The sequence below is a fragment of the Dendropsophus ebraccatus genome, chromosome 8, assembly GCF_027789765.1.
Source record: "Dendropsophus ebraccatus isolate aDenEbr1 chromosome 8, aDenEbr1.pat, whole genome shotgun sequence".
Taxonomy (NCBI): domain Eukaryota; kingdom Metazoa; phylum Chordata; class Amphibia; order Anura; family Hylidae; genus Dendropsophus; species Dendropsophus ebraccatus.
Window position 1 is genome coordinate 53,709,856 of NC_091461.1, and position 72,089 is coordinate 53,781,944.

The 72,089-nt window shown below is 46.9% G+C and overlaps 1 protein-coding gene across 1 annotated transcript; it reads left to right on the top strand.

The window, feature by feature from the left end:
• Positions 1-3,175: 3,175 nt before the first annotated feature.
• On the top strand, positions 3,176-50,643 carry TNKS2 (tankyrase 2). The gene is made up of 27 exons (XM_069980378.1): positions 3,176-3,603; positions 14,725-14,949; positions 15,413-15,508; positions 15,838-15,874; positions 16,124-16,199; positions 17,267-17,361; positions 19,143-19,209; positions 20,803-20,989; positions 21,766-21,887; positions 24,349-24,440; positions 24,536-24,614; positions 24,810-24,981; positions 25,072-25,151; positions 25,819-25,964; positions 27,137-27,302; positions 28,387-28,606; positions 28,725-28,834; positions 30,065-30,253; positions 31,712-31,964; positions 33,251-33,333; positions 33,683-33,803; positions 34,645-34,742; positions 36,462-36,536; positions 36,625-36,730; positions 37,222-37,408; positions 44,573-44,729; positions 46,492-50,643. Exons 1-27 carry the CDS (start codon positions 3,402-3,404, stop codon positions 46,552-46,554), a joined length of 3,504 nt encoding a protein of 1,167 aa, XP_069836479.1. The 5' UTR covers positions 3,176-3,401; the 3' UTR covers positions 46,555-50,643.
• The last annotated feature ends 21,446 nt before the right edge of the window (positions 50,644-72,089 follow it).

The window sequence follows — 72,089 nt, forward strand, 5'->3', positions numbered from 1 at the left end:
CAGATGGAAAGAAAAGAAAAAAACAGACAACGTTGACTACCAAAAAGTCACTTATGATTCATGTAGGAAGACGCCTCCTGTAAGTCACTGGATGTAACTGCACAATCATGCATAATCACTTTTTGGGTGTATTTACACATACAGGATCTGCAACAGATTTGATGCTGGGTTCCGCCATTGAGTAACAAAGCTATCTGCAGCATCAAATCTGCTGCAGATCCTATATGTGTGAACACACTCTTAAGGCCTGTAGATCCATTGTATAGCTGGATCTCTACCTCTATGTGGTCACTGCTAGAGATGAGTGACCTTACAGTAAGTTTAGGTTCACATGAACCCAAATGCTCTGAACTTCATCTCTAGTCAATGCTGAGGTAGAATATTGCATTTTAGATATTGATGGTATAAAGGGAATATTATTTATAGACAGTACAGCAGTATTATCCAGTCACTGTATGGTGATGACGGCAGTGGTCATGGTATTATTTGTCCTGTGTATACTTATTTTATTGGTAATACTTGTGTTCATGTAGTGGATTTTATTCAGTGACAGTATAGTGGTATTAGTCATGTTGTAGTGATGATGGTAGTTGAGGTATTATCTTTTACTTGTATACTGTAATAATGGTAGTATCAGTCTCTTTATAATAGATTGGCCAGTAACAGTAATGATGATATTCGCTTCCTGTATACTGGTGTTTTTTGGTAACTATAATAGCTATTTAGAGATATACAGTATTATCATGCATAGAAAATTGTCTTACCAGTGCTAAAATTATATTAGGAAATGTGTAATATTATTTTACATATGCTAAAAATTTCCCTAGGACCCTACTTATATATATTATCACAGCTGTAGCCTGTTGTTCCATAATAGATAGATAGATGATAGATAGATAGATGGATAGATAATAGATAGATGGATGGATAGATAGGAGATAGATAGATAGATAGATAGATAGATAGATAGATAGATAATAGATAGATGGATAGATAGATAGATAGATAGATAGATAGATAGACAGACAGACAGACAGATAGATAGATAGATAGATAGACTTGGCACCATTTCTGTCAATAAAAATGAGTTGCAATACAACACAACACGACCTAAGTGTGATATGGTATGTGGGTGCCAGGGCTGATTTTCAGTCCCAGTCCGGCCCTGACCCCTAAGGCTGCATTCACACGTTCAGTGATTTTCCCGGTCCGTGATTGTGGTCCGGCAGCTACCTCCGTGATCCGTGCAAAACAGTCCGTTTTGCATCCGTTTTGTTTCCGTGTCCGTTTTTTTCACGGATCTGTCTTACAGCATTTTAAATGCCATTGACTACATCACATCCGCGTTTTTCACGGATGAACACGGATGTCACATCCGTGTACATCCGTGAAAAACACGGATCTCATTGATTTCTATGGGAAATCCTTTCCGTGCAACCGTTCCGAGTAATGACATGTCCTATTTTTTAACGGAACAGATCACGGATCCGTGAAATCACGGAACATCTGAATAGCCCCATAGAAAGCAATGGGCTGTAAAATTGTCCGTGAGCACGGGCAACTTCCCGGAACGTGTGAATGCAGCCTAACGCTACCGTGAATCCATTCAGACTACTTGGTAGCCTCTAGCAGCCCGGCGTACACTGCGCATTAGTGATGGGTAGTTCGTGAGTGATTAGTTCAAAATGAACTAATCTTCAGAGTGAACTAGTTCATCTAGTTCACCATCCTTACAGAGATTAGTTCATTATGAACTAAACAGAAAGTGTGAGGAGACAGTGATCCCTCATCCAGCTCCAGGAAACAAGCTCCCTGCTCTCACACTTGCTCTATAGCTCCTGATGCTGTAAAATACGGTAGTGAAACACTATACCGCACACATCACATACAAATATAATAGTAATAATATTAATAACATTGAGATTGCAGAGTAGACAGACACAGCCCATATGTGTGTATGAGAGAGAGATTCTATGAGAGTTTCTATGTGTGGCTCATGTCCCTCATCTGTCTTTGGGATTAGATCAGCCTCCTGGAGCCTAGAAGATCAGTCTTGCTAAAATCTTTACCCCCTGGCTCCTGTTCTGTACTCAAAATGGTGGCTGCTGATCTGCTTCTCAGCTCCCTCATACACATTCATTATGAGTCAGTACTCTACACTACCACAGGGGGCAGTGCTGGGCTCAGTCATATGCATCACATTGAACTAGACCTGATTCCTGATTCACTCTCAAACCATTTCGTTCAGCAGTTCATCTAGTTCATTTAGTTCACAGGTCCCATGATGCCTCTCTCTATCAGCTCCTCATAGGATATGGCTGGAGAATCAGCAGGCTGTTTTAGAGAAAGATTTTTTTGCCCCCATAGCAACCAATCACAGCTCAGCTTTCTGATATTGCTCTAGCAAGTGAGAGAACTGGAGAATGATGAAAGTTAAACATTTAAAAGAAAAGAGTAAGCTTTCCATTACTTATCAGTTGCTGTATGCCCCACATGAAGTCATGTAATCTTCCCAGTCTGACACAGAGCTCCTTGCAACATGACATTCTGTGGGACATACAGCAGCTGATAAGTACTGGGAGGCTTGAATATTTAAAAAAGAAAAAAAAAGGAAATTACTAACTTGAATAAATAACTTTTGAATTTATTTTCTCCAGAGTACCCCTTTAACAAAAGTTTGTTATATAATGATCAGATGTATTAACTATATCTGATCATTTTAACAAGACTATAACTCATCCTAGGAGCCACAGCTTCTGTGTAATAAACTAGAACTGTTCAATATCTTCTCAGTAGAATCCAGAGAAATACTGAACTAAATGAACTAATCTTTTCAGTGAACTAGTTCATAGTGAACTAATCACCAAAACGAACTAGATTTCCCATCACTACTGCGCATGCGGCCCACTAGGGTCATGTGATGTACTCGTCTCTAGGGGAAGGACACACGTCCGGAGCCCAGGATGAGGGCGGGGCCGGCGGCAACGTGCGCGGGCCATGTGTAGGTATGCGCCCCCCGTGAACGCGCACCGCCTGTGTTTTCTCAGCCCCCACGTCACGTGACAGCGGAAGCCTGTCGCAGGCTTGCCGTTCAGTTGTCCGTTCTGTCTCAGGACCGGACTATGTCCTTCATGTCCATAGGGCTCTAGAGGTCGTATCGCTAGGGGGAATGGAGCGTACTGACAGCTGAGACGGGGCCCAAACCGGTGGACGACACGGCGACTCGCGGGGGCCAGGTGCGCGCAGAGTCCCCCGGTGATGGCCTCCGGGTGTCGGTGACGCGCCCGGGCGTCAGTAAGGGGGGCTGCGGCCTGGGAGCCCAGGCTTTTCACGGTACCCCGGCCACGGCTCCTCTTTCCTCCTCGTCCGGGCACACGGGAGGGGACTGCTGCTGGTGGAGGATGTCAGGCCGCCGCTGCGCCGGGGCCCTGGGCTCTGCCACCTCCCACGGGGATACCGGAGGAAGCGGGGAGCCGGCCCGGGAGCTGTTCGAGGCCTGTAGGAACGGTGACGTGGAGCGGGTGAGGAAGCTGGTCAGCACCGACAACGTGAACAGCCGGGACACCGCCGGCAGGAAGTCCACCCCGCTGCACTTTGCTGCAGGTAAGGGACGCGCCCGGGGGAGCGAGGAGGAGGAGAGGGAGGGGTGCGGGGGAGCGAGGAGGAGAGGGAGGGGTGCGGGGGAGCGAGGAGGAGGAGAGGGAGGGGTGCGGGGGAGCGAGGAGGAGGAGAGGGAGGGGTGCGGGGGAGCGAGGAGGAGGAGAGGGAGGGGTGCGGGGGAGCGAGGAGGAGAGGGAGGGGTGCGGGGGAGCGAGGAGGAGAGGGAGGGGAGCGAGGAGGAGGAGAGGGAGGGGTGCGGGGGAGCGAGGAGGAGGAGGAGAGGGGGGGGAGCGAGGAGGAGGAGGAGAGGGGGGGGAGCGAGGAGGAGGAGGAGGAGAGGGAGGGGAGCGAGGAGGAGGAGGAGAGGGAGGGGAGCGAGGAGGAGGAGGAGAGGGAGGGGAGCGAGGAGGAGGAGGAGAGGGAGGGGTGCGGGGGAGCGAGGAGGAGGAGGAGGAGAGGGAGGGGAGCGAGGAGGAGGAGGAGAGGGAGGGGAGCGAGGAGGAGGAGGAGAGGGAGGGGAGCGAGGAGGAGGAGGAGGAGAGGGAGGGGTGCGGGGGAGCGAGGAGGAGAGGGAGGGGAGCGAGGAGGAGGAGAGGGAGGGGAGCGAGGAGGAGGAGGAGAGGGAGGGGAGCGAGGAGGAGGAGGAGAGGGAGGGGTGCGGGGGAGCGAGGAGGAGAGGGAGGGGTGCGGGGGAGCGAGGAGGAGAGGGAGGGGTGCGGGGGAGCGAGGAGGAGGGGTGCGGGGGAGCGAGGAGGAGAGGGAGGGGTGCGGGGGAGCGAGGAGGAGAGGGAGGGGTGCGGGGGAGCGAGGAGGAGAGGGAGGGGTGCGGGGGGAGCGAGGAGGAGAGGGAGGGGTGCGGGGGAGCGAGGAGGAGAGGGAGGGGTGCGGGGGAGCGAGGAGGAGAGGGAGGGGTGCGGGGGGAGCGAGGAGGAGAGGGAGGGGTGCGGGGGAGCGAGGAGGAGAGGGAGGGGTGCGGGGGAGCGAGGAGGAGAGGGAGGGGTGCGGGGGAGCGAGGAGGAGAGGGAGGGGTGCGGGGGAGCGAGGAGGAGAGGGAGGGGTGCGGGGGAGCGAGGAGGAGAGGGAGGGGTGCGGGGGAGCGAGGAGGAGAGGGAGGGGTGCGGGGGAGCGAGGAGGAGGAGAGGGAGGGGTGCGGGGGAGCGAGGAGGAGGAGAGGGAGGGGTGCGGGGGAGCGAGGAGGAGGAGGAGGAGGAGAGGGAGGGGTGCGGGGGAGCGAGGAGGAGAGGGAGGGGTGCGGGGGAGCGAGGAGGAGAGGGAGGGGTGCGGGGGAGCGAGGAGGAGAGGGAGGGGTGCGGGGGAGCGAGGAGGAGGAGAGGGAGGGGTGCGGGGGAGCGAGGAGGAGGAGGAGGAGGAGAGGGAGGGGTGCGGGGGAGCGAGGAGGAGAGGGAGGGGTGCGGGGGAGCGAGGAGGAGGAGGAGAAAGAGGGGTGCGGGGGAGCAGGGCTCCAGGGAAGCGAGGAGGAGAGGGAGGGGTGCGGGGGAGCGAGGAGGAGGAGAGGGGTGCGGGGCCCTGGGGGAGCGAGGAGAAGGGGGGGTGCGGGGCCCCGGGGGAGGGAGGAGGGGGTGCGGGGCCCCCGGGGGAGCGACTAGGAGGAGAGGGGTGGGGGGCCCCGGAGGAGCGAGGAGAGGAGTGGGGGGCCCGGGGGAGCGAGGAGAGGGGTGGGGGGCCCCGGGGGAGCGAGGAGGAGGAGAGGGGTGGGGGGCCCCGGGGGAGCGAGGAGGAGGAGAGGGGTGGGGGGCCCCGGGGGAGCGAGATGGAGGAGAGGGGTGCGGGGCTCCGGTGGAGGAGAGGGGTGCGGGGCTCCGGGGGAGGAGAGGGGTGCGGGGCTTCGGGGGAGCGAGGTGGAGGAGGGGTGGGGTGCAGGGGAGTGAGGAGTGGGTGGTTACAGGACATGTTCGGGGGCGGTGTCATTAGGCCGCACATCTCAGGCCCGACTCCTCCATACAAGTCATGATGACTGCCGCACGGTGTGAATGAAGGATGAATGCTGGCAGCCGGATGTAGTCACCTGATCTGTGCTCGGTAAAGCTGGGTGACATGTCCGCCACTACAGCATCTACAAGTATTGATCACAGCCCTATGAAGCAGGTCTGCTGTTGAGGCTGTGTTCACACTGCTATTTTGTATGTGGTCCATACTCTTTAAAGGTTACAGATGTATAAGTGAACCAGATGCAGAGAGTGGGTTGTGCAGCCAGTGGTCTCATAGATCATAGCCGGCTGCATGTTTATAAACATCCAAATGAAAACCCCAAATGCGGTGTGGATCCAGCCGCCTGCGCACATTCATCCTGATCTTGTGCAGATGTGTCAGGACATGCTGGTTGTCACTGAGCCGCCTTCTCTAGGATAGCGATACCTTTCTGCCTGACAATACATAAAGGGGTATGTCAGATGAGTGGCCGGGGGTGAGTGAGAACAGGGGAGATGTACATGGGTCCTGATCGGGCAGTCTAGGCACTCCTTCCTCTGCCCCCCTTCCCACCAGAGACGTGGATCAGTGGGCTGGGTTAGCAGCGGTATCAGTGTTCTGTATTGGTCCATGGGCCGGGTTAGTTCTTACATCCCAGCCAATAGCAAAGATGGAGGACATGTGATCCACGTCTCAGAAGGTGGCAGCCAGGAGGGAGATGGAGAGGACTCAGTTTAGATGATTTTATGCATCCAGAGGGGGTGAGTCTACTTAGTAAGCAGCAAAGCGGTGCAGAAGCAATCATTTTTTATATTGGAAAGATAGTAAGCTATGGGTGGGCTATTAGTTAATGCAAAAATTATTTTGGGTGGAGTCCTCCTTTAACATTTACCCCATAAACCACACTGGAAATCTTTTAGGTTTTTTGTTTCTCCTCCCCATTTTCTAAGACTCATAACTTTTATGTTTTCATCTACATTTTTTTGTGGGAACAATTGTGCTTTGTACTGACACCCTCCAATTTACATAAAAATACTGCAAAAAAAAAAATAATGAAAGTAGTTTGAGATAAAGTTGAAAAAATTGTTACCATGTGGTAATACAGAGGTGTTCTCTCTATTCTTCAGGTCTTCATCTGCCATACTTCACCGGTCTCCTGCAGGATAAATAACATATTTATGTTGTTTGCACAGTACCACACATGGCAATACCAAATATGTTTAGTGTTTTTTTCACATTTCATTAATCCTTTTCTATGTCTGGCTGTAAGACTAGATCACTAATGGCAGCTGTAGGTAAATACAGCTGACATAGGGGATCACTCCAGGCTGGCTATTGGTGGTGGTTGGGGGCTCGGCTCCTGAGCCTACCTCATACACCCCTTTCCATTCTAGTGCACTCTGCTGCCACCTGTGTCCATGTCAGGAACTGTCCAGAGCAGTAGCAAACCCCCTGCTGTCCAGACTGGAAAGAACACGACACTTCCTACAGGACATATAGCAGCTGATAAGTTCTGGAACCAGTTGATTGCTGAATTACCTCTTTAAAAACCACTTACCTCTTTAAAAACCACTATGTTCATCAGACCCATGGACTTCTACTGCAGATCCAGAGCAAGTTCTGCTCCATTCATCCTATGGGTCTTCTAAGCAGTGGCCAGCTCAGTGCTATCCCATAGAGAGTGAATAGATCTCCAGCAGAGCTCCCTTCATTCAGTGGTCAGACCCCCACCAATCAGCTTGTTGTTGGAATAGGGGATAATGATGCCAGTTAGGAATACCCCATCATCAGGATTACTTTATTGGTTTTAATAAATCCTTAGCCCTGCTGCAAAAGGTGTTCCTGTGGGTACCCCCCCCCCCCCTCTCTCATTAGGCAATGGTGTTAGGGGATATCTACCGTTCTACCTGAAGACAGTAAATTTTTGCTTGACATTTTTTCCTGAATCCATGTGTATAGAGAAGGCTATCAGTTTCTGTGTGGATGGCGTTGGCGGCAGGACTCGCACTGTATCCCTTAGTAGTCCTGTCAGGATTTGTTTTTAAAGGAGAAAATAAAACAGGTTTTTGATCTTTGCTATAAAACTGTTCCAAAGAATGATATGAAATGTAAAAACCATTTGTAGTGTAGGAGACAAGAGGTGGGGGGACCACAGTCTTTTTTAAGTCTTCCACTACCTATCAGCATGTTAGATTAATCTAACCTGCTGATATGTCCCTATTGCACAGCAGACACTGAGGAGGAAGGTATGTCTCTGCGCCGTCCAGTTCGGTTAGTTGTGTTCCCTACAGTCCGGTGAGACTGTCTGAAAACACACTCTGATATATAAAGTGTTTTTTTTTTATGCACATTTACGTTTTTTATACGGCCTCTGCAGGAAACCCAGTGCTCATTGTTCAGAACTATCAAGAGAACCCAATCCAGGTCTGGTCCATAGTAATCTAGCAGTGCTTATTGACTCTCTGTATCCACCATCTTGGGTATTGAGATGGGGGCTGTTCACAGAGGAACCACTCCTTAGATGAAGAGAGTGTCATTTTACAATGTAGGTAAATACTTCCTTTAGTTTTTGTTAAATGCCTTGAAGCCTCTTCTGGTGATTCTTTGTTTGAGCTGCTGTCAAGCAAGATAGATAAGGCTCATATGGGGAGCTATGTGAGACTCTAGTGCTTTCTCTAGAGCTTATTGCCGCGTTATGTGACAATTCTTCATGTTGACGAGTAAATATCCGGAATATGAGGATTCTGTCCCTATATAAGGAATGTCAGGATTCAGGTTTTTTTTTTCTTATCTGGGTCAATTTTAAGGCCCTTTTACACTGGCTGGTTATTTGTTCGGCCAGAGATTAACCAGTGAGTAAGAAAATGCTCACCCGTCATTGGTCGAATGTTTGGTGCAGCCCATAAAATCATTGCTAGGGGGACTCTTAATGGCTCTGCGAATGATCTGCACTGGTTAATACTTTCAGGTTGGTCTGTGGGAAAAGGTCCTAACGCTCTACTTTAGTGTTCGTTCCTAGAAAATCCTTTGTGCAGTGTATGGGTTTATAGAATGTCTCCTTTGGTAGAATGTGGTAAAAAATGCATTAAAATTAAGGTGAACAAATAAAAATAAATGAAAGTACCACTTCCCTAATTTTTTTTTTTTTACTTATGACTTTGTTGGTGCTGGCACATAGATCCTGATGGTGCCATTGATTTTTCTTGCCAGTAGTGCACCCAAGCAGCTCTGTTTGCATGTCAAGAAGCCAGCGCAGATGGTGGAAAATTGATGGTGCCACTGGGATCTAGACGCTGGCGCCGACCAGGTCATATAAAAAAAAAAAAGTTAGGGGAATGGTACATTTGCTTTAAATGATGCATTGCTACTGATCTTGAGTGTTGATCTTGCAGATAGGTGTTTTTTTACAGAGCCTGTTACAAAGGCCCAACTATTGTGCAGCCCTTTGCGCCAATCATCCCTTAGTACAGTGCTTCTCAATTCTTGTCCTCGTGGCCCACCTGCAGGTCATGTTTTGAGGATATCCCATACAAAGAATGTGATACAATTATACTCAGTGCATCAGGTTTTATCACCTGTAAAATACTAAGGAAATCCTCAAATCATGACCTGTTGGTGGCCATGAGGACTGGAATATAGAAGCTCTGCCGAGATGCGCGGCTGGCTACCGATGATTCTTTGAATGTCAGAATAAACATGTTTGTTGGCCTGTTTGACCATAGCCGCCCTGTGTAATAGGGCCCTAGCTGGTTTCTCTCGCTTCTTCCTCTTCTCCTCTCCCCTCAGTTGTCATGGCTGGTGACAAGAATTATCTTCCACAAGTGAAGTGAGAATAGATCTGTGTTAAGTTACTCAGAGGTCACTAAAATCAATAGCCATTAGGTTTTCCTTTTGTCCTGAGGAATGTTTTTGTCTATTGTGACTCATTGATCACTTTAGTTGCCTAATTGCCTACATGAATTCAACTACCCTGTTAAATATTTACTACTTTGTGTATATAGTATACCCAAGCAGATTTCAGAGGATCTGGTTATATCAGGGATGTAGAATTTTTGTTTACAATCACTTTAACTGATTGAAATAATTGTACACTCGCTGTCCTCTAGTACAGTGCCTTATGTCTTATTTGTTCCTGAGTTGCACTGGATGTTTCCCTCCTGTTAAGCTACTGGAAGCAATATTGACACACACCTTAGCTCACTGTGAACAAATAATAAGCGCTAGCAAAAGTGGCACAGAGCCCGTCATTGCTGGTAAACATGAATGAATGAATCACTTCACTGTCTGGCAGACAATCACGTTTGGTGGTTACCAGCTTAGTGCAAGTGCCAACGTGAAGTTTTGTGATGGAGTAATGGCTGGGGGCTGTTTAATGGTTTGGATGGGCCCTAATGTTAAAGAGCATGTGTCACCTAAGTTTATCTTTACGCCCAATGAGAGGCCTTCCCGCCGCAGGACAGGAAACCTGTGAAGATAAAAGCTTGACACCCCTTTCCACACCTCCGTTTAGGTTTCCTGTCTCATCTGGAGAGAAAGGTGCCTGTGCATAAAATTAAAAGACTAAATTTAGATGTTGACCTGCCTCTATGGAGACAAGATGGTTTCAGATATATCTATATAGCAGCTGCAGTTCTGCTTAAACCTTAAAATCACGGACACAGACATCTGACTTGCGTATCAGTAATGTAAGTTTGGGAAGCGCCCCCTTTATTAATTTGTGTTAACTTTTAAAGACAGAAAATGGGGTGGCACTACTCATGCGTTGTGTATTCATATGAAATATGAAAACATTCAATACAGGCGGGGTTCCAAGTCACAAGACACATACATGTCACACTCTGGTAGGTCAGTCCATAAATGGTAGCAGTTTCCTGTTCTGCGCAGTCCAGCTAGCACAACGTGTTATTTACCATAAATTGTTTATAGATTACTGCCTTTCTTTTCCTTCTGTATTGTGACTACAATGATAATTTTCAAGGAGCTGTGCTCATTGATGTGCTGCCAGCATTCCTTTCCTTCTTCCAAACCATCTCTCTGTCAAGCTCTGATCATCTCCTAGTTCAGAGGGCAGTGTATATATAGGTGTAGTCATATAGGTTCAGTGCAAGTAGGTAAAATCACATCACCTAGCCTTATTACTTACTACCTCCCCCCTCCCTCCCTGCACGGTGCTTTGAGCCAGATGCACACTGTACTACTCCTCATCATCTGCTCAAACTATGAGCTCACCTGACGTGCTCAGCCCACACGGCGAGGGATGGGGGCAAAGGTAGTTAGATGCATGGGCACCTATATCCCTCCCACGCTGTGCAGGCTGACCACGGGTCAGGAGCGATCATAGTATGAGCAGATGATGGGAGGAGTAGTAGTACCGCATGTATCTGGCACCATGCAGGGAGGGAGGGGGTAGGTAGATGCATGGGCACCTCTTTCCCTCCCAACTCAGTGCCGTTCATCTCCCTCTCTCCTGGTGTGACTGCTTGTTATCGGCAGCACAGGGAGGGAGAAAGGGAGATGCAAGTGTCCTTGCTCCCCAAATTAATCCATAAAAATCAAAGGATTTTGTACTGTAAAAAAAAAAAATCCTCTCACTAAAGACATAGACTTTTTATACTGCTGGACACTTCATGTAAATTACACCCAATTTGCGTTGTCACAGTTTTTTAGAGAAATTGAAGCTGCCTGATCTACTAAATTAAGGGAAATAGCACTATATGTGCATTTCTCATAATTTGGTGTATATTAGGAACTTGTCTAACTTTGCTTATGTAATACCATATTAAAAAGATTTTTGGCCAAAGTTCTCCTTTAACATTAGTAACAGTATTTTGTCACCTTTTGAAGAGGTCATTTCACTGGGAGCTGCTATTGTCTCCTCTATCTACTGGTGTCGCATGTCGCTGCACTGCTGTACAGATAACTTTACAGCAGCACTCCTCTTATCACCACAGACAGAACAGGAAGTCTCAGCTTAGTTTTAGCCCCAGTGGTGAAAATGAAAAATGTAAGGCTGCATTCACAACCCCCCCTGGACTATGCCGCCGCCTTCCCCTGGCAGTGTAGTCCAGGCCACTTCCGGTGAGCGTGTGTAGGCAGGCCTGCACAGGGGAGTAGGTGAATAGTCAGATGCCATAACAGGAGTGCACCTTATGCGCTCCTGTCATCTCTGCGGTGGCAGGGCTACACCTCCAGGGGATCCGTGCCAGGGAGGCTGCACTGCTCGGGGATCAGTGCCGTGATCCTCCTTCAGATCGGGGCACAGATCGTGTGAATGAGGCCTAAGATTATAGGATTATTTTATAATATAGATAAAATAATGAAAATTAGCAAAAATGTCACCAAAAATTCTTAAATATGTTCAAAGGAGAAGTCCGGTGAAAGTTTTATTAAAGTATTGTATTTCCCCCCAAAAGTTATACAAATTACCAAAATACACTTATTACGGGAAATGCTTATAAAGTGCTTTTTTTCCCTGCACTTACTACTGCATCAAGGCTTCACTTCCTGGCTAAAATGGTGATGTCACGACCCGACTGCCAGAGCTGTGCGGGCTGTGGCTGCTGGAGAGGATGATGGCAGGGGGACACTGAGGGACACAGAGCACTGGAGGGACACTGAGCATCCCCCTGCCATCATCCTCCCATGGATCCCGCCTCCTTCACTGAGTGGCTGAGCGGACCTGAGACATCACGTCTCGGGCCCGCGTCAGACACCCGGAAGCGGCCGGGCACCGGAGCGCAGCGATGCGGGACCCGCCGCTGGAACCGGGGAGGTGAGTGGACATCTTTTCCCTTGGCCACCTCGTCCCCGGTCCCAGCGCAAAAGTGCCCCCACGCTGGTGTACCCCTTAAGGGCCCTATTACACGACGCAGTAATCTGCTGGATCTAGCAGATTGGCAATAATACAGCCCTAAGTATTGGTCAGTGTGCAAATATATTAGAGGTCGAATAATGCGTGTGTTCTACTAGTTACTGATGATCGCATGAAGCGTTAAAATTCACTTTTACATGGTGTAATTCTGTGAAATGTCCCCCCCTTGAAAGAAGTTCTCTATTTATAAAATGTGCATGTATAGGGGGGGTTTCACATACACACGCAGTGTAATTTCAGTGTTTGCAGTGTATTTACTTGTGACTGTACTAATTATTTTATTTATATATATATAGATAGATAGATAGATAGATAGATAGATAGATAGATAGATAGATAGATAGATAGATTAGGGCTGGGCGATTAATCGAATTCATTCGATTAATTCGCCCAGAATGTTAGAATCGATTAGATTTTTTTTGAAAATCGCAAATTCGATTTTCACCAAAAATTATTGCGGGCAGTGCGGCCGGGAGTGTCGGGGCGAGCGGGAACTGCGGCGCTGAGTGTCGGGCCGGCGGTATGCAAGGCGGGCGGGAGCTGCGGTGAGTTGTCGGGGCGGCCAAGAACTGCGGCGCTGAGTGTCGGGCGGGCGCTGCGGCGATATGCAAGGTGGGCAAAAGCTGCGGTGAGGTGCCGGGAGCTGTGGCGCTCAGTGTCGGGCGAGCAGGAACTGCGGCGAGGTGCAGGGCGAGCGGGCAGTCAGCAACAGCCTCCAGCCGCTTAAAAGAGCAGTGAGGGACTGACCTGCCCCCGCCCCTTACACACAGCGTCCCGCTCCCCTCTCGGCCGCACATGCAGGCCCCCGGTCTCTGGAGGAGCCGAGGAGGCTGCAGGGACTGTATAATAAGGTGATATCGGCTCTGCGGGTCCTGGAGCTGTACAGCGGGACACCCGAACCCGCTGTACAGCTCCAGTAATGGCAGCGTCGCTATCACCCTATTGTACACTCCCTGCAGCTTCCTCGGCTCCTCCAGAGACCAGGGACCTGCATGTGTACCGGGGTGAGGAGAGGAGGAGGGCTATGTGCACTCCTGCCTCAGTCACCCCCAGCTGCCCCAGTTTCCCCAGTTTCCCCCCAGTCACCCCCAATGTACTACTACTGCCCCCCTCATCCTATACCTGTACTACTACTACTGCCCCCCTCATCCTATACCTGTACTACTACTACTGCCCCCCTCATCCTATACCTGTACTACTACTACTGCCCCCCTCATCCTATACCTGTACTACTACCGCCCCCCTCATCCTATACCTGTACTACTACCACACCCCTCATCCTATACCAGTACTACTACCACACCCCTCATCCTATACCAGTACTACTACCACACTCCTCATCCTATACCAGTACTACTACCACACTCCTCATCCTATACCAGTACTACTACCACACTCCTCATTCTATACCAGTACTACTGCTACACCCCTCATCCTATACCTGTACTACTACTACCACACCCCTCATCCTATACCTGTACTACCACCGCACCCCTCATTTTTACCTGTACCACCACACCCCTTATCCACTATAACTCCACTACTACACACCCCTTATCCACTACTACACCCTACCTAGATATCTCCTATACTACATGGGGGCACACAGGGGGCTTGTATACTACATGGGGGCATAGAAAGCACTGTTACAGTGGGAAGCAATACAGTTCTCTCAAACGTCATTTAAATAATATCTGACGTTGCAGGGAGCAAAATGTTCTTTTTATTTAGGAAAAAGAAAAAAAATTCGAGATTTAAATTGAGAATCATCCAAAAAATTTTAAAAATCGAGATTTTATTTTTTGGCCATATCGCCCAGCCCTAAGATAGATAGAGAGAGAGAGACAGATAGCTAATAATATATATAATATATATATATATATATATTAATATTAAATATATAAATAATAATTAAGAGAAGTTCAGGTTTTGTCCAGAGTTACGACCTCTATAATCGCCCAAAGATGCTCTGACCTGAAATCTTTCCAGGAGTCTCCTCTGGTCCCCAGCTGATCCTTGAGCTCCGAACCTCATGATCCCTGCTCATACTGATGGCCTACATAGGATTACTCACCCTGTAGTACAGCTGAAGTCTTTTACTTATCAAGAATAATTCAAGTAAGGTGAAGTCAAGCAGTGCATAAACCACAGGCTCTGCAGATAGGGGCCTATGCTAGTGGAATCCTGTGCTATATTTTATCCACACAGAATGAGTGAAACACTGTATCTGTAAGCTTACACAAATGTTAACCTATGTTGATTATAGCTATATGTAAAATATAAAATGCTGATGTGACTACATATGTTTTTTCTTTCTCTCCAAGGATTTGGCCGGAAGGACGTTGTGGAATATCTACTGCAGAGTGGTGCCAATGTCCATGCACGTGACGATGGTGGTCTTATTCCTCTCCACAATGCCTGTTCTTTTGGCCACGCTGAAGTCGTAAATCTCCTGCTGAGACATGGTGCTGATCCTAATGCCCGTGACAATTGGAACTATACCCCTCTCCATGAAGCAGCTATTAAGGGCAAGATAGATGTCTGCATAGGTATGTTTTTCTGTGAAACACGAGTGAAGGGTGAACTCCACATTTTATCATTGTTAGGATGGATTTCCTAAGGACTGGTTGACTGTTTCACTTGGCTAAAATAGATTGCAATATAAAATATAGCTGTTTTAAAGGAAGACCTTTTATTGATACTATAACCTGCATACTATACAGCAGCATAAAGTATATTTCGCAACTTGTCTAGTAGATCTCACAAGTATTCCTACATTTAGACAGGCTCATTCTATAATTCATCTTAAAAGCAAACCTCTCAGCTAAGAATTTGTTTAATCTTAAAGGGTCTGTCCCCCTCCTATCAAGGTTGCAAATAAATTAAACATGATCGTGGTTGGTTTCTAGCTTAGGATTTTATCATTCATTTTCCCCTTTTTCAGTATCATTCATAGTGCACTGATCCTCTTCATCTAATTTGACAATGTTAAGTGTATTTTCTTCTTTATAGTGCTGCTTCAGCATGGTGCAGATCCAACAATCCGCAATACAGACAGCAGGACAGCTTTGGATTTATCGGATCCATCAGCAAAAGCAGTGCTGACAGGTAAAACTTTACAGGGATTGGTTGCTTTGTCTGTCTCCCTATGCAGACATTCTGCTGATTTTCAGTCTTGTAAGTTTATCTGGGATGTCCTTTAGATCTTTCTATTGAATTTTCAAACTTTGAAGTAAAACTAGGTGACAGCTTTGCCTCAATATGTGCAGTATTTCCTGTAGAGTAAATTACAGTGATGGTTTTTAATAGGAACACCAAACACAGCATGCTTCTTACCCGTCAGAAGTCACAGCAACCATTCCCCTTTGGAGCTGGAAAAATGCATTGCTGCATTGTCTTGTATTGTTTATAACACTTATCATGTCTAATTTTTTTAGGGGAATACAAGAAGGATGAGCTGTTGGAAAGTGCTCGGTATGTTGTCATGAAATCTTTTCTCCACCCCCCCCCCACTCCTTCCCATATCTCCTGTTAGTGCAAATAGGGGAGAGCTAGTTAAAACAATGCCCATCATGTAATACTACATTTTACCTACAGCCACTACTGCAAAGGAAATTATAAAAAATTACCAACACCTCCACTGGCAGAGACTGCTATGGTTTACTGTGATGACTTGCACTGATTTATTTGTAATCTATATTCTAAACATATTTGTTTTTGTAGAAGTGGAAATGAGGAGAAAATGATGGCTCTGCTGACACCTCTGAATGTTAATTCCCATGCCAGTGATGGAAGAAAGGTAAAAGACTCCACTACATTATTATTCTTTTGTCATACTAGTTATAGATCACACTGCACGCACCACTGAGATAAGTATGGCACAGTTTTGGCACATCTAGGTTTATGCATCTAAAAATCAGGAAAGTGTTAACTATGCCCCGGTTTTTTTTTTACACTTAAAAAAAATGGAAACAAGCAATATATTAGGAGGAAGTTGAAAAAAAAATGCAATAGAAAATGTCAAGCTTACACTGAGTGAAAGAATGCAGCCAGATGTAAATCACCAAAATCTTTACTAAGAACAGTTAGAACTAGCAAGCAAATATTGAGCCTTTTGAGGCAGGGACAAGGATTTATGCGTATTTTTTTTTTTTTTTTTACTAGTCTGAATCAGAGTGCATTTACTTAATACACAATATATACTTTATACCTGCTGAGACCTTTGATCCATATAGGTGAAGTCCCTCCTTCTCTCTCGTTTTCTTGTGTCACATAGACATGTAAATTGAGTGTAAGTTTAGCTTGGTCAAGGTCTATTTGCTGAGACCCCCTCTAATCATTAGCACTTTGCGTGGCGCTTAGTCCATCTGGTTATAGAAGGCTACTTTTGTAGATTTATAATAGTACATGTCTCATTCAACAAGGAGCAGGTGGTCAGCCAGGAAGGGAAGCATTCTGCTGCAAGCTTCACCTGACTTTACTAATAATTGGAGGGGGCTCAGTACTAAGACCCTGACCAATTTTTGGTTTTGACATGTATGTGCAACATCCTGTGCTGCCCCAGCACTGATGGTTTCTGCAAAATATTATTTCCCTGCAGCAGCGACAGATTGTACTTGCAAATAACTGGCTTCATGGTGCTAGCCTGTGTGGCTGACTTTTGGAGTGCTGTGATTAGCTGCAGCAGTGACATACATGTATTGCATATTGTCACTGTAGATAATTGATGGCAGTGCCGTGTGGGGCACAGGATATAACAAGTGAGGGATGTTTGGGCTGTTTTAGGATGACTTGAAGCTACTTGTCTTGAAGGAAACTTGTCTAACCCTTTGCCTAATATCTTAATTTTTTTTAATCTATCTACAGTCAACACCGCTTCACTTAGCGGCAGGCTATAACCGTGTCAAAATCGTACAGCTGTTACTTCAGCATGGAGCAGATGTACATGCCAAGGATAAAGGGTATGGCTACATTGAGGATTTAATATAGTGATGGTTTCTTGTGACACGTGGCATCCTTGTTTAATGTTGGATTCTTTCATCTGTAAATGGATATTCCCAATGGGGTTTCATAACTTAAATAATGCTTTTGATATATTACATGCTCAAAGACTCTCTAAAAATAGGTATCTCTTCTCATTTCCTTTGGGCTATAGAAAGCCTAACCGCCGTAAGAATCTCCAGTGGCTTTTAGAGCAAGCATATGTCTTATCACCTATTTGTGTGGTTGAAAAATCTGCCTTGCTATGTCCCAGAAATTATGCAAGAAAGTTGCAGAAAGTCAGTGTACAGAATGCTGTGGGAAGCTGATCAGTTAAGACACAGCCATTTGTTGCTAAATATGTTTGAGAAATTGGTGTCTAGACTAGAAGTTTTCTTGGCAGATTCTTTTTTGTTTTGTTTTTTAATTTATTTATTTTTTTTCCTTTCATGGTTAAGATTCTCATACTTAACCAGTGATGGATGCAGTTGCTTTTCTGCTGTTGTACTGCATCTATATGCAGCCTCTTCCAGAGACAATCTTTTACAATCTTCTAGTTTCAGTCTGGTTGAAATAGTAAAAAGTGCATATGTTGTAGGCTAGTAGTGGTCAGCCTACCACATTATGGCTACATGTTATGTTTAGTGCTCCCCCCCTATTTGTCTCAGTTAAGAGGCTGTAAAATTGCTGTTTCTGAATCTCCACTTCCACAGTGGGTTGGGGGTGCACACATAGCCTCTACTTACTGCATATCTGCCTGAGTAAGCAAGGGTTTGTGCGGCCGAGAAAGATAAAGGGAAAAAGCACAGATATACATATCCCAGAACTTAATATGTACATATCTGTGCTCCAGATCACAAGCAGCAGTCTATACATACCAGCCACACTGCTTGTGATCCAGCATCTGTCTCTTTGCTCCTTGTGGCAGCTGTATCTTCAGGCCCCGCCTTCTCTGGCCGTCATCGGACTGAGGATACAGCCACAAGGACCGGAGAGACAGATGCTGTATTCGCAAGCAGCGTGGCTGGTAAGTACAGACTGCTACTTGTGATCTGGAAATTGACAGCACAGGTATATACATATCCGCGCTGTCAGTTTCCAGGGCTGCATGAGCAATACGAGGATCGTTCATACAGCTCATCTGCTAGATTTCTCGTCCCATGTAAAGGCAGAGCAAACAAGCAGATCTTGCTGATCGGTGCTTGTTTGCGCCCCCTACGGCTGCAAAATCTGTGTGACAGGTCTCTTGCAGGACACGCACCAAATGTGTCATCCTGTGCTGGAAGAATTCACTCCTGATGCACTGATTCTATTGGTTGACTCTTCTGACAAAATCTTTTTCCCAAATGAACTGGTGCCAGAAAGTTATACAGATTTGTAAATTACTTCTATTAAAAAAAAAAATCTTCACTACTTATCAGCTGCTGTATGTCCTGAAGGAAGTGGTGTATATTTGCTCTCTGCTGCCATCAATGGCCGTGACAGGAACTGTCCAAAGCAGTAGAGGTTTTCTATGGGGATTTGCTACTGCTCTGGTCATGGACAGAGGGGGCAGCTGATAGCACTGTATCAGACTGGAAATAATATACCACTTCCTGCAGTACATACAGTAGATTTAAAAATTTTAAACTTTCCAACTCCAGTTGATTTAAAAACAATTTATCATCATCATCTTCGGGGTACAAATCTATTCAACCATAATGTAAATATAGATATATGTTTCAATGGTTTTATTGTAGTAATTTCTTCCTTTTGCCTCTAGAGATTTGGTGCCACTTCACAATGCTTGTTCATATGGCCACTATGAAGTGACTGAACTACTTGTTAAGGTAATCGTGGTTCCATTTGTTAGTACACATTCTGAATGCTTAAAGAGGATGTACCACCAGGTACATCCTCTTTAAAGAGGACCAATCACCTAAAAATCACTATCCCTATTATCAAAGGAAATCTCTCCCTAAGTCTATCTAAGAAGATACAGACTGCCTGTGCAGTCTGTATCTTATCCCTTTACCCAATTCTCTTGCTTGCTGAACGAAGGCCGGGCGCCGCCATCTTGATGACGTCACTTTGCGTTTCACCGCTGGAACGCAAGTGACGTATTCAAGATGGCGTCGCCCGGCCTTCCAGCACCGAACAAGAGGATCAGGTAAAGTATAAGCTACAGACTGTAAAGGCAGTCTATTTATGAAGATACAGATTGCCTTTGCAGTCTGTATCTTATACTTTACCTGTTCCTCTTGTTTGCTGCAGCAAGGCCGGCGCCGCCATCTTGATTACGTCGCTTGCGTTCCACCGCTGGAACGCAAGTGACGTATTCAAGATGGCGGCGCCCGGCATCAGACTGCAACGGACAAGAGGATCAGGTAAAGTATAAGATACAGACTGCTGTTGCAGTCTGTATCTTATACTATACCTGTTCCTCTTGTTCGGCCCGGCCGCCGCCATCTTGATTACGCTACTTGCGTTCCACCACTGAAACGCAAATGACGTAATCAAGATGGCGGCGGCCGGCATTGCTGCCGCTGTGGATGACGGGAGCTTCCTGTCTCGAGCCGACTCTTTTGAAAAGAGCCGGCGCGAGACAGTGAATTGAAAAGTGAAAAAAACAAAAACGCGGCCGAAAAAATAAATAAAAGTATTTACAAATGTTAATTAAATAAATAATTACATTAAATTAGAAAATAAAATTTTTTTAAATTTCTTCCGTGATTGGTTCTCTTTAACCTGACACAGGGATAGAACAGCGCTGTGACAGGGAAGCCGCAGCCGCTTCATAGAGGTGAGGGTATTCCCTCCCACTGGGGGTGGGCCGGCCTGCCTCCAGTGTTTGAGCACCGGCCGGTAACCGTGGAAAGAACGGCCTCGTACGGGGGTACCGGGCCGCGGTTCGAAAAACGGGCCGCGGCACCGGCTTCCCCGTCACGGCGCCGTTCTATCCCTGTGTCAGGGTAAAGAGGACGTACCTGGTGGTACATCCTCTTTAAGGAGGATATATCCCCTGGGGTACCTAATGAATTAAAAAAGTAAAATATAAAACCTTCTCACATCCTGGCCAGAAGTTGACCAAAACAAAGGGGTCAAATCCTTGTTCTCGAGGTTTGACTTTTCAACTTCGGTACTCCTTTGAAGTGTTCCTTATAAGCAGGTGTCCCACCCATTTTTTAGCTTGGGGTTTATCTAAACGATCATGTCACACCAGGCAATGCCACATCCAAATACTACCAAGCAGTGCACACAGTACACTCTAGAAGCACCAAATACCACCGTGCAGCCCCTCTACCAGCAGCATTGTCCACCTTTAAAGTCAGTGGGGGAGATTTATCAAACTGGTGTAAAGTAGAATAGAAAGTGTAAGACTTTCAGGGAAGGATGGCCATTAAGTAACAAGCAATATGTATATAAACTTTCTTGTCTTACAGCACGGAGCCTGCGTAAATGCAATGGACCTCTGGCAATTTACGCCTCTTCATGAAGCTGCCTCTAAGAACCGGGTGGAGGTCTGTTCCCTCTTGCTTAGTTATGGTGCAGACCCGCACATGCTCAACTGTCACAATAAAAGTGCCGTTGATTTGGCTCCAACACCACAGCTAAAGGAACGATTAGCATGTGAGTACTGACCTTGTCATTGAAGAATATTATGTGTTTTCTGTATATGTTTTGCTGTTCAGTTTATTCCAGGTGTGAACCACCCTTCCAATTTATTGCCAGGATTCTGTGTTAATGTAATGAAGGACGGGTGGACAGCAATTAAATTACTGCAATGAAATGATGCAGCGCTGCAATGAAAGGATCAGTTACTGCAAATGATGCATTCACATTGCATTTTCATTGCATTACTGCATCTGTGAACTCAACCTTACTCTATGAAAGATGTTAGCATAGACTTTACCTGATAGTGGATTATTTGTTGTGGTGTCTCTAACAACACTAAATCAGCTTTGTTCTGGCATCTCATAGTTTTTGCTTGGACAGTACACATCAGAGCTGTGTTACTAAGTTATAAGAAATGTGTATGTGTAATAAGTGTTACTTTTAAGACATAAATACTCTTTTAAGTGACTTCAAGGCCTGCACTTAAAGGGGTAGTGCAGGATTAGAAAAAAAAAATTCTAAAACCGTGCCACTCCTGTCTACTGGTTGTGGGTTACACCCCAGCTCCTCCTAGTCAATTACAATGGAGGTAAACTATACCCGGACACAACCGATGAACAGGTATAGTGGTATTTCTAGAGACAACAGCCATGCTCTTGAATTTCTGGACAGCTCCTTTAAATACATCACAGTATGTGGAATGCTATGCTGATCTTAATAGACAAGTGTAGCTTGGTGCTCACTTGTTTTGTTATATATCTATAATGCATTTGCGGTTTCTTCCCATCTAGATGAATTTAAGGGTCATTCATTGTTACTGGCGGCAAGAGAAGCAGACGTTGCACGCATTAAGAAACATCTCTCACTGGAAATAGTTAATTTTAAACATCCTCAGACTCATGAGACGGCACTGGTAAGTTCCCCAATAAATATGTTCTTATAAAGTAAGCAAAACATATATTAAAAATGTATATGTACTATCTAAAGTATATTGCCTTTAGTGAATATACTTTCAATGTATTATCTATTCTGGTAAGAAACCACCTTTACCATAAGAACTGTGAACCTGGGGAACAGTCTCTCATGAGCTGGTTACCGCCATAGTAATTGAGGGCTTCAGAAAAGACTTGATTACTGGAAAAATTTTAACATGAATACTGATGGACTTTTATACAATTCTTGTTCTGAATGTTGATCCGGTCATATCAGCACTTTAGGATCAGGAGGGAAACCCCTTTCCTATTTAAAGTGACCAGGCCCAGGCAGAAGCACTGGAGGCGGGCCGACCCACCCCCAGTGGGAAGAAACCCCAGCCCCTCCATGACGTGACTCCATTAGAATCAATGGAACCCGATCATAGAGGGGCTAGGGTTTCCTCCCACTAAGGGTTGGTCGGCCCGCCTCCCGTGCTTCTGCCTGGGCCTGGTGGTACAGTCACTTCAAAGTAGATTGAGGGATGGCACTGATTCAGCCTCTTGAAGACTCATGAGAGGGAGTCATGAGCAGACCGAAAGGGGGCTCTTGTGGCGCTAGCTTCACCTCCAGCACAGCAGAAAAGCTCATTAGCATATTAGCAATATCGCTGATAAATCTGGAAGCGGCTTTCGTTGGATTTTGCTTGGTGATCATATGGGCAAGCTTAGTACAAGATATGCTTGAAAGAAATCCTCCATTTACATTTATTTTGGAAGAATTAACTGTAAGGAATACAGAAGAATATGGAATCCTCTACTGGAAGGCTGGGTACAAGGTTTATACAGGAGAGAAAATACATTTGTAGTGTAGCAGAGGTCCCTGCATTTTAGAAGATCCATTTTCCCTTTATACCTTTTTAGACTAAAAGTAGCACCTCTGCGCTTGTGAGAGGGGAAATGTTTCTTAGGGTACAAACCCACTTGACGTATTTGCTGCGTGAATCAGTCTTAAAAATAAGCAGGCAAAACGCAGGTTGGCTTTATACGATTGTTCTGCGTTAAAATACGCAATTGCGTATTTTTGAAGCGTGAAGCTTGTTGTTAGCAAAGCATCAGTTGTTAACAACCTGTGCGAAAAAACGCATGTAGCTTCACGCTTCAAAAATACGCAATTGCGTATTTTAACGCAGAACAATTGTATAAAGCCAACCTGCGTTTTGCCTGCTTATTTTTAAGACTGATTCACGCAGCAAATACGTCAAGTGGGTTTGTACCCTTATAGAAATATTAGAGCGTGTTTTCATTCTTTTGATCATAAGAGGCATATGGCAGAATGGCTAATGTAAATGGGAGAACAGGGTCTTTTTTGGAATATTCACATGTTTATTTACCGTAGCCTTATAAGTAGTAGTGCTGGTAAGTCAGTAGAATTATTGTATATTTTTTTTTTTTTTTTTTTTCTGTGCACTGTGACCTGTTTTGGTGGTGGGGGAGTTGGAAGTTTTAATTCCTGAAACAGTCTAAGTAGTTTAGTGTTACCCTTAAAGCACCTCCATTGCATTTTTTTTTTTTAAATAAACTTTCTCATGAGAGAATTCTACAACGCCTCTGCTAGCCTGGAAAATCAATGTATGTCATAGACTGTAGAATGAAAAAACACAGATTCAACCGTTTCATACAGTAAGCTATTCACAGGTCATCTGTCTGACCCCATTTCCCAGTAAAGCAAGGCTCCAGGGAAAACATTCTTATCTTTAGTTGTTGCCATAAAAAGTCTGTTCAAGAAGGAATTCTTGAGAGAAACCTTAATTTTTTTTTAAAGATGTACATTATGTAATTATACATATTTATAACAAAGTTTAAATGCACATTATTTCCACTTATTTACTGAATGCACCACTGGAATAGTAAGTCTAGACATGCTGGATTTGCTGTGTGAACAGCAAGTTTCAATAGAGTAAATGTAAACAGGGTCTTAAAGGGGTTATCCGTTGCTACAAAAACTTGGCCACTTCCAGAGATCGCACCGCTGTTGTCTCACGTTCAGGTCTGGTTTACAATTAGGCTTGATTCACTTCAATGGAGCAGAGTTACAAAACCCCACCCAAACTGGAAACAAGAGTGATGCTGTCCCTGGGAGAAAGGGTTTTTTGAAGTGCTTAATAACCCCTTTAAATATTTTCCACATGGAGCTGAAATTTTCTGTGCAGAAAAAAGGAGTATGCTGCAATTCTTTGCATGCAGATTTGTGGTGGAAAGAAAAACCCTGTCCTTTGAACATTTGTTTTCTATTGGTGTTTTAAAGGGATAGTGCGGCATTTAGCTTTTATTCACTAGACACACATTACAAAGTTATACAAAGTTATAATCCTGCACTGTAAATTCACCATGGCCGTGCTTACTCTTCTGAAGTGTAATGCTACAAGCTTTACACACTTACATGTTCTTTATATGTTACAGCATTTTGCTGCATCATCTCCGTATCCTAAGAGGAAACAAGTATGTGAGCTGCTCCTTAGGAAAGGGGCAAACGTCAGTGAAAAGACCAAAGAGTAAGTTCTGTTCTTAGGATTTTTTTATTTTAGTCTATGGACTTTTTAAAAGTGTTCCAAATAACATCTTTCCTTTTTTCTTTTGCCCACAAAAGCTTTTTGACACCGCTCCACGTTGCAGCAGAGAAGGGCCACAATGACGTTGTAGAGGTTTTGCTGAAACATGAAGCAAAGGTAGGAACTGCCTGCCGGAAAGCTTGTCTCCGTTGATTATATGTACATAGGACTAAACAACTGACATGGAAAGAGAAGTGATCTTTTTCTTTTGCTGTCCAAGACCTCAGTTTAAAATAAACTATAGAAGTCGTAATCTTGAAACATGCATCTAATGATTGCTTTCATTGTGTGTGTTGTTTTCCCCCACAATAGGTGAACGCGTTGGACAACTTAGGCCAGACATCCCTCCATCGTGCCGCACATTGTGGCCATTTGCAAACCTGCCGAATTCTCTTGAACTCAGGAAGTGACCCAGCCCTTGTATCACTGCAGGGTTTCACTGCCCTTCAAATGGGAAATGAGAGTGTGCAACAACTCCTCCAAGGTACATGTTCCAACTTGTTCACATTGCAAATCCCATTTTTTTGTAATATTTTTGAAAATGAGATGTATAACAATTGCTTCTTTTCATCAGAAGGCTTATCGTTCAGTAATACAGATGCAGATCGGCAGCTGCTAGAGGCTGCAAAAGCGGGGGATATGGACACAGTAAAAGTGAGTTTGCAAGTGCCACTTAATCTAGCATTGAATGGGGGAAATGTATCAATACTTCAGAAAACCAATGCAAAAAAGTTCTATGTTTTTAAACAATGTGGCCTTTTTTTGCACAATACTCCTAATACAAATAAGCGACTGCTCAAACGTTTGTGACAATTCGACATTAATGCCTACACAAAAAAACATTGATAAAAGTTTTCCTTAAGGTGCCTATACCCCTTCAACAATAACAATCATACAGCTAACAGTTCTCTCCCAGCCTCTCCTTAAACAAACACCCAGACAGCATGGCAGACGTGTACTGTGAATTGTAATGTTTTATAGGGAAATTCCATTATAAAGTTTTGCTGCTGGGCCTGTAGTAAATGATATAAAAGTTATACATACCTCCCCCGGTTTTGGTGCACTACTGCTCATCTCTTCTCCCTACTTCCTAGACAAGATATTGAAGCGGAATCTGTCCATTATGCTGTAGAATATGTTGGCTAACTAGAAGCAACATAAAACTACTACTTACTACTACTATTATACATCCCAAACTTTGCACACTAATCTCTACTAAATTTTTGATCTTATATTTGTATGTCATTATTACAGATCTGTATTCTTGTTACAAGCAGTTACTGTTTTTTTTTTTTTAACTCCCTATTCTTAATACTCCTAGAAACTATGTAACACACAGACTGTTAACTGCCGGGATGTAGAAGGACGCCAGTCTACGCCCCTCCATTTTGCTGCAGGATATAATCGAGTGGCCGTAGTGGAATACCTGTTGCAGCATGGTGCTGATGTCCATGCAAAAGATAAAGGGTGAGCAGTTGCTAGGCTTGGACTCAGTTCACATCCTTGTTGAGGCCTCCTTCACAAAGGCGGGTAGTTCCTCAAAAACAGAAGCAGACAGACCATCACATGATGGACACCAGCAGATCCGATTTACTTTAATAGGTTTAACTGAGTTCTTTATATGGTGTCCGTTATCCGTATGTAACCGGGTTTGAGCCAAAAAAAAAAAAAGTAGATCTGAATTCTTTGTTATAGTTACAGCTGACTTTTAAACTAAAAAATGGCACCTTATTTGCATTAAAGTTTTCACAGATCATTCCAGTACGGCTACTACTTGTGCTCAGTTGGCTGTTTTCATATTTAAAGGGGTTTTCCACTGAAACATAACTTTTGATATATTGCTGCCCATGTTGAGACTAAAAATTCCTTTCATACTTATTTATTCTGTCATCTTCCCCCAGTTCTGAGCTGCTGGTACTTATTTATTCTGTCATCTTCCCCAGTTCTGAGCTGCTGGTTTCTGCTGAAGGCACAAAAAACTGTCATCTTTTCTCTTCATCTACTCTTCCTCTTTCTTCTGAAACATATGTAAACAAGTCCCTGGCAGGCTTTATCTGCAACATTGTAGCTGCTTTGCAATGCCAGGAGGATTCATCACAGTGAGTTCATTAGTAGCTTGACCTCATAATAACCCTCTCAGCATTACAAAGATGCTACAATGTTGCAGATGGGGACTTGTTTACATCAGTCATCTCAGAAGGGAGGGGAGAAGAAAGGGAGACAGAGAAAGGGCTCACACACAGATTTTTGAGTTTTCAGCAGAAACCAGCATCTCAGAACAGGGGGGAGAGGAGACTGAATCGATAATAAGTATGGAATGAATAGTTAGTCTTCCTGTAGGCAGCACATATTAAAAGTTATGTTTATAATACCTTTAGGATAAACCCCTATAATACATTGACCGTAAACCAAATGTTTTACGCATAGTTACTTGTGAGCAAAACCTATGGAGGACAATACCAGTTTAATAGGGAAAGGGGTGGTATTGGGATAGGGCCATGTATTGGAAAAGGGGCACACTGAGGGTATAATATGGACCAATAAAAGATTGTGTTCCATATAATGGATTTCTACCTTTTAGGCGACATAGTATTACCATCTGCACACATTTTAATCTGTATTTTTTTCACCTCCTTTAGGGGCTTAGTTCCATTACACAATGCCTGTTCATATGGACACTATGAAGTAACAGAACTGCTTGTTAAACATGGAGCCGTCATTAATGTTGCAGACCTGTGGAAGTTTACACCTTTACATGAAGCCGCTGCAAAAGGGAAATATGAGATTTGCAAGCTACTGCTTCAGGTATGTTGGCTACAAAACCCGGGCCAAGCTCTTGTAGCTTCCTTAAAAGAGAAGTCTGGCGGGGAATTAAAAAAAAAAATCATTACAGTTAGGGGTAGGGGTGGCGATAAGAAGTTCTAGTTGCCTGCACAGAGCCGTCTTCCGCTCCTGGACCTCACCTGCTTTCTTATGAGCTGCCTGCCGGCTAAGTTACGACCCAGCTGACATGCCCCAGTCGGGAGCGGGACACCCGTCTGTGACGTGGAACTCAGGATTTTACGTACCTGGAACCAGGGTGATGACGATGGCTTGCGGGGTCCGGGAGCTCTGTGATGCAGCGCGGGCACTGGGAGCGGAAGAATATTGTATTTTTATTTTTTTATTTTTACCTTCTCCTTTTAAACCAGTTTACCTTAACTTTTTGTGCCATGTACAGAAGAAGCACATACAAAGCATGCACTTCACCTGAACTTGCCTCAAAACCATGGCAATTTGAAGAATACTGTATGTGAATGCAACTTAAGCATATCCCGCCTCAGGTTTTTTTTTTTAAAGGGGTAGTGCGGCGCTAAACAATTATTCACAAAATAACACACATTACAAAGTTATACAACTTTGTAATGTATGTTATGTATGTGAATGGCCCCCTTCCCCGTGTTCCCCACCCACCCACGCTAGACCCGGAAGTGTGGTGCATTATACTCACCGCATCTCGTGTCGACCCCCGTTAACCATCTTCGGACAATGACGTTGTCTTCGGGAGGCCGGCTGAACCGCTCCATGCGTCCCTCATGCTGGCCCCCCTCTGCCACGTCATCAGCCGCTCAGCCGCGATTGGCTGAGCATAACTGTTCTCAGCCAATCGCGGCTGAGCATAGTTATAACACGGCAGAAGGGGGCCGGCATGAGGGACGGATGGAGTGGTTCGGCCAGCCTCCCGAAGACTATGTCATTGTCACAAGATGGCGGACGGGGGTCGACACGAGATGTGAGTTTAATGCACCACACTTCCGGGTCTAGCGTGGGTGGGGGGAAACACTTTGTAGGGGATAAGTAAACAGTTCATTATAGTTCTAAAATATGTCTTCTGCTCTCATATGACCAGCATGGAGCTGATTCAACAAAGAAGAACAGAGATGGCAACACGCCGCTGGATCTGGTCAAGGATGGCGATACAGACATTCAGGATCTTCTTCGTGGAGATGCTGCCTTATTAGATGCTGCTAAAAGAGGCTGTGTAGCTCGTGTTAAGAAACTGTGCACACCAGAAAATGTCAACTGCAGGGATACCCAGGGAAGGCATTCAACTCCTTTACATTTAGCTGGTTAGTATCTTTAGCTCTATTTTTGCTAATGTCTTAACATAATTTAGTGAGGCTGCCACATTCAATAAACCATGACTATGTTTTTGTCCTATGATATCTTTTTTTGTGTTTTTACTAGCTGGCTACAATAACCTAGAAGTTGCTGAATACCTGCTACAACATGGCGCTGATGTAAATGCACAAGATAAAGGTGGACTAATTCCATTGCACAATGCTGCATCCTATGGGGTATGTTGTGATTAAAAGTCTTTATTTTTAAGCAGCTTTACTATGACTAGCATAATGTTAACGAAATGTGTTTCCCAACCTCTGGAACTCCAGCTGTTGCAAAACTAAAACTCATCACTCCCTGAAAGAATGCTGAGGATTGTGGTTTCACAGCAGTTGTAAAGCCACAGCTTAGGGAAAGCTTTATTAGTGTATTAGGGTATGATTCATTAGTATGCTGCCAGTAGTGGGGTAACTGTTTAAGTGTTTGCACCGCTGTAATGACAGAGCCGTGTGACTGTGTAATTACAGTGGAGCGAACTTTCAAACAGTTTCTCAACTCCCCACGTGATATTAATACATCATGCCGTGCAGGGAAACACTCCAGGACCGCGATTCCACGTCTCTGCTATCCTTGCTAAAGGTAGCAATCATGGTTTTTGTGAATGCAGCCTTAAGGCCTGTATTACACAAAGGGGTTTTTCGGACATATTCGTCCGATACCGACCGAATACAGATGATAATCGCTTAGTGTAGTAGAAGACAATGAGCAGCCGAAATGCGCTATATATGATGATCGTTGTCTTTCAAACAAACTGCCTGGACGATCTAGCGCTCACCCGGGCAGTCCCCCCCCCCCTCTTATTCGCTCGCTGCCGACGAGTGTAATGGCGCTGGCAGCGAGCGGGAAATAAGGATCAGCGCTTGTTCGGTCCTCTGAATCTCCCCATATAAGAGGGGCTTTAGAAATGCATAGCTGCTTTCCAGAAACAGCACCACTCTTGTCCTAGGTTTGAGTGTGGTTTTGCAGCTTCATTTAATTGATGTATGAAAGTAGCTGTGTGTTTTTTACTTACTTACATCTCATCAAACATGTAAGTTTGGGAACAGAATCCCTTCTTATGTTTATGGTGTTCTCAGTGGTTGAAGTTGGTATGCCATAATGTCTGCTGTAAAAAAATCTAAAAGGAACATATGGATATCACAGAGGGTGTCGGCTTTCCTCTATGAGCTAAAGCAGAGAATCCCTTAAGTTAGAGTGCTGCCCTCTGGTAGATGCAACACAGTCATGTATTTAATGGTCGACACTTAATTTAGATGGCCTGTATGTAATGCTTAAGTCACTGCTGCAAGGACTTTGTGTATCTTTTGAGAGTTGAATTAGCAGCCAGACCTGTGGCTATTATCTTTTAATACTGTGTGTTGTATGAAACATGTTATACTAACCAGCCAAGATGATGTTGTTTGCAGCATGTGGACGTTGCCGCTTTACTTATAAAATACAATGCATGTGTTAATGCCACTGACAAGTGGGCTTTCACATCACTACATGAAGCTGCTCAGAAAGGAAGAACTCAGCTGTGCGCTCTGCTCTTGGCACATGGGGCAGATCCTACTTTGAAAAATCAGGAGGGGCAAACCTCATTAGACTTGGTTACAGTAAGTATTTGATTTATGTCAGTAAATTCAGTATTGCAGGAGTGCTACATGGGACATAAATTACATCATTTTTAATAAGATTTATTACAGAAATTACTTTCTGTGTTTGGAAACCTTGCATTAAGAAGTTGCTCACCACTCTTTAATGGTAATCTGTCACCATTCTGAGTCTGTATTAGGAAAAAAATATAGTATGGTACTGTGTTAGCCAGAAAAATCCATATGGTGGTAAATACTTGTGATCAAAGTATTTTAATAATGATACCTTTATTCGCCAACAAAAAGAAATTGTTAGACTTGTGAGTTTTTGGGCTTCAAAAGATTTCTTCTTCAGATAAGTTCACAAATGAATGACTTACAGAAACGGCACAACATTTTAGGGATGTTACAAACAAGAAAAGAGACATTTGTGAATAAGGGGGGTGAGGGGGTATGTACTTTTGTAGCACAGTTTAGTTCCTGACCATGAGCCCATTGGGGATCAAATTATCTTTTTTTGCATTGAGATAGGAATATGATGTCCTTGCGCCAGTTTCTTCTTTAGGTTTTTCAGATCCATTTGTGTTCGGTACATTGGGGTATCTTCCATTATGGTTTATGTTTATATCTAACCATAATGGAAGGTACCCCAATGTACCGAGCACAAACTGATCTTAAAAACCGACTGAAGAAACTGGCACAACTGAACAGCGACATCATCTTCCTACCCCAATGCAAAAAGGATAATTTAATCCCCAAGGGCCTCATGGTCAAGAACCCAACTCCGGTGTACGTGCAATACTTTACACAGAAACTGTGCTACAGAAGTATATTCCCCCCCCCCATTCACAGATGTCTCTCTTCTTGCTTGTAACATCTTTTAAATTTTGTGCTTTTTCTGTAAGTCATTCACTTGTGAACTCGTCTGACAAGGGGATCTTTGAAATTCCAAAAGCTCACAATTCTAACTATTTTTTTGTTTGGCCAATAAAGTTATCACTCCTAAAATACTGTGTATTTACCACCATATAGAGTCTGTATTAGTGAATACTTACATTCTTTATTATATAACAGTTCTGGGGCACCTGTTCTTATACCATTGCTCTGTTTATTTTCCTGAAAATTTATGATGACAAGGTGTGTACCTACAGTGTCTGACACCTTTCAGTAAGTGCTGACAGACTGTGTAGGGATGCGTCTCTTTGACAAAGGGCAACCAAATTCACAGCTTTGCGTTATCATTCTAAGTGATTGGATGGAACGGCGCACCACAGCTCTAAGAAAAAGGGATCCAGAATTGATAATTAGTCAAAAGAACCATAAGTTGCATGTAGTACCTTTTTGATGTAGACAGCAGCTGCAGCTTGAGTTAGTCTGAGACACCAGTTATAAAGGTCTATGTAGCTTCAGCTGTTTACACTGAATCTACACACATTTTTGGACATTAAACACAACTTTTAAAATTTTCTATTTTTCCAGGCTGATGATGTACGGGCTCTCCTTGCAGCCGCAATGCCCCCAACTGCTCTACCAGCGTTTTATAAACCTCAAGTCATCAGTGTTTCCCAGCCAATAAACCCACCAGTGGCAGTTTTGTCATCTGTGCCCTCTAGTCCACCAACCCTCTCTGCTGCCAGTAGCTTGGATAACTTGGCAATTAGCTTCCCTGATGCACCATCTGGAAGCAGTGCTGGTGCTGAGGAAGCCATCGGCTTAGAGAAAAAGGACGAAGGTAAATGTCTACAAACACTGCTTTTTGAGTTACATAGGTTCATCAAATGGCTTTTCTTACCACATGCAACCCTTGTCATATGGGGAGACGTGAGGATCAGTCATCAGTCCAGTGTTTGGCTTCTGGGGGAAACGGCAACCCTTAAGATGCTCTAATAATATGAGTAGGGGTTGGTTTATGAGACAGCCATTTTAAAGTATGATTTGTGTTTCTGACTTTTCATTTGTCAGCTTTGCGCCTTAGCAATACCCAAAAGACAGCTAATGCAGAGGACGTGACATTTTGTAGACTATCAAATGTCCAGAATCCTAGATAACAACTAGCAAGCTTGAATAAAGTAAATATTGGTTGGATATAGCAGGCATTAGTGCTCTAGTACTAGTAAGCACTTAAGTTTATAGCAACATACACAGATACACAGTTCTATGAATATGTATAGCTACTAAAAAAGCTGTAATATGACAAGACTAACCTCCAAAAAAACTGAGAAAGAAAGCCCTTGATGCAATTTGTGCTATGGAGCTTGTGATACATATAAGTAAAACCACTAGATGGCAATGTGGTTTGTGTGTCAGATAATACTAAGGCCTTGTCCACACATGTATTGTTTCTCTCACCAACTATGGAAAGAATATGGACCCAATGTTTTTGGTTTGTACATTCATCTAGATTTCTTACAGATCTGTGCAGGGCTGGTGACCGGACAAAAATGGGACATGTCCTATTTTTGTCCACATTTGCAGTACAGGATCATAGACTTGAGGCCGCACAACCCATGATGCAGTTATGAACTATGCATTACAGTGGCGCACACTGATGTGTGGACGGGGCCTCACTATATCAATGATGCCCAGAATACATATGAAAGACAATGGAATAAATTATATTTTGTATTTTCAGGCTTAAAAAGAAGAAAAGCTAAAAATAAGAATGTGAAGAAATAAACTAGAATAGGAATAAAATAGGAAATAGCCCAGATTTATCATGGTGTGTAAAATAGAATCTGGTTGTAAACTGCTCAAAGCAACAAATCACAGCTCTGTTTTCAGCTTGAATAAAATAAAAGCTGCGCGGTGATTGGTTGCTATAGGCAGCGTACACCAGTTTATATTTCACCACTTTGTTAAATCTGGGAAGATAAATTACTCGGTGGTCAACAAATAAGCAGAATTTGCATGTAGAGAACCCTGATCGTGCCTAAAGGTTTACCTTTTATTTTGCTTTTTTCATTTTAACACAGTATATTCTTTTTTTTTTTTTTTTTTTTTTTTTATTTCTTTCTAAAGTACCTGGCGTGGATCTCAGTATCAATCAGTTCTTGAGAAACCTTGGTCTTGAACACTTAATTGACATCTTCGAGAGGGAACAGGTACGTTGATACCTTTTATCAGGTGATAGCTGTCATTGTAAACTCTTCCACATGCCAATAGCATATCACTTATTTGTTTGATTTGCTTTATTGTAGAATCAGTTTCTTTCTAGGGAGAAGTTGTAATAATGACAGGGAGCTAAGCAATATTCAGATGTTTCATAAGGCCCATCTAGTATCACTGCCACGTAGACCCATATTCTTCCATTTATCCTTATAAGACTGTACTGTGGATAACTTCTATACAACCTACAGACTGTATAGAATGTAGACATAGTGTGCTTTTACAGCTATTACACTGCAGCTGCTTTTTCCCCCCTCATTAATAATATAAAATTTCTTTTTACAGATAACACTAGATGTCTTAATTGAAATGGGACACAAAGAGTTTAAGGAAATCGGGATTAATGCTTACGGGCATAGGCATAAGATCATAAAGGGTGTGGAAAGGCTTATATCAGGTCAACAAGGTAACATCTCCTTTTTATTTATTTGTGTGTCCAATAAAATTAAGGGGTTGCTTCACCATAACAACTTATCCACCAAGTGTGTGTGATCACACCTGGGACCCCCACAAATCTCAAGAACAAGGACCATTGCCCTACATCAGAGCGGAGGGCATACCTGCTCACCGCTGCTGCATTCAGCAGAGAAAGCAGTGTTGGTCATCTCTCGCACCTTCCATAGGTGCATGTGTGACTGATGTCTGTTCTGATGACTTTGGTCCCCAACCTTGAGAACATGAGGGGGTTCCAGGAGTTGAAACCTTCTAGTGAGACACCTATCCGCTTATTTTGTGCATAGGGAGTTATTATGGTCGTACAACCCAGAATAATATGAACTAATACAGAATTTAGGCTGAAGTGTATGAAAGGTTTTGTGTGAATTGTGTGATTGTCTCAAATATTTGAGCAGTCGCTCTTTTGTGCAACAATTTTAAACTTTTCCTGTGGTTTGCACAAAATTTGCGAACATTGTGCAAAGATTTACAGCATTGTGCAAAATGGGCCAAACTCTTTCACTAGTCTTCTGGTAAAAGCATTAATGGATCTTTCCCCCTTAAGGTTCGAATTTAAACTTCAGTCACTTGCAATGTGTTGTTTTCATATAAACTCTGTTTTCATGGTTTATGTATTGATGATTGACATGTAGAACTAATGCAATGGCTCGTTCTATGTACAGTTGGGTTTGGTATTTAGTGGCTACCTAAAGGCAGCTTTGTTTCTTAGTACCTATTAGTACCTAAAAAGTGTATGCTGTGAAACCTTTATCCAGTAGTCCATTGATCTATGAATTTGGTTTAATTTTTAGGCTTAAATCCGTACTTGACACTGAACACCGCCAACAGTGGGACCATATTAATTGACCTTGCTCCAGATGATAAAGAGTTTCTTTCTGTGGATGAAGAGGTAACATATTTTCACTTTGCTGCAGATCCTCTCATTCTTCCCTCTTTATTTTCTATTATTCTGCTACATACACAGTGGGATATGACAAATGCATGAAAATAGTATGTTGCTAGTTTAGTCTTGAACTAATCAACAAATGTGTAATAGCTGATATCACACCCCGGAAGTAAACAAAGCCAGTGCAAATATACCATAAATGGGGGAATTACTCTGGGTGCCACTACAGCAAAACAATATAAATACCTACAAAAAACATACTGTACCCAGAAATCATATAATCAAAAAAGAATTTTATTAATTATGATCAAGGATAAAATACAATAAAATCATGAAATGAATCAGGACAGCTGATTGCAAAAAACGCATGGGTAAAGTGCATGTGCTAAAGTGCCGGCATGCAAAGAGTCACAAGGCAATTCAAATATATAATATTAATTATGATGTGAATAGTTAGATGTCTAACACAAAAAGTTAATTTTTCTACAAACACAGTAGGACTCTCAATAAATTCTTTTTTGATTATATGATTTCTGGGTACAGTATGTTTTTTGTAGGTATTTTTATTTAGTCTTGAACTAAGCAGCAGCCATATACACTCCTCTGGTGCAAGATTGGAAGTGCAGGCAATTGTGTTTCTATTAGTGATGAGTGCACTTAAGCACGCTCTGGTTTGTCCTAGCCTAAACTCTCAGCATTTGATTAGCAGAGGCTGAAGAAGTGTGATGCCATAGGCTGTATCCATGTTTTTCAGGACACTCTAGGGCTGCATCCCCAACCCAAGTTGCAGCCACCGGTAATCAAATGCTGAGCGTTTGGGCTTGGATGAGTGTGCATGAGGTTTACTTGTCTTTAGTGCATGTAATTGGAGATAGCCTCGGCACTACTAGCTTGTGGCAATCAACACCGGTTGCAGGTGAACTTAGGAAAGATGGGGTGGGCTCGTATTTGCAAAAATTGGTGGTGCTCAACTGAAAAGTCACAGTCTCTTGGTAATTCACAGCAATCAGAAGAATACAGTGGCACTCACCAGTATAAGTTGCAAAATTAATTCCTTTATTTCATCACTGGTCACTGGGATGGGTGCAAACAGGCGACGATCGTTTCGCGTACTCAGCTGATGCACGCTTTGTCTTAGCCTGAGGCTAAGACAAAGCGTGCATCAGCTGAGCACTCGAAACGATCGTCGCCTGTTTGCACCCATCCCAGTGACCAGTGATGAAATAAAGGAATTAATTTTGCAACTTATACTGGTGAGTGCCACTGTATTCTTCTGATTGCTGTGATTTACTTGTCTTTAGTATCTATGCCACAGCCATGTTTCTGAATGAACAGGTGGCTTTTAGTACTAAGCATTGGCTGCAACATACTTGGACAACACTGGTAAAACAAACACACAAAAAAAGACTGCAAGCAAAAGATGCTGTCGAAAATATATGTTGACATATGAACTTTGCCTGCTGTTTTTCTCCCTCATTGGCCCATATTTACTAATCTGTCGAGACAAATACTAGTGTGGTATGCCTATAGTAACACACAAGGCTCAGCTTTATTTTAGCTGAACTTATTATGATGGCTAAGCTGTGATTGGTTCCTGTAGGCAAATTACAGGTTTTAATATCTGGTTTTAATTGCTGACAGATTCATAAATCTGAACTATTGAGTGACTGTTTTTTAGGGCAACTTTTTAAAATTTTGTTTTATTTTTACTTTCCAATCTAGATGCAGAGCACAGTCAGGGAACATAGAGATGGAGGACATGCAGGGGGAGTTTTTAACAGATATAATATCTTAAAGGTAAGCTGATTCTGGACCAAGTCCGTGCTGGTTTATCAGTTGTATCAGTAAAATGCCATAGTAATTGTCCTTTTCTGTAAATGTCTAGATTCAGAAGGTTTGCAATAAAAAGCTGTGGGAAAGATACACTCACCGGAGAAAAGAAGTTACAGAGGAAAACCATAATCATGCCAATGAAAGAATGCTATTTCATGGTAAGCTGTTGTCATCCTGTGTAATGTACCTGTGGGAAAAACAAAGGTTATATTAAAAAGGCGAGCAGATTACTACTAGATATAAGAAGACAGACTTTCTAAACCAGCACTATTTCTGCTGACTCGCTAACATGAATGGTTGACCAGTATTATGGCTTGGGTGTTTCACATTATTAACAGGATTTCACAGACAGCATGTGTTTTTATGTAAATAAAAAAAAAAATCTGAAAATATGTTGGTGGTGCAAAAAAGATTGTGAAACCATCCTAAGGGTGAGCAATCGTGGCAGTGTAATTCCCCTAATATGACATCTATACATCCAGTCTGACAGACTCAACATTATTATTTATAACATGGTTTCCTCCTATGTCCTCACGGGGAAACTGTCTGATCTCAAAAGCCCTTTCATTACTAAGCAGGATTGTCCCATATTAAACATTGTTCTTGAGTGCTCTCATTAAATATTTGTGATGTGTTTAATCTGTTACAGGTTCTCCATTTGTAAATGCAATTATTCACAAGGGGTTTGATGAAAGGCACGCTTACATTGGTGGCATGTTTGGAGCTGGTATTTATTTTGCCGAGAACTCGTCAAAAAGCAACCAGTATGTTTATGGCATTGGCGGAGGCACAGGATGCCCAATTCACAAAGACCGTTCTTGTTACATTTGCCATAGGTGAGTGCGCTTAGCTGTAATACATTATATGGTTGGTGTAATAATAACCTTATTCTGCTGTGGAAATGCTGCAGTATTGCAATTGACCCTACAGGAAGGAATACTTTTTTATGAGATTTATTAGTTAGAAGGAGCTCCTAAAAAGGGTCATTCTGAGATTTGATCTTTCAGTTCCTTCACGTGATATCAACATTTATACCAGTAGGTGGCAGCTTAAAGAAGTATTCCGCTCAAACTTAACTTAGTTGCTGCCCATGGTGAGACTAACAATTCCTTCCATATTTGTTATCATCTATTAAGCCTCATTCTCCCAGTTCTGAGCTGCTGCGGTTTGCTGAAGACACAAAAAACTGTGTGTGAGCTTCTCTCTCTCTCTCCGCCTCCTCCCATCTCCCTTCTGAGATTAATGTCAACAAATCTCTTTCTCGTGTGTCTTATTGGGGGACACAGATACCATGGGGTATAGGCTGCTGCCACTAGGAGGCGCTGACACTAAGAGAAACAAAGAAAGTGACTCCTCCTGAGCAGGATATACCCGCCCACAGGCACTGAGGTAAACCAGTTTAGCTTAGTGTCAGTAGGAGGCAGACACAGGTCTGGGTTCTCCAGACCAGTTTCTTCCTTTATGTTTAGTTAGTTAGATTTCTTTTTCCTTCTAGGTCCTATGGATTCTTGGGCACGGTGGGTTATCTAAAACTCACCCTGATCCCCCCCACTATGCGACCAGGGAACAGACCATAAATGTAAATGGGCTGTGACCCCTCGGTCGCCACCGGCCGGCAACGTGACACCATGGCCCCAGATCAGTCTGACTATCTGGTCGCCTTTCTGCGGACTCTGTATCCGCACAGCCCCTTCCCGCCTCGCCCCCCAAAGCTTGGCGCGTTAAGGTGAGGCACCCACCGGCTGAAGACTACAATTGTGAGTATGGGCTCCTACCTGGTGAGTATATTCCCCCTGCCCTCCCTCCCAGGCCACCATTTTACTTCACATAGTAAGCTCTCCCTCTCTCCAGTCACTTGCAGCCCTCCCCAGGCAGATGCTCCTCTCCCGCCATTTTCGGGGTCTCCCCTCAGTCAGTAGCAGCCCAGCCCCTCCACCATTTTATTTTTATTAGTGTCTCTCTCTGGGTGCTATGGGTTGCACTGTGAGGGATGTTCCTCCCCTGACTGGGTGCTGCGCAGGCCGCAGTTTCCCGCACTTTTCCTTTCATGTGGCTCTAGAGACCATACTAAAGGATGCTCCGCCCCTTTCCCTAAGCCCCACCCCTTACCGGGTGCCGCGGCATCCTCCTCTATTGTGGCTCTTCAGAGTACACACAGGGCTACCCCCCCCCCCCCCTCCCCTCCCGGTATGCCCCGCCCCCTTTCGGGCGCTGCGCGGCCCACTTCATTACTTTTATTATGTTTGGAGCCTGTGCTGGGGAGGCCCCGCCTCTTCCGGTAGGCCCCGCCTCTTCCGCCTTCTTACAAGCTGTGGAGCCTGTACTGAAATGCTCCACCCCCTCCCGGTAGGCCCCGCCCCCTTTAGGGAACCAGGCGCCCCGCAGCATCCCACCTTAATCTTACTTGTGGCTCTCTGTGGAGCCTTCACTGTAGGATGCCCCGCCCCCTCCCGGTAGGCCCCGCCCCTTTTCGGTTGCCGCGCGGAACCCCGGCATCCCCCCCTTATGGCTCTCTCTGGAGCCTGCACTGAGGGATGCTGCTTCCCCCTCCCCCTGCCACGTGTGTGTGTGTGTATGTGTGTGGTCTCCTGATGGAGCTACCACACACACTGCTCTCTATTCCAGCAGCCTGGGACGCAATGCATCTCTCCTGCCACCTACTGTTGGAAGTGATAATTACACCATTACATATAGGAAAATGGCTTGCATCAGGTTTTATTATGTCCTAGGTTCCTTGCACTGTTCCAGCAACCCTTAGGCAGCAGATCCAGCATTTTTGGTGCTGGTTGACCCCTCTGTGTCAGATTTTATATATATACAATTACATTAATACATATATACAACCACATGCACACAGACACATTCCCCATCAGATTCAGTGTTTCTGTGCCCTCAGAGAGATCCTTCTGCTACATGGTGTCACAAGTAGGACGGAACCAGACACATTACCCGCTATCAGGTGGGGTATCTGTGCTCTGAGCAGAACCCTCTGCTACATGGTGTCACAAGTAGGACTGAACCAGACACATAACCCGCTATCAGGCGGCGTATCTGTGCTCTGAGCAGAACCCTCTGCTACATGGTGTCACAAGTAGGACGGAACCAGACACATTACCCGCTATCAGGTGGCGTATCTGTGCTCTGAGCAGAACCCTCTGCTACATGTTGTCACGCAGGAAACAGAACCAGACACATTACCCGCTATCAGGCGGCGTATCTGTGCTCTGAGCAGAACCCTCTGCTACATGGTGTCACAAGTAGGACGGAACCAGACACATTACCCGCTTTCAGGTGGCGTATCTATGCTCTGAGCAGAACCCTCTGCTACATGGTGTCACAAGTAGCACGGAACCAGACACATTACCCGCTTTCAGGTGGCGTATCTGTGCTCTGAGCAGAACCTTCTGCTACATGGTGTCTCGGTAAGTACATGGAACCAGACACGTTACCTGTTTTCCAGGCAGTGTAATTGTGCTCTGAGCAGAACCCTCTGCTACATGGTGTCACAAGCAGGACATGAAACCAGACACATTACCGTTCCTAGGGGAACTACTGTGTTCTCGGGGCAGAATCCTTTGCTAATTGGTGTCACAAACAGGACATGGAACCAGACACATTACCTCTTACTATGCGGTGTTCCTGTGCTCTCACTACCGAACCCTCTGCTACATGGTTTGTCATGCAGGTTATGGGACCAGACACATCACCCATTGTCAGTCGTTGTTCCTGTGTTACTCAGAGCTTTCCCCTCTGCTACAGGACATCATAGGTACAACACATATCCGGTCATTCACATCACCCATTAGCGGGTAGTGCTTCAGACCTGCCTCTCATCTTCATGAAATAGATTCCTTTACTGCATGATATCACATACATAGAACCGGACACGCTACCCCCTCCCAGATGGTGGTACAAGGTTATTCAGAGCTTTGCCCTCTGCTGCATGATATGGATACAACTACCTGTAGTTCAGTGTGCACAGATTGGGGTATTCGGTTATACGATATAACACCTTCTTCAGGTCCACTCACTATACTGGTGATGCTGGGCTTTTCTCGTGTCCAGTTCACATTTACGTTGGGACACAGCCCTGATCTCTTCCCTGCTCCCAGAGCACACACTGTAGACCTATGTTACAACTGAAGACAAGTAGAGCTACAACGGCAACTCGCCAAAGTAGAGCGAAAATCAGATGCTTTATTTCAGGGACAGAGCAGTATACAAACAAGCGGTGCGTTCCACAGATAAGAGCAACGACGTTTCGCGCTTGCGCGCTTCAACTGGCTCACATCACATGTGAGCCAGTTGAAGCGCGCAAGCGCGAAACGTCGTTGCTCTTATCTGTGGAACGCACCGCTTGTTTGTATACTGCTCTGTCCCTGAAATAAAGCATCTGATTTTCGCTCTACTTTGGTGAGTTGCCGTTGTATCTCTACTTGTCTTCAGTTGTACAGTGGACTTTGGTCTTTAGCAACGAGCACCACCCGAGTGGTAATGTGCCACATGGAACGCTGGACTGTTGGAGTGTGTTGAATGTCGTAGTGCCTGCCTTCCTCCTTCTGCTTGTATATTGGTTAGTAGACCTATGTTACTTGTCTAGCTTTCATGTCTGACCAGGTACATTACCTGCTTCCAGACCAGGTATTTGTATCTCTTGTATGCTGGTCCTCGTGTTACCCTGTATATTACCTTTTCCTCCTCGTAGGACTTCCATGATCTGTGCCTGTCACTTCAGGGGATCATCATAGGGTAACTTGTTACTACACCATGTTGTCTTCTATATATTTCCCTTGACAAGTCTCATTACCTGCTCTCAGGCAGCGTAACCTTGGTGTCTTCCTGTTGGGCTGTATCATTTCTAAAGCCCTAGCATCCTGCTACATGTCCCACTACAGGTGGCCGGCAGCATACAGATCCGGTCACTATTTCTCCTGGTACTGTCAGGGCGGTTCTTCTGTCTTTCGTCTGGGCATAATGGCCACGTACTTGCATTTGTCTCGCTGGCTGTTCCCCAGTGGTATGGCTTGTATTGCTTAGACCGCCCCTTCTGCTATACTGCAGATGGTCCTCAGCACCGTTTGGTCTTAATTTCTCATGGTGCTCTACTTCCGGTAGCTGGCTTTGGTCAGCACCAGCCACTTTGCCTCTTCTCATTGATCTGTGTATAGTGAGGCCTCTCGGTTCCTCAGGTAAAACAGTAAAGGGTTTCTTCTACCCCTGGTGTAGGTAGGACATCAACTGCCTACATGACCATCACAGTACTACTATAGGACTTCTCCTTCTGCATCTGCTTATGGCCAACATAGCAAGTATTTAGTCTTCTCTCTCTTCGGCTGCTGCAGTCTCACAGGGTGAACATTCCTGTTTACTGCCTGTACTGTTTCTCTAATGCCCTCAGCACAGGTGTATGGTCTCTTCGTGGTCTAGCTCCTCCAGGTGTCCTTTTGGCCATATGGACTATGGGGCATTGTTCTCATTTCGGTGTTTTGCAGTTCTCCCACATACACCATTACTCCTTCTCTCTGGAGTAATGCACTGTTGTTCAAGACCCCCCTATCCTAGGGTTGGTTTTTTACCAGTCCAGCAAGGAAATCTTCAAACAGCCCTTTCCCTTCTCCACAAAGTTGGAATATTTAGTATAATAAGTATCCTCCAGATACTTTTTCTGAGGACTGTTATCCGATATAGCTTCTTTCAACAGGTGGGTGTGGGTGTGGGTTTCCGGCCCTCACTGGCCTCTATGAGCACTCCTGCTGGCCTTCCTTGTCCTTGGTCTACTTGTTGACCTGCCATGATCTCCAGTCGGGGCTCACGGTCCCCCTCTCTTATCTTGTCTCCCATGTGGAGTCCTCGAGAACTTAATCCCTTAAAGGTGTCCTCTCCTTGCAAACAGGGGTGTTCAGGGGCCCATGTCTGGCCCTACCTAAGGCTCTATCGTCTCCACACTCATCACATTCTGGCCAGGCTTACATCTATTCGGCAAGTTGCCAATTCTCTATCATCTTGTCTCATTCACTGTTAACGCCCCCTTGTTTCTCTGTGGCTCTGCCCACCAGAATGCATCTGGCTCTCGCCTTCCCATTGCCTGAGGCTCCGGTTGAGCTGGTTGATCCTTTGATCTCTTCCATGTGGCCATTAGTCCCCGCACAATGTTTTTTTCTTTCTGTTCTGCTCTTACCAAGCAACGTCTCTGCTCACATTTTGAGATGTTTATTTCTAGATCTAGTCTACATATGGGCTCTAGTCTATCTATTAACTGCTGTGCCCATTGCCAGGTGACAACTCCCGTGCCCATCAGCCTTACCTTGATTTTTCCCAGCTTACCGGCTTTCCTCTGCTCCTCTTTTCTGTCAGGCACTGCGGGGTACCAGGTACTACTGTACTCCTTCCAGGTCAACTTACACAAGATTCTGATCGCGGTTTTCCTTTCTCCTGCTCCTTCCTTTCCCTGAACTGCATTACGCTTGGAAAGCTTTATTCTTCATGTTACCATCTGTGTTTCTCAGATGGGGTTACTCATGTCATAGGCCATGGCTTCTCCTAGATTGCCATACTTCTCTTGTGCTCGATCTTTGTCTTCTCAGTGAAGACTGTTCTCCTAGGCCTATGGAGCTTCCAGCCTGGCCATTCTGCCCAGCTCCTTAGTAAGGGACGCAGCTTCTCCTGCATCTCAGGTGGCACTTACTATGAGAGACGCTCAGTCCTCTCTCCTTTATTTGACGCCTTAGACCTCTATGCGCCATGAAACACTTTCCAGTCTCTCCCGTCATGGTTGTATTTGCCTTTTTTCTGTTCTACCTCTGGGTAAGTCCCTGCCGCCTGTGGTCGCCTACTTGGCTGGGCGTCTCCTTTTTTTCTGCACATCTAGCCTACTAGTTCTGTTGGACTCAATGTTACATCATGTTGCTGGCTTACAGGAAGGCCACAACCCACTCTGTCTGCAGTGCAGCACATTGCTCCAGGGACTAGACACTCTTTCCTTTGCGGCGGATCCGTAGGGGTTTTTTAGGATGCATTCAGCATCATCCCTTGCTCTCTTCCTAGTTGATGGTTGTGTTGGTGCTATTCTGTGCCTTCTCACCGAACGCTTTTGTCTAGCGGTTATCTTTCCCACCCCATGGACTGCTTTTGGACGTCCCATGGTATCTGTGTCCCCCAATAAGACGCACAAGAAAAGAGGATTTTTTACTCACCATAAAATCTCTTTCTCGTAGTCTTCATTGGGGGACACAGCACCCACCCATTTTCTTTTGGGTTTTTCCTCGGTATGGTAGTTTTCTCCGTTTTGGTGTTATTCCTACTTTACCTGTTCTTGACTTCTCCTACTGCTCTTGTACAAACTGGTTTAGCTCAGTGCCTGTGGGCGGGTATATCCTGCTCAGGAGGAGTCACTTTCTTTGTTTCTCTTAGTGTCAGCGCCTCCTAGTGGCAGCAGCCTATACCCCATGGTATCTGTGTCCCCCAATGAAGACTACGAGAAAGAGATTTTACGGTGAGTAAAAAATCCTCTTATCTGCAACCTTGTAGCAACTTCATCAGCAACTTGACCTCGGATTGGGCGTCTCAGGATTACAAAGAAGCTTCAGAGTTACAGATCTAGTCGGCCAGGGACTCGTTTACATCAGAAGAGAGTAGGAAGAAGGTGGAGACGGAGAGATAAGTTCACACACTGTTTTTTGAGTCTTCAGCAGAAAGCAGCAGCTCCGAACTGGGGGAAGGAGACTGAATTAAGTATGGAATTAATTGTTTAACCTCTCCTCTGCAAATGGAGGACCCAGCACTGAATATTTGTGATTGGGAAACACGTTATAAACCATTCACCTGTATGCAGTACTGTATGCACCGGTTTCCTGTTCCAGTCACCATTGCATGAGGTGGATATGAAAATAACAATAGATCTGAGATTTCAGTTCAAATGTTCTGTCCCTTGCTGAATAACACTCACATATGTTCTGTGTCTTGCTGCATAACACTCACAACATTTGTTTCCTTTCAAACAGACAGCTGCTGTTTTGCCGTGTCACACTGGGGAAATCATTCCTTCAGTTCAGTGCAATGAAGATGGCTCATTCTCCTCCTGGTCACCACTCTGTCACTGGTCGTCCTAGCGTCAATGGGCTTGCTCTCGCTGAGTATGTGATCTACAGAGGAGAACAGGTAACATCACTGTCACTCTGCATTAGGTTGATTTTTGCAGTTGTTTAAGGTCAGATAGGTATGGGTATTTACTATATAACGTATTGAGAGAATTCCTCAAGGTGACTATAGTTAAAGGGGTATTCCAGGGAAAATCAATAATTTAGCAAAGGAAAGGGTTAACCAAGGTTAACCCTTTCCTAATATACTTACCTGTTGTTTACTGGCCCCCCAAGGAGATCTCCGGTCCGGTCACGTGATCTTCCAGCTTGTGGCTCGGATCCTCTTCTCCTTCCGGTTCGGTGATGTCACCCGGCCGGCGTCGCTCTCCGTCTCATTAGCAGCAGAGCACTGAACCCTGACTGGCTTGATAGCGTGTAGCCAATCAGGGTTCAGTGCTCTGCATTCAGTGCTCTTCAGAGTGGGGGTCCCCCGAGGCTGCAGTAAATTATCAGGGGTCATCGTGCTCAGTGCCGGTCACCAGTTACATGGGCCGGCACTGCACTACAGCAGGTAAATGCGGGGTCTAGCATCCATCATCACTCCGCAGAACCCCCACCCCCCGTCCCCTGTGTCAGCGATGCCGACCGAGTCCCCGGAGGGGATGCGGCGGGCGGCATTACTTCATTCATAGCTACCAGACACCCGGCTGCCCGCCGTATCCCTTCCCCCCAGGGACTCAGGGTCGGCATCGGTGGGGAAGTAATGTGTATCGGCTGCTGATCCTCCCCCCCCCCCCCCCCCCCCCCCCCCCCCCCGGCCCCCCCCTCACTGTGTCCCTGTCAGAGATCGCTCACCCCCACCCCCGGAGCGTGCTGCTGGCCCCGATCTCTGCACTGGTCTGAAGCACCTGTACTCAGCTGACAGGCGCTGTGTACGGAGCAAGACAGAAATCTCTCCTGCCTCACGGGGGGCGGGGGTTCTGCGGAGTGATGATGGATGCTAGACCCCGCATTCACCTGCTGTAGTGCAGTGCCGGCCCATTAAACTGTTGACCGGCACTGAGCCCGACGACCCCTGATAATTTACTGCAGCCTCGGGGGACCCCCACTCTGAAGCGTGTGGGGATGCAGAGCACTGAGCCCTGATTGGCTACACGCTACCAAGCCAGTCAGGGTTCAGTGCTCTGCTGCTAATGAGACGGAGAGCGACGCCGGCCGGGTGACGTCACCGAACCGGAAGGAGAAGAGGATCTGAGCCACAAGCTGGAAGATCACAAGACCGGACCGGAGATCTCCTTGGGGGGCCAATAAACAACAGGTAAGTATATTAGGAAAGGGTTAACTTTGGTTGACCCTTTCCTTTGCTAAATTATTGATTTTCCCTGGAATACCCCTTTAAGAAAGGAAGGGTTACAGCCCCTGCTCCAGAAGATGGGCCCCATAGATTACTATGGAATTGGTCTCCTGAAGCAAAATTGGGAGGTTCTCTTGTCTCCTAGCAATGTGTGGTGGTCTAAATACCAAAGATCTCTGACCGATCAAACGTTTTCACATATTTTTGAAATACTAGTAGTAATAGACATTTCTTCCATTCTATTATCCTCTTTACTATATGTATGTAAGCATTCATTGTTGTAAAATGTGGTTTAGCATATGCAGAGCATCATACTGGCAAGCTTCGATTGGTCGCATTGCTTAGATGGTCTTTCTTAAATGTCATATAATTGTATACAGATGGTTAACCTGCTTAATATCCTGGAATAAACTGTGTAAAAGTCTATTACAAAAGGTTAATGGTAATTGTTAGGAAATTGCTAATATGCATATTCATTGTTTTGCAGGCTTACCCTGAATACCTTATCACATATCAAATAGTGAAGCCCGACACAGCAGCGGAAGGATAAGAGCCTGGCTTCTGGACTCCACCACCTTCTCCGTGCACAGGACAAATCCTACATGGCAGCCGGAGAGTGACTTATATATACTAAACAATAGGAATACATTGTAACATTTTCAGAGACTTCAAGCTTTAAGTAATGTTTAGTGTATTTCCTGAACATTCACAAATCTTTTGTTTATCAGCACTTTAACAGACGCCATTCTGATAAAAATGGGTTTGTCTATATTTAATTCTACACAAAGAAATGTATCGCATTAACTTGAATTTTAATTCATTTTTCTTTTAGTTTTTTTTTTCTTTTTTTTCTTTTTATAATAACACATTGGAGCCTCTAACTGAATTCCTGTAAAGATGCTAAACTAAAATTGTGTATTTTAAAACACAGCATTTACACTGAATACAGTTCATTTGTACAACTGTAAATAAGAGCTTTTTGTACTAGCCTGGTATTTATTTACATTGCGTTGTAATATAGACTTTTAAAATGACAACTTGTACAAAGGACAAAAGAAATGCACACGTACTTTTATTGGACTGAAGCTTTGGGCTGTCCTTTGTGTACCACAATGCTGGCCGTTACGTACTCTATATCTGGATGGTTTGAAAAATTTCAGCGGTAAGACTGCCCTGAAAAATAGTTCCATTATTTGTAGTTATAGGGTTTTGCACGCACGATTACTCAACTATTAATTTAGGGATGAAAGTTTTTAATCTAGGGGAAAACCAAAATACTTTGTTTTATACCAAAAAAAAATTTAAAACTAAAAGAAAAAACAGCCATTTTCCCAATAAGAGGCATATATATTGATCAATTATGTTCACTTACCCAAGAGCCACCACACTAAATGAGTTCTAAATGAGTTTCCTGAGGAGTAGATGGTTAACAGGAACCTGGCAGGAGTATTTAGGACCATCAACCACTTATAGAGCTCAAGAATTCCGTTAACAATGATGCCCGTACATAACATAATAGTAAAAGCTACACCTCGCTTCATTGTGTATGCCCAGGAGGTTATGTAGAGTGGCACAAATGCAGCGTCTCAGGAGTCTGGGGCTGAGCTAAGAGGTGGGTTTGGGCACTGACTCTTGGCTTGTTGCAAAACCCAGATGATCATTGAAGAGTAATATTCAAACACTGTGTTCCGTTTTCATTACATACAGGCATTATTGTTAACTTTGTAGAGTGCTTTATTGCAAGTTGGTTTGGGGTCCTGAATCCTTATGGATTCCATGACTCTCATTTAAAAAACTTTGGATGATGTTGCACAGACAAAAGTCCCGATTAAACATGATTTTTTTTTTTAATTCACATCAGACACAACGTTTCGGCTGGTACTTCAGCCTTGGCTGAAGTACCAGCCGAAACGTCGCGTCTGATGTGAATAAAAAAAATCAAGTTTTTTCACAAGAAGTGCTGTCTCCTACGTTTACTATTGGATTGAAGCCGAATGGAAGGGTCCTGTGCGGTGAGGCGTGCACTCCATCTAAACATTCTTGATATTTTCCAGTGCTGTCCCAGTTTGATATTTTTATATAAAAGTCTCGATTGGTCAGATATTTCCAAATGAATTGTGTGGATCTGCAGATTGCAGAAGACTGGCTCTATACACTTGCAATGGAGCTCTTCTCCTGTAATAAGTTGGATTAAGTTGGGAGTAAAGTGCACTGTCCCACACTTCACCTGGCTGTATCTAACAGCTGAGGAGAACACAGAAACCCCAACCAATTTCAAACTGTTCCCGTGTCTTTGCAACATGTCAAGTTTGTTTAAATGACAGTAACTCTTTAAAAGCAAACAAAAAAATCAGGGCTGTTTTGTTCAGTGTAAGCTGCTGGTCAGTAAGTTATAGGACCATTCCACTGGTGTGCTTTTCAGTGGTGAATTTAATTGCTAAATCACTAGTCTATAGCAAATTACTAGGAAAGTGATCTCCTCCAGATACCATTGCTGCCACTTAAATGGATAATTCTGCTTTCTTGACATGCCTGGTTTAAGTTCATTACTAATGGAATAACAGTACAGGGGCATCTTCTCTTAGAACTTGATGTGTTGGTCTTTCTCTGTTCCTGTATGAATGAATTGACAACTGAACATTACTGTTTCCTTTATCAACAGGATGTATTCTTGAAACTTGATGATAAAAGAGCATCTAGGGGAGTATGTGAGGGTGCACCTCTTTAAGAAGTAAGGTGGTCATCGCTTCTCAAGTGTAGCGTCTGGTGCGTCCCCTGTCTGGAGACCATTTATTTGGTCGATTTTTGGGGTGGGGAGATGGAGAGGGAGCTTGCTGTGTCCTCACCGGGCATTGACCTATTGTTGCGGTGCTTCCAGGTTTATTGCACCCAAAAAAAAAAAAAAGTAAGGTGATAACTCCCTATTGTCAATTCATTCATACAGAAAGGAATAGTGCAACTGGGTTCTTGTATAGGGTGCTCCTGAATTGTTACATGGCAAAGGCAAGTATTTACAAAACGGACCTCTTCAGTGTCTCCATTTGTTTTAATGGATTAATAGGACAGCTGGGGATGTAGATTCAGATTTGTATTACCATTTGAAAGCAGTTTGCTAATGGAGATAAAAATATTAATGCTATTAATGGTCATGTGGACTGTCAGACATGAGCTCTCAGTATAATGGCATGTGTGGTCTTTGCCCATCGGAAGGATAACAAAGATCTTTATGCTGCCTGTGTCTGTACTGCAGGGGGCGGTTAATGAATGGCAGAGGGTTTAGACATAGGGGAGTGACTGGCAAGTGTGAGGTGTGGAGAAGGTGCCGGTGCTGAAGGGCTTCCAGTATTCCACTATTGCTTTATTGCTCTACTTAAAATTGCACCCTAAAATGTTCCTGAGCCACCAACACAAGGATTCCTTAGGGTCCATTTACACAGATTATCTGCCAAAGATTTAAAGCCAAAACCAGGAATGGATTTGAAAAGGGGAGAAATCTCAGGCTTCCCTTTATGACCTAATCTCAGTTTATAGTCTGTTTCTGGCTTTGGCTTCAAATGTTTGGCAAATCTGTCAGATAATCTTTCTGTTTAAATGGACCCTAAGTGTCATGATGATTTGGAACTGGAGTTCTACCCTTGAATGCCCCAATAATGTACATTACTGAGCAATAATTAAATAGTTTTAAGTATTCTGACTACATTTTATGTAGTGTCGTTTTTTTTTCTTTGATGCCATACTCCTGGTACTTGGGTTTACTAAGGCTGGGTTTACACATGTTGTTTTAAGTCAAGTCTAGGAGTGGATACAAGTGAGGAAAAAAATAAAGGAAACACTTCTATTTTTGTACCCCATTCCATTTTTGGTTCACAAAACAAACTGTGTAATTCCAGCATTAGAGTTCTTTATTCCTTAGTGTATCAAAGTTATATTCAGTCTCTGATCCTTTTGAGAAATTTATAAACTAAAAAAACAGTAAAAAAAATAAATAAAAATCCTGTAAGTTTTTTGTACCTTTTAATGGTGTCTATCTGCTAACACTGTTCCTGCAGTGTTACACATGTACGAGTTGGCACCATCCTGCATCCTGCTGCCTCTCCTCCTTACAGTGGGTCTATAAAGGTGTGCTGTCTGGTTCTATACCCTTCTACATGTAGACTTGTGTGTATACTGTAGGTAGGACAGCTGATTGTTGTTTTTTTTGGAAATTTTTTACCAATTTTTGTACCTGATAAACGTTTTGTGGCATACAGGGTCGGATGTATTGTTATAATAGGCAGTTGTCTTTCACTGAACACTACTACTCCTGCCCATAGTAGAGAGTGGGGGTTCAGCTACAATAGCTTACTCCATGGTTTTAGAACTCTTTGTGGAGAGTCATTTGTCACCAAACACAATGGAGAACTTTACATAACTTTATATATACTGTATACACTTTGCTTGGCATTTAGTCTGTAGCATTGGATGACTGTGTTATGTGCTTTCCTGTGTTCATAATAACAAATGTGCATTTGTCAAACTGATAAAAATTGTGATTGTTGACCAGAACCTTTATTGTGAATTTTATGGAAGAGGATTCTAGACTTTTTACAGTCATGCCTGCCTACTCTATTAAATTTTTGTGATGTTTAAAATGAAATAATTTGTTCTTGTTTTTGGAATATTTTGTATGAAAACAATGTCTAGTTTTAATATAGCGCTAACATGTCTCTACATATAGCATAAGCCTTGTGAATGATAAGTGCAGGAAACTTACATTGGTACTTCTACCAAAATAGATATTCCACCATAATTACCGCTCTCTGTGAACAGTGTTCAAATCCAGGTGCTAGGCCAAGCTACTTAGTAATCCAGGTCATGCAGAAATGGGACATGCACATAACTTTTATAGCAAAAACATTGCTTATATTCTTGGAAAAATATGCAAGTCCAAAATATCAGAACAAAAAACTTCATCCAAATGCAGTGACATCATAATTCGGTCTTCGTGCTACAGCAGCAGCGCTCTTTAAGTCAGCGCAAAGACCGAATTGTGCCGTCCTTGCACTTGGGTGAAGTTTTTCATTCTGTCTCTGTGATATTTTGGACTTTCATGTTTTTCCAAGAACGTAAGACTTGCTATAAAAGGAGTTTTTGCTCACCGTAAACTTTCTCGTAGTCTTCATTGGGGGACACAGACACCATGGTTATAGGCTGCTGCCACTAGGAGGCTGACACTAAGAAAAACAAAGCAAGTCGGCCCCTCCCAGCAAGCTATACCCGCCCACTGGCACTGAGCTAATTCAGTAGTGAAAAAGCAGTAGGAGGAGCCAAAAGGAAAACACCAAAAAAAGAAAAAAACTGTCTACACTCAAAGTCTGAAAACACAGGCCAACCGGCAACTACAACACAGACAAACATGGGGTGGGTGCTGTGTCCCCCAATGAAGACTACGAGAAAGAGAGTTTACGGTGAGTAAAAACTCCTCCTTTCTCGAGCATCTTATTGGGGGACACAGACACCATGGGATGTCCCAAAGCAGTCCCTTGGGTGGGAAAGAGAAAGAAATAACTTAAGGAGAAGGAGCCACCGCTGCCTGCAAGACCTTGCGGCCCAAGCTTGCATCAGCCGATGCAAAGGTGTCCACGCGGTAAAACCTCGAGAAGGTATGCAGAGACGTCCATGTGGCGGCCTTACAAACCTGAAGGGTCGAAGCCCCGTGCCGTATAGCCTAGGAAGCCCCCACCGAACGGGTAGAGTGAGCCCAGACTCCGAAAGGAGGAGCCTTACCCTTACAGCTGTAAGCCTGAGTGATGGCAGAACGAATCCAGCGGGCAAGAGTCGCCTTGGAAGCCGCCGATCCCTTGCGAGGACCCTCTGGGATGATGAAGAGGGAGTCAGAGTTGCGAAACGACTTCATCCGTGCAAGGTAGACGCGCAGGGCGCGAACTACGTCCAAGTGGTGAAGCCCCCGCTCCCTCGGATGAGAGGGGGCAGGACAGAAGGAGGGGAGGACTATAGCCTCATTGAGGTGAAAAGGCGACACGACCTTGGGCTGGAAGGAGGCCACAGGCCGAAGCACCACCTTGTCCTGATAAAAGACCAGAAAGGGGGCGGCAAGAAAGAGCGGCCAACTCCGATACCCGTTGAACAGACGTGACGGCTACCAAGAAGACCACCTTGAGGGAGAGAATAGACGGGCACGTCCCGGAGGGATTCAAACGGAGAAGACTGCAAAGCATCCAAAACCAGGTTCAGATCTGGTTTTGAACTGGATGACGATAAGGGGGGACGAGATGTGCCACTCCCTGGAGGAAAGTCTTGACCTGAGGAACCGAAGCCAAAGGTCTCTGGAAAAAAAACAGCGCGGAAACTTCACCCTTAAGGGAACTAAGGGATAAACTGGACTCCAGCCCTGCTTGGAGGAAAGCGAGGAGCCGAGCCAACGAAAAGGAAAGCAGGGGCGCCGAGCAGGCTTCACAATGGTGAAGGTAGGACTTCCAGCAGCGATAGTAAATCCTGGCAGATGACGACTTTCGCGCTCTGATCATCGTCCTGACAACCGCGTCCGAGAAACTACGGGATTTCAGAATCCAGGTTTCAACAGCCACGCCGTCAAACGAAGCGAGGCGAAATACGGGTGGCAGATCGGGCCTTGACTTAGAAGATCCGGACGGTCGGGAAGACGCCAGGGAGATTCATGAGATCCGCGTACCAGGCGTGTCGGGGCCAGTCCGGGGCCACCAGGATGATTGGAACCCCTTCCGCCTTGATTTTTCTCACAACCCGCGGAAGGAGCGGGAGGGAAAATGTAGGGCAGGCTGAACTACCGCCAGGGGATCACCAAGGTGTCTGACGCCAGAGCCTGAGGGTCCCGCGTCCGACAAACTTCGGCAGACGTCGGTTGATCCGGGATGCCATCAGATCCACGTCGGGCGTCCCCCATCTGAGACAGATCTGGGAGAACACCTCGGGGTGCAGGGTCCATTCCCCTGGATCCACACGTGCGCGACTCAGTCTGCCATCCAATAGTCCACCCCTGGGATGTGGACAGCGGATAGGACCAGCACGTTTACCTCTGCCCAGGAAAGGATCAGCGCCACTTCCGTCATGGCGGCCCTGCTGCGGGTACCGCCTTGATGATTCACGTACGCCACCGCAGTGGCGTTGTCTGTCTACGCGGACGGGGAGACCTCGGAGCTGCGATTGCCAGTGCAGGAGAGAGAGCCTGATCGCCCGTAGCTCGAGTATGTTTATGGGAAGCCGAGACTCCTGTGGCGACCAAGTTCCCTGCGCGGTGAGAGTGTTCCACTCCCCAGCCGTGCAGGCTGGCGTCGGTGGTTACAATCTGCCAGTGGATGGGGAGGAATGAGCGACCGATGGAGAGGCTCAGAGACCTGAGCCACCATTGGAGATCCCGCCGAAGGCGAGCTGGAAGGCTGACCCGGTAATCCAGGGAAGGGAGCGACTTGTCCCACTGTGACAGGAGGAAGAGCTGAAGAGGATGAGAATGAAACTGCGCAAAAGGCACTGCCTCCATTGCGGGCACCATCCTCTCCAGAACCCTCATGCAGAACCGAATGGACACTGGGCGATGACTGCAAAGGACCCGAACCCCGGACCGAAGGGACAGCAGATTGTCCTCCGGGAGGAAGACCCGAGCCTGGAGCGAGTCCAACCTCATCCCCAGGAACACGATGGACTGAGAGGGGGTCAAGGAGGACTTGGGGTGGTTGAGGAGCCACCCGAAACGAGAAAGTGTGTCCAGTGTTATACGGAGGCTCTCTGAATTCTGGTCCCTGGACTGGGCTTTGACCAGAATGTCGTCCAAGTAAGGCGTCACAGAAATCCCTCGAGTCCGTAAAAGAGCCATGACGGCCGCCATGGTCTTCGTAAAAACACGAGGGGCCGTGGCCAGGCCGAAAAGGAGAGCCACGAACTGAAAGTGGTCCGACCCGATGGCGAAACGCAGAAAGCGCTGGTGGGGGGGAAAAATGGGAATGTGGAGATACGCGTCCTGGATGTCCACCGAGGAGAGGAACTAGCCCGGCTCCAGGGACGCGATGACGAAACGCAAAGACTCCATCCGAAAATGAGATAGCCGGATGTGGCGGTTTAGACGCTTGAGATCCAATATTGGACGCACCGAGCCGTCCTTCTTTGGAACTACAAATAGGTTTGAATAGAAACCGCGGAACCGTTGGAGGGGAGGAACGGGAACGATAACTCTCTTGGCGAGGAGAGAATGAAGGGCCTGGGAGAGTCCGGCCGCTAGGGAGGGGGACCGAGGCAGACGAGAAGGAAAGAAACGGTCACGCGGAATGGAAGAAAACTATCTTGTAGCCCCGAGACACCATGTCCCGCACCCAAGCGTCCTCGACATGGGAGAGCCAGACCTCCTGGAAAAGCAGGAGACGGCCACCCACCTGCGGGGAGTTGCACGGGGGGAAACCTTCAGGAGGAGGCGGGCTTTGGAAAGCCCGACTTGAAGGGGGCCCGGGAGGAGTTCGTCCGGGCTTGCCAGGAAGGGCGGTTCCTGGAGAAACCAGGCCTCTTGTTTTGAGTGACAGCAGTTGTGCCGGAGGGAGGCGGCGGGAGCGACCGAAAGGAACCCGGCCTGCGGCGGGAGTCCTGACGCTTCAGGCGCTGCTGGGGGAGATTGGTACTCTTACCCCCTGTGGCATCAGAAATAATTTCGTCCAAGTGTTTCCCAAAAAGACGGGAAGCTGGTAAGAGACTTCTTTGAGGCCGCGTCAGCCCGCCACTCACGCAGCCATAGAGATCGGCGTATGGCGACGATATTAGCTGACTGCGGAGTCTAAGGAAGCTGAACAGATATACTGGGCTGCATCTTGTATCTGCTGAGCGAGGTCAGACGGGTCGTCGGGGGACACCCCAGAAAGTAGACCGTCCCTCAGCTGTTTAGCCCACACCGAGATCGCCTTGGAGACCCATGTGGAGGCAAAAGGGAGGAACCGGAGGCCTCGAATGCCGATTTTGCCAAGGCTTCCACCCGTCTGTCGGTGGAATCCTTGAAGGAAGCTACGTTGTCCAGAGGAAGCGTAGTGGCCTTAGTCAAACGGGAGACTGGAGGATCCACAGAAGGAGGACAGGACCAGAGGGACACAAGGTCCTGAAAAAAAGGATACAAGGCTTCCAAGCGTTTGGGCTTGGCAAACCTCTTATCCGGGGTCTTCCAGTTCTTGGTGAATAGAGCGTCGAATTCCTTGTGACTGGGAAAGGAGCTACGGACATGGTGGGCATTTTTGTTGAAACAGACCTCTCCAGATGGGGACGGGTCCTGTGAATCCTTCAGCTGGAAGGTATCACGGATGGCGGCCACGAGGCTATCTACCGTGGCAGACATGTGAGAATCCTCTGAATCAGAGATGGAAGCTAACTCAGAATCTGACTGATCTCCAGGAGAATGAGACCGCCTTGCTGGGGAGATGTGGGCAGGAGCCAAACTCAACCTAGGAGAACCTGAAGATTAACGAGAAGAGGACGTCCGAGGACGTTTACGGGAATGACTCCGACCGGAGCGACTGGTGGAAGGGAGGGGGCGAGCCTGAGTTGCCGCGGAAGTGGATAGACGGTCGAGGGCAGCCACGACCGATTGGGAAAGTTCAGCCATCTGAGAGACAGAACGACAGAGGGAAAGCGCCCAAGCTGGAGCTGGCTCATCCGACTCCTGGGAAGGAGGGGGATCTTGTGCAAGGGACTGAGAAGAACTGGACTGCATGGAGCAAGCAGCGCAGAGTGGCTGAGAATGGCCAGAAGAAGATTTAGTGTTACAAGATGAACAGAAATCGTAAGTAACAGAGGAAGGTGGAGGCTGCTGACGGCGTGAGGAGTCAGACCTTGAGTCAGACATAATGCAATATAAAGGGAAAAAAACACACAAGTGTATTCTCTTAGGGGCAGACAGCTTAAAAGCAAAAGGAGTTGTGGCAGGAAGATTTCAGTAGTGTACCAGGTAAGCTGGGGAGACTGACAGCCTGCAGGGGAAGAACAGACACCCAGTGAGTGGAAGCAAGAAAACTGTAGAATAACACAGTGAATAAAGGGTCCCACAGAAGCTTACCCGGGAGAACCAGAATCTTCCTGGAAGCAATATGTTGCAGGAGCACACTCGGCAGGGAGACCAGCAGATCGCTGCAGAGTAGGGCACAGCAATGGCGTTCAGACCAGGGCACAGAATGCAATGGTGTCCGGAAGCCCGCGCGCGGGAATGTTCCAGCGCGGCGTCCTCTGCGTAGTGACGTCACCGCGCCGGCGATTCAAACAGGGCCTGACCGGACTAGCGCCCCGGACCCGGAGAGCAGCGCCACGCTGCCGGGTGGAAGCGGTATCTTCCGACACCCGGCCCAGTGCAGTGGAGCAGCCGGGGAACCAGGCCCGGCGCGCTGAAGCAGAACGGGGGAGACTGGCTGCGCGCGAGAAAGGGGGAGCAGGCTGCAGGGAAAATCTGCGGGGGAAGGTGGTCCGGAGGATGCGGCGCCCGTGGGGAAGCTGACAGCTTGCACAGAGGTGCAGTGGTCTCCGGCTAGTCGGGAACCCCAGAGGAGTGCCCCGACAGGAAGAAACTGGGAAGAGGCCGGGCAGAAGATTATTCACCGTCTGACGTCTTCTGCCGGCACTGTGCCACGCTGACGCGTTCAACTCTGGGAGACTGAGTGGGCAGGGGCTGTCGGAACAGAGTCCGCAATGAGGAGACAGACAGCTGGGCACTGGGTCCGGCCGTAGGTGACCCAGGGTAGACAGCCCCTCTATATTTAGGGTCTGTTCCCTGGTCACATGAAAAGTGGGATCAGAGCGAGTCTATATTACTCACCGTGCCCAACCTGTTAGGGAGAAAAAAAGGGGTTAACATAGAGAAAAAAGCAGAGACGATCTGGAGCAACCAGACCTGCATCTGCCTCCTACTGACACTAAGCTAAACTCGATTAGCTTAGTGCCAGTGGGCGGGTATAGCCTGCTGGGAGGGGCCGACTTGCTTTGTTTTTCTTAGTGTCAGCCTCCTAGTGGCAGCAGCCTATACCCATGGTGTCTGTGTCCCCCAATAAGACGCCTGAGAAAATTGTGTGCGTGTCCTGTTACTGCATTACTAAGCTTACATTGGTACTCAACACAGTGCAGTACAAGGGTACCCTTTGGTTATACTGGATTAGAAAAACAAAGCTGCTTTAGTCCCTACACCTGTCCTCATTCACTTTCAAGGATCTAATGCTGCGTTTACACGTAACGACTATCATTCGAATTTGCATGATAACAATCAAATTTGAACGATAATCGTACGTGCAAACACAGCGAAAGATCAAACAACGAGCGAGAAATCGTTCATTTTGATCTTAACATGTTTGCAAAAGATTTGCAGATCGTTCCGTATAAACAGTTGTTCACCGATTTAACCTATGTGCGAGATAGCCTTAAGCGATCGCAAAATGATTTTTCTCAGTCGTGTCATTGGGGGACACAGACACAGTGGGTATAGGCTGGTGCCACTAGGAGGCGACACTAAGCTCTGAAAAGAAAAGAGTGCTTGCTCCTCCCACCAGCCTATACCAACCTACAAGTTCCTTCATCATGGACGGAGCCTGTTGGATGCTCCCCCCCCCCCCTCTTTCCAGCAGCCCACTTTGAGCGAGTGGCAAGTTGAAGGGGTGACCCTGCTGGTCCTGGGAGCAGAAGTCATTGACAGGTGAGTATATTTCTTTTTTCCCTCCTCACCAGAGTTCTCCACCACTAAGATGCTTGCTTTCCCTCCCCTCCAGCGATCAGAGCTTCATGCCGCGCGCCGGTGACTCACTGGCCTTGTGGTTCCCCTGCTCCCCTCTTCCTCCCTGCTATTAGACTCACTGTTTCCAGGAGTTGAGTGTTCTAACACTTTTCCCCTGTGGCCCGGGCAAACTTATCCCCCTCGCTCTGTCAGCGTCTCAGCCGGCTCAGATTACACTCTCTGTTACACTTTCTGAGCAGTACAGCAGCAGCGGGTTTCGGACAGCGCGCACTACTACTGTAAGGGCGGGCTTTCCCCCCACCGGCAGTGTGTATGTTTATGTGTTCGTGTGTATGTATATATATGTATATGTATATATATATGTGTGTGTGTGTGTGTATATATATATATATATATATATATATATATATATATATATATATAGAGAGAGAGAGAGAGATACGCTCCCTTCCCTTGCCGTCCGAATGTCCGCCACCATTCTACACAGGGGCACGGATTTTCTATAAGATCCGCCCCCAACCCCCTCCCGATGTGCGGCGCAATGGTTGCTCCCGTTGCCTTCCCGCTGTTTCTGCCCAATCAGGCACAGGGCACATTTGTATGCGCTCCTCTCCTTGGTTCTTGCTGCTCTGTGATCCCTCCCTTCACCATTCGGTCTACTGTGGTGCAGCACGATTCTGTCTGACTACACAGCCACTGCGTTTTCCGTCAGACACTGATCAGGCTCCAGGCTCTGCAGCTACTGACTCCAGGGGGACACTGACAGTCACTGGTAGGCTCGGCTCTCTCTCTGACCCTCTACTTGCCAGCCTCTCACTTTGCAAGTTTTCTTTTACTTGCAGCACCATGTCAGAGTCCAGGGGTGATTCTTCCAATGCAACTGCTGTAGCCACCTACTTTGCTTGCACTCGTAGCAGCAACAAATTTCCCTGTGGACAGTCAGACCCCATATTTTCTGCCTGCCTGGCCTCCGCTACCCTATCTCTGGCCAATCCACCCATCTCTTCTCTGGACCAAGCGGAGCCGTTGTGGGCTTGGGCCAGGGGCGGATTAACTTTACCATAGGCCCCGGGCTGTTCACCAAGCCTGGGCCCCCCCACCCCACTGTAACTATGGCGGCACTAGCCTTACGTTCATAGTACAGTATAGATAATGTCATGATGTCTTGATTTGTGCAAAATTGCCATTAAAAAAAACTGTGATTTTTTGCAAATCATGGCGGAAGTGTAGCCAGGAGACAGTACACCACTGAAAGTATAAGTCTTTCTCGTGCGTCTTATTGGGGGACACAGATACCATGGGTATAGACTGCTGCCACTAGGAGGCGCTGACACTAAGAGAAACAAAGGAAGTGACTCCTCCTGAGCAGGATATACCCGCCCACAGGCACTGAGCTAAACCAGTTTAGCTTAGTGTCAGTAGGAGGCAGACACAGGTCTGGGTTCTCCAGACCAGTTTCTTCCTTTATGTTTAGTTAGATTTTCTTTTCTCTTCTAGGTCCTATGGATTCTCGGGCACGGTGGGTAATCTAAACCCACCCTGATCCCCCCCCCCCCCCCCCCACTATGCGAACAGGGAACAGACCATAAATATAGATGGACTGTTACCCCTCGGTCGCCACCGGCCGGCAACGTGACACCATGGCCCCAGATCAGTCTGACTATCTGGTCGCCTTTCTGCGGACTCTGTATCCGCACAGCCCCTTCCCGCCTCGCCCCCCAAAGCTAGGCGCGTAAGGTGAGGCATCCACCGGCTGAAGATGACAATGGTGAGTATGGGCTCCTATATGGTAAGTATATTCCCCCTGCCCTTCCAGGCCGCCATTTTATTCCCATAGGCAACTCTCCCTCTCTCCACTTCCTCAGGCAGATGCTCCTCTCCCGCCATTTTCGGGGTCTCCCCTCAGTCAGTAGCAGCCCAGCCCCTCCACCATTTTATTTTTATTTGTGTCTCTCTCTAGGTGCCATGGGTTGCACTGTGAGGGATGTTCCTCCCCTGACTGGGTGCTGCGCAGGCCGCAGCTTCCCGCACTTTTCCCTTCATGTGGTTCTAGAGACCATACTAAAGGATGCTCCGCCCCTTTCCCTAAGCCCCGCCCCTTACCGGGTGCCGCGGCATCCTGCCCCCTTTCTTCCTCTATTGTGGCTCTCCAGAGTACACACTGGGCTGCCTCCGCCCCCTCCCAGTATGCCCCGCCCCCTTTCGGACAGCCCGTTTCATTCCTTTTTATTATGTTTGGCTCTCATTGGAACCTGCGCTGGGGAGGCCCCGCCTCTTCCGGGTGCCGCGCAAGCCGGAGAATTGCGCCCTTTTTACAAGCTGTGGAGCCTGCACTGAAATGCTCCGCCTCCCTCCCGGTAGGCTCCGCCCCCTTTCGGGAACCAGGCAGCCCGCAGCCTCATACCTTAGTCTTACTTGTGGCTCTCTGTGGAGCCTTCACTGTAGGAGGCCCTGCCCCCTCCGGTAGGCCCCGCCCCTTTTCGGGTGCCGCGCAGACCGCGGTATCCCCCATTATGGCGCTCTCTGGAGCCTGCACTGAGGGATGCTTGCTGCTTTCCTGTGTGTGTGTGTGGTCTCCTGATGGAGCTACCACACACACTGCTCTCTATTCTCAGCAGCTTGGGACAATTGATGCATCTCTCCTGCCAGCAACCCTTAGGCAGCAGATCCAGCATTTTTGGTGCTGGTTGACCCCTCTGTGTCAGATTTTTTATAATATATATATATATACACACAATTACATTAATACCTATATACAACCACATGCACACAGACACATTCCCCATCAGATAGTGTTTCTGTGCCCTCAGAGAGATCCTTCTGCTACATGGTGTCACAAGTAGGACGGAACCAGACACATTACCCGCTATCAGGCAGCGTATCTGTGCTCTGAGCAGAACCCTCTGCTGCTTGGTGTCACGGTAAGTACATGGAACCAGACACGTTACCCGCTATCAGGTGGCCTATCTGTGCTCTGAGCAGAACCCTCTGCTACTTGGTGTCACAAGTAGGACGGAACCAGACACATTACCCGCTTTCAGGTGGCGTATCTGCTCTGAGTAGAACCCTCTGCTACTTGGTGTCACGGTAAGCAGTGTCGGACTGGAGTGCTTGGGCCCACCAGGGGAAATCATTCTTGGGGCCCACCCTTCTGCCACCATACTTATCTATAGTAACATTAATAAGGGTCCATTAACACGGCGTGATATGGGGCAGCATAGGGCTGCAAATGATTGCTAATCAGCAGGGCAAATGATGTGCAGCCGACAGCAATGATCTTAGCCGCACAAAAGATCAAATCAGCCGACTATGGGGCATTTGCTTGCATGTCAGCCAATCTCTGGCACTTTTACATGGGCCGATCATCGGCTGAATAGACTTCCTAGGAGCACTTGTTACCGATTATTGGCCCGTGTAATTAGGCTATAAGACAATTTTTTTGTATGATAACGCTGTATACTTAGATACAAGTCATACAGCTACCAATAACACCAGTATACAAAGAGCAAATATCCCCACACATATTACCGCTATATAGTAACTGACCAAATCCTGTCTATCAAGACCGATATTACCAATAAACCAGTATACAGGAGGGAAATAGTATCACCATACATATTACCGCTATACTGTTACTGACCAAATCCAGTATACCAATATTACCAGTACACAAGGGGGAAATATTACCGCCACACCACAACCATTGCTACTATATTGTTACTGACCAAATCTGGTATACTAAGACCAATGAACACCGCACCAGATTACAAGTAACAAATAACACCACCACATACTGACTAACACCACCACATACAGACTAACACCACCACATACTGACTAACACCACCACATACTGACCGCTGCTACTGAATAAAATCCTCTGAACAAAAGATCAATATCCCCTCATACAGTCATACAGAGGTGGCACCAGCTCTACACCATATACTTTACAGTGCACATAGATTTAGTGACTCACAGGGGACGTCTTCTCTGATCGGAGTTCTTTCCTTTTCATCTTCTTCTCCATCTGCCCTGGGCCGTTATGAGAACTTCTCCAAGCCACGAATCCACAGAAATATATTAGGCTCCTCGCTCTGTCACCATCCTCATCTCTCTACACACTGCACATCTGTACTGTCCCCTTTACACCTTCTCTTAGTGGTTAGCCCTGACTATTTGTAGCGTATATATATATATATATATATATATATATATTATAGTGTACACACCTTGTAGATGGCCCCTTGTTCAGTTCTCCATAGTAGAGATCCCCCTCTGTGTAATCCCCTTACAGTAGATGACAACCTCTGTGCATTCCCTATATCAGGGGTAGGGAACCTCGGCTCTCCAGCTGTTGCAAAACTACAACTCCCATCATGCCTGCACAGCCACAGCTAAAGCTGTAGTTTTGCAATAGCTGGAGAGCCAAGGTTCCCTATTCATGCCCTATAGTATATGGCCCCCTCTGTGTAGTCCCCTTATAGATGACCCCTCTGTGTAGTCCACTAAAGTAGATGCCCCCCTCTGTGCATGCCCTATTGTATACAGACCGCACCCAGTATAGTTACCCTTATAGATGCCCCCATTGTTGTCCCCCTCTGTGTAGTGCCCTTTATAGATGCCTCCTCAGTGTTGTCCTCCTTATAAATTGCCCCCATCCAGTGTCCCTTATAGATGGCTCCCTGTGTTATCCCCCTTATAACTGGCCGGCTTGTGTTATCCATCCCCCATATAGATAGCCCCCTTATGTTGTCCACCCCTACCCCCCATATACCCCCTTATGTTGTCTATTCCCCCTAATAGCCCCCTTAGGTTGTCCTTGCCCCATATAGCCCCCTTATCTTTTCCTTCCCCTGTATATAGCCCCTTATGTTGTCCTTCCCCTGTATATAGCCCCCCCTTATGTTGTCCTTTCCTGTATACAGCCCCCTTATATTGTCCTTCCCTGTATACAGCCCCCTTATGTTGTCCTTTCCTGTATACAGCCCCCTTATATTGTCCTTCCCTGTATACAGCCCCCTTATGTTGTCCTTTCCTGTATATAGCCCCTTATGTTGTCCTTTCCTGTATATAGCCCCTTATGTTGTCCTTTCCTGTATATAGCCCCTTATGTTGTCCTCTCCTGTATATAGCCCCTTATGTTGTCCTTCCCGTTTATAGCCCCTTATGTTGTCCTTCCCGTTTATAGCCCCTTATGTTGTCCTTCCCGTTTATAGCCCCTTATGTTGTCCTCCCCTGTTTATAGCCCCTTATGTTGTCCTTCCCCTGTATATAGCCCCCCCTTATGTTGTCCTTCCCTGTATATACCCCCCTTATGTTGTCCTTCCCCTGTATATACCCCCCTTATGTTGTCCTCCCCCTGTATATAGCCCCTTATGTTGTCCTTCCCTGTATACAGCCCCTTATGTTGTCCTTCCCTGTATATACCCCCCTTATGTTGTCCTTCCCTGTATACAGCCCCTTATGTTGTCCTTCCCTGTATACAGCCCCCCCTTATGTTGTCCTTCCCTGTATACAGCCCCCCTTATGTTGTCCTTCCCCTATATATAGCCCCTTATGTTGTCCTTCCCTGTATACAGCCCCTTATGTTGTCCTCCCCCCTGTATACAGCCCCCCTTATGTTGTCCTCCCCCTGTATACAGCCCCCCTTATGTTGTCCTCCCCCTGTATACAGACCTCCTTCTGTTGTCCTCCCCCTGTATACAGCCCCCCTTATGTTGTCCTCCCCTGTATACAGCCCCCCATATGTTGTCCTCCCCCTGTATACAGCCCCATATGTTGTCCTCCCCTGTATACAGCCCCCCTTATGTTGTCCTCCCCCCTGTATATAGACCCCCTTCTGTTGTCCTCCCCCTGTATACAGCCCCCCTTCTGTTGTCCTCCCCCTGTATACAGACCCCCTTCTGTTGTCCTCCCTCTGTATACAGACCCCCTTCTGTTGTCCTCCCCCGGTATACAGCCCCCCTTCTGTTGTCCTCCCCCTGTATACAGCCCCCCTTCTGTTGTCCTCCCCCTGTATACAGACCTCCTTCTGTTGTCCTCCCCCTGTATACAGACCACTTTCTGTTGTCCTCCCCCTGTATACAGCCCCCCTTCTGTTGTCCTCCCCCTGTATACAGACCTCCTTCTGTTGTCCTCCCCCTGTATACAGCCCCCTTCTATTGTCCTCCCCCTGTATACAGGCCCCCTTCTGTTGTCCTCCCCCTGTATACAGACCCCCTTCTGTTGTCCTCCCCCTGTATACAAACCCCCTTCTGTTGTCCTCCCCCTGTATACAGACCCCCTTATGTTGTCCTCCCCCTGTATACAGACCTCCTTCTGTTGTCCTCCCCCTGTATACAGGCCCCCTTATGTTGTCCTCCCCCTGTATATAGCCCCCCCTTATGTTGTCCTCCCCCTGTATACAGCCCCCCTTCTGTTGTCCTCCCCCTGTATACAGACCTCCTTCTGTTGTCCTCCCCCTGTATACAGACCACTTTCTGTTGTCCTCCCCCTGTATACAGCCCCCCTTCTGTTGTCCTCCCCCTGTATACAGCCCCCCTTCTGTTGTCCTCCCCCTGTATACAGGCCCCCTTCTGTTGTCCTCCCCCTGTATACAGACCCCCTTCTGTTGTCCTCCCCCTGTATACAGACCCCCTTCTGTTGTCCTCCCCCTGTATACAGACCCCCTTATGTTGTCCTCCCCCTGTATACAGACCTCCTTCTGTTGTCCTCCCCCTGTATACAGGCCCCCTTATGTTGTCCTCCCCCTGTATATAGCCCCCCCTTATGTTGTCCTCCCCCTGTATACAGCCCCCCCTTATGTTGTCCTCCCCCTGTATACAGCCCCCCTTCTGTTGTCCTCCCCCTGTATACAGACCTCCTTCTGTTGTCCTCCCCCTGTATACAGACCACTTTCTGTTGTCCTCCCCCTGTATACAGACCCCTTTCTGTTGTCCTCCCCCTGTATACAGACCTCCTTCTGTTGTCCTCCCCCTGTATACAGACCCCCTTCTGTTGTCCTCCCCCTGTATACAGCCCCCCCTTATCTTGCCCCCTCTGATAAAAATAAAAAAAACACAAGACAACTCACCTAACCACACGATCCCCCGTCGGACGCCGGCCTCCTCCAGATCAGCAGCTCCGATGTGAAGTCCCGGCAGCGCCATCACTGAGCTTAAAGTGCGCCGCGGTGGCTGGGACTTCCGGTATGCGCTCCATGACCCGGAAGTCCTAGCCGCCGCGGCGCACACTGAGGTCAGTGATGGCGCTGCCGGGACTTCACATCGGAGCTTGCGACACTCTTGTGACCGCAAGCAAATCTCTGCCTGCGGTCACAAGAGTGATTGACAGGGCAGAACACTTCCTTACATTTAACTGGAAGCGATTGTTGCGATCGCTTCCAGTTAAAAAGGAAGGTGCGGCCCCCGGCCCCCCTAGGAGCAGGGGGCCCACTCCAGCTCGGGGCCCACCGGGGGTTTCCCCGGCCCCCCGGTGGCCCAGTCCGAGCCTGACGGTAAGTACATGGAACTAGACATGTTGCCTGTTTTCCAGGCAGTGTAATTGTGCTCTGAGCAGAACCCTCTGCTACATGGTGTCACAAGCAGGACACGAAACCAGACACATTACCCTTCCTAGGGGGACTACCGTGTTCTCGGGGCAAAATCCTTTGCTAATTGGTGTCGCAAACAGGACATGGAACCAGACACATTACCTCTTACTATGCGGTGTTCCTGTGCTCTTACTACAGAACCCTCTGCTACATGGTTTGTCATGCAGGTTATGGGACCAGACACATCACCCAGGGGCCCATGCCACGCCGCCCACATTATAATGCCTCTGCGGCCCGGCCCCCCCTCACCACTGCAGGCTATTGTGACCGCAAGCATTGTTTTGCTTGCGGTCACAAGAGTCCTGCTCTTACTGTCCCCCGGCTGTTGCGCAGCTGCCGGGGGTCTCCCGTCCTATCCCCGGCAGCGGGCGCATCACAGAGCCCCCCGTGCGCCTGTGGCTGTGACTTCCGGCGCACGGTGAGCTCTCTGATGCGCGTGCTGCCGAGGCATAGGAAGGGACACCTCCGGCAGCTGCGCAACAGCCGAGGACAGACGGAGCCTGCAGGACAGGAGAGGATGGATCGACGGGGGAACGGGTTGTAAGGTGAGTTTTTTTTTTTTTTTTTTTTAAATCTGCCTGCAAGGAGGGGGGGGGGGGGGGGGGGAAGAGGGGGGGACCATCTATAAGAGGGGGACCATCTATAAGGGGGGGGGGGGAGAGGGGGACCATCTATAAGAGGGGGGGAAGAGAGGTACCATCTATAAGGGGGGGGAGGAGAGGGGGACCATCTATAAGAGGGGGACCATCTATAAGAGGGGGGGGTAAAGAGGGGGACCATCTATAAGCGGGGGGGGGGGAGAGGGGGACAATCTATAAGAGGGGGGAAAGAGGGGGACCATCAATAAGGGTATAAGGGGGGGAGACGGGGACCATCTATAAAGGGGGAAGAGGGGTACCATCTATAAGGGGGGGGATAGAGGGGGACCATCTCCTATAGGATTAGCACCCTCCTCTCCTGACATCCTCTGTGCTGCTGTGACCTCCCCTATAAGATCAGCGCCCTCCTCTCCTGACATCCTCTGTGCTGCTGGGACGCTGCGACCTCCCCTATAAGATCAGCCCCCTCCTCTCCTGACATCCTCTGCTGCTGTGACCCTCCCCTATTAGATCAGCGCCCTCCTCTCCTGACATCCTCTGTGCTGCTCGGACCTCTCCTATAGATCAGCACCCTCCTCTCCTGACATCCTCTGTGCTGCTCGGACCTCTCCTGTAGATCAGCACCCTCCTCTCCTGACATCCTCTGTGCTGCTGGGACCTCTCCTATAGGATAAGCACCCTCCTCTCCTGACATTCTCTGTGCTGCTGTGACCTCCCCTATAAGATCAGCACCCTCCTCTCCTGACATCCTCTGTGCTGCTGTGACCCTGCGACCTCCCCTATAAGATCAGCTCCCTCCTCTCCTGAAACCAGGTGGCAGTATGTTTATTGGGGGCAGTGGAGGTGGGGTGGACTATGCTTACTGGGAGCAGCAAGGGACCAAACACTATGTTTATTGGGGCCAGCAGGGAGGGGAGGCAGGCAGTGTTTATTGGGGACAGCGGGGGGGGGGGGGGGGGGGTCTGGCAGTAGCGGAGTATAATGTGGGCGGATTGACCGGGGGGGGGGGCCCAGGTTGGGTGGACAGCCCGGGGCCCAGGGTACATTTAATCCGCCACTGGATATAACACCTTCTTCAGGTCCACTCACTATACTGTGATGCTGGGCATTTCTCGTGTCCAGTTCGCATTTACGTTGGGACACAGCCCTGATCTCTTCCCTGCTCCCAGAGCACACACTGTAGACCTATGTTACATCAGTGGCGTAGCTATAGGGGTCGCCATGGCGACCGGGCCCCTACGCTAGGGGGGCCCGCACGGCCCCCACTTGCCACTTGTTTTTGAGCATCCAGAGAAGCTGCGGCCGCGCAGCTTCTCAGGATGCACAGATCGCTTTGATGTTCAGCCCGCACAGTGAGCACAGTGAGCACAGTGAGCGGGCGGAACATCAAAGCGATCAGAATACAGGAGAAGGACCTGTCAGCGTCCTCCTCCTGTATTCTCTCCCATAGGCTGCCGGCACTTCATACCAGCAGCCTATGGGAGGCCGGGCCGTGACCTCTCCGGCAGGCGTGATCATGTGACGTCATCACGCCTGCCGGAAGTCCCGTCGCTGCGGCTCGCAAGATGGAGCCAGAAGAGGAGGAGGAGAGCTGCTGCCTGCACAGCGCGGATTAGGTGAGTAGGATGTTTGTTTTTTTAGTGGCACCTCTGGGGGCATTATTAGTATATGGGGGCACCTCTGGGGGCATTATTAGTTCTTGGGGGCACCTCTGGGGGCATTATTATTGTATGGGGGCACCTCTGGGGGCATTATTAGTTCTTGGGGGCACCTCTGGGGGGCATTATTAGTTCATGGGGACCACCTCTGGGGGCATTATTAGCTCATGGGGGCACCTCTGGGGGCATTATTAGTTGATGGGGGCACCTCTGGGGGCATTATTAGCTCATGGGGGCACCTCTGGGGGCATTATTAGTATATGGGGGCACCTCTGGGGGCATTATTAGTTCATGGGGGCACCTCTGGGGGCACTATTAGCTCATGGGGGCAACTCTGGGGGCATTATTAGTTCATGGGGGCACCACTGGAGGCATTATTAGTTCATGGGGGCACCTCTGGGGGCATTATTAGTTCATGGGGGCACCTCTGGGGGCACTATTAGCTCATGGGGGCACCTCTGGGGGCGTTATTAGTTCATAGGGGGCAACTCTGGGGGCATTATTAGTTCATGGGGGCACCTCTGGAGGCATTATTAGTTCATGGGGGCATTATTAGTTCATGGGGGCACCTCTGGGGGCATTTTTAGCTCATGGGGGCCACCTCTGGGGGCATTATTAGCTCATGGGGGCCACCTCTGGGGGCATTATTAGCTCATGGGGGCCACCTCTGGGGGCATTATTAGCTCATGGGGGCACCTCTGGGGGCATTATTAGCTCATGGGGGCACCTCTGGGGGCATTATTAGCTCATGGGGGCACCTCTGGGGGCATTATTAGTTGATGGGGGCACCTCTGGGGGCATTATTAGTTCATGGGGGCATTATTAGTCCATGGGGGCACCTCTGGGGGCATTATTTGTTCATGGGGGCACCTCTGGGGGCATTATTAGCTCATGAGGGCACCTCTGGGGGCATTATTATTGTATGGGGGCACCTCTGGGGGCATTATTAGCTCATGGGGGCACAGCAGGAAATCCTACATACAGGGGGCATCCCACATTCCTACTCACTTTACTGCACATAACACCACACAGTGCAGTTACTATGGGAGCCTACAAGAGGGAGGAAGGGAAGGAAGGTGCTAGAAATGTGCGGAGCCTAAATTGTTTGTCTCGCAGGTTCTAAGGGGATGAAACGTATCTGGAAGGAATCATCTTGGAGGACTGGGCCGGATGGAGAGGAAAAGGGAAAGTGACGCCTCAGATCAAAGAAGACGTCACCGGTGAGTCACTGTATGACGGTTTTCTTATTTTGAAGAACATCATTTAGTAGGGGTGCCCCGAGGTGGAAAAGGTTGGGAAGCACTGCGCTAATCTGTCCCGCTGCGCCCGCTGGCACATGCTGTCATCTGATTGGGCCTCTTACCTAATCAGATGACAGCAAGTACCAGCGCCCCCTCCTCCAGACATCTGCCTTGGCGGCCCAAGCTATGTCCTATGGCCGTATCTTTACCGCGTTGAGCTCCAGCTTGTGCTGCATCTACATTATCTGTACTCAGAGATATCACTGTGTTATCTGTGGTGTTACATAGACTGCAGGGGACATCTACTACATTATCTGTACTCAGAGATATCACTGCGTTATCTGTGGTGTTACATAGGACTGCATGTGACATCTACTACATTATCTGTACTCAGAGGGATATCACTGTGTTATCTGTGGTGTTACATAGGACTGCAGGGGACATCTACTACATGATCTGTACTCAGAGATATCACTGTGTTATCTGTGGTGTTACATAGGACTGCAGATGACTACTACATTATCTGTACTCAGAGATATCACTGTGTTATCTGTGCTGTTACATAGGACTGCAGGTGACATCTACTACATTATCTGTACTCAGAGATATCACTGCGTTATCTGTGGTGTTACATAGGACTGCAGATGACTACTACATTATCTGTACTCAAAGGGATATCACTGTTATCTGTGGTGTTACATAGGACTGCAGGTGATATCAGGTGACTTCTCCAGGTTGCAGAAGTTCAAACTTCATCATGCCCTGCTGACAGTTTATAATGGGAGTTGTAGTTTTGCAGCATGTGGCTCTTCAGGTTGCAGCACTACAACCCCCATCGTTTCCAACTGGCAGTTCCTGATGAGAGTTGTAGTTTTTCAGCTGTAGAGTCAAAGATTGGAATACAATGATTAGACAATGACACAGTACAGTCCATTAATTATAGGGGGCAGTAGTGCAGTACATGAGGTGGAGGCAGTGACAGGGCATTAGAACGGACTTTAGGGCGTTAGATAGGACTTTGCCTGATCGGGGGGAGATGGGGGGGCCCCAAGCTAAAATTTTGCACCAGGGCCCATCAGCCTTTAGCTACGCCCCTGTGTTACATGTCTAGTTTACATGTCTGACCAGGCACATTACCTGCTTCCACTCCAGGTATTTGTATCTCTTGTATGCTGGTCCTCTGTTACTTACTGCTTGCAGCTAGTACGCTCGTGTTACCCTGTATATTACCTTTTCCTCTTCGTAGGACTTCCATGATCTGTGCCTGTCACTTCAGAGGATCATCATAGGGTAACTTGTTACTACACCATGTTGTCTTCTATATGTTTCCCTTGACAAGTTTCATTACCTGCTCTCGGAGCGTAACCTTGTTGTATTCCTCTTGGGCTGTATCCTTTCTAAAGCCCCAGCATCCTGCTACGTGTCCCACTACACAAGGTACAGAACCCCCTGCTTAACCTGCCCCCGGACTGTTGTACTGTCATACTCTGGTCCTCTAGGTGGCATACAGGTCCGGTCACTATTTCTCCTGGTACTGTCAGGGCGGTTCTTCTGTCCTTCATCTGGGCATAACGGCCACATACATGCATTTGTCTCGCTGACTGTTCCCCAGTAGTATGGCTTGTATTGCTTAGACCGCCCCTTCTGCTATACTGCAGATGGTCCTCAGCATCGTTTGATTTTAGTCTCTCATGGTGCTCTACTTCCGGTAGCTGGCTTTGGTCAGCACCAGCCACTTTGCCTCTTCTCATTGGTCTGTGTATAGTGAGGCCTCTCGGTTCCTCAGGTAAAACAGTAAAGGGTTTCCTCTACCCCTGGTGTAGGTAGGACATCAACTGCCTACATGACCATCACAGTACTACTGTAGGACTTCTCCTTCTGCATCTGCCTATGGCCAACATGGCAAGTATTTAGTCTTCTCTCTCTTAGGCAGCTGCAGTCTCACAGGGTGAACATTCCTGTTTACTGCCTGTACTGTTTCTCTAACGCCCTCAGCACAGGTGTATGGTCTCTTCGTGGTCTAGCTCCTCCATGTGTCCTTGCTTGGCCATATGGACTATGGGGCATTGTTCTCTTTTCGGTGTTTCACAGTTCTCCCACAAACACCATTACTCCTTCTCTCTGGAGTAATGCACTGTTGTTCAAGACCCCCCTATCCTAGTTTTGTTTTTTTATCACTCAGCAAGAAAATCTTTAAGCAGCCCTTCCCTCCTCCACAAAGTTGGAATATTTAGTATAATAAGTATCCTCCAGATACTTTTTCTGAAGACTGTTATCCGATACAGCTTCTTCCAACAGGTGGCTGTGGGTTTCCGGCCCTCACTGGCCTCTATGAGCACTCCTGCTGGCCTTCCTTGTCCTTGGTCTTCTTGTTGACCTGACATGCTCTCCAGTCGGGGCTCACGGTCCCCCTCTCTTATCTTGTCTCCCATGTGGAGTCCTCGAGAACTTAATCCCTTAAAGGTGTCCTCTCCTTGTAAACAGGGGTGTTCAGGGGCCCATGTCTGGCCCTACCTAAGGCTCTATCATCTCCACACTCATCACATTCTGGCCAGGCTTAAATCTATTCAGCAAGTTGCCAGTTCTCTATCATCTTGTCTCACTCACTGTTAACGCCCCCTTGTTTGCATCTGGCTCTCGCCTTCCCATTGCCTGAGGCTCCGGTTGAGCTGGTTGATCCTTTGATCTCTTCCATGTGGCCATTAGTCTCCGCACAATGTTTTTTCTTACTGTTCTGCTCTTACCAAGCAACGTCTCAGCTCACATTTTGAGGCGTTGATTTCTAGATCTAGTCTACATATGGGCTCTAGTTAACTATTAACTGCTGTGCCCATTGCCAGGTGACAACTCCCTTGCCCATCAGCCTTACCTTGACCTCCCTCTACAGTTTTCTTCTGGGACTCCAGGCTCTCGAGCTCCTCTAGTCTCCTGGGAGCAGAGTGTTTTGTATGAGCCACCTCCTTTCTAAGGCTCTAACAGCCCATGGAGATGATTTTTCCCAGCTTACCGGCTTTCCTCTGCTCCTCTTTTCTGTCGGGCACTGCGGGGTACCAGGTACTACTGTACTCCTTCCAGGTCAACTTACACAAGATTCTGATCGCGTTTTTTTCTTTCTCCTGCTCCTCCCTTTCCCTGGACTGCATTACGCTTGGAAAGCTTTATTCTTCATATTACCATCTATGTGTTTCTCAGATGGGGTTTTTCATGTTATAGGCCATGGCTTCTTCTAGATTGCCATACTTCTCTTGTGCTCGATCTTTGTCTTCTCAGTGAAGACTGT

Coding starts and splice junctions, on each gene's coding strand:
- TNKS2 (XM_069980378.1), top strand. CDS start 3,402: ATGTCAGGCCGCCGCTGCGCCGGGGCCCTGGGCTCTGCCACCTCCCAC. Junction 17,362..19,142: donor GTACATGCCAAGGATAAAGG/GTATGGCTACAT, acceptor TTTTGCCTCTAG/AGATTTGGTGCCACTTCACA. Junction 31,965..33,250: donor CTTAGAGAAAAAGGACGAAG/GTAAATGTCTAC, acceptor TTCTTTCTAAAG/TACCTGGCGTGGATCTCAGT.